This window comes from Vicia villosa, linkage group LG5, assembly GCF_029867415.1.
Source record: "Vicia villosa cultivar HV-30 ecotype Madison, WI linkage group LG5, Vvil1.0, whole genome shotgun sequence".
NCBI classification, from domain to species: Eukaryota; Viridiplantae; Streptophyta; class Magnoliopsida; order Fabales; family Fabaceae; genus Vicia; species Vicia villosa.
The window spans coordinates 121855247-121927335 of record NC_081184.1 but is presented as its reverse complement, the minus strand read 5'-3'; the positions used below and the strand labels follow the sequence as shown (position 1 = coordinate 121927335).

Here is a 72089-nt window from a genome sequence, read left to right as displayed (position 1 = left end):
TTTGGAGACAATAAATTCTGACCATCTTGACCAAAAGCTAATTCTTCACAATTTGATCTTTAGAATCTTCCTATTAAAAACTTCGCTTCCAATGTTCAGTGCAATTTTAGAACTGACTTTCAATTAGTATATTGATCTTTGTACCTGCACACTTGAACACACATTATACTACCTAGTTGTTCATCTAAACCCCAGGGATATGGTATAAAGCAATTTTGTTCCAACATAAAACATCTACCTTTAACCTTAATCATATGTATATGACAAATTCATTATTTTTTAGGTGGAATCTATTGAATTTTTATGTTGTCCTCAATGTGATGTGCATATCTAGTTTGTAGGAGGGTTGAGCATAGTAGTTTCCTCCCTAAGGTATTGGTATACAATGTTAAATAATGGTATGAGTTAAGAATGTTACTTATAGTCCATGAAGATAAAAGTATGCTCTTAGTAATCAATGTTAGATGTGATTTTCATTTATTATCTGGAGAGATTCGTTGACTATAGAGATGGATGTTATACGCCTCAATCTATCTCAATAGTTGGTTCTAAGAAGACTTCAAATTTGAATCTTTTGATGTGTTTGATTTGGACAATTGAAAGATTATCATGAAATTTGGTGAAAGGAATTATGATGAGCTGATTAAAGATGAAACTGATTTTCCCTTTTTATGACACATTGTTCCATATGGAGGCATTCAAGGATCATATGGGAACTCAAATGCCACAATATCTTACTAGTAACCACAATTTTGCAACCATTCATAAGTAACATAAATGGGCGAATTCTGGGGTAGTGCTTACAACATATTCATACTCGTACCCACATACTGAGCGAATTCTAGAGTAGTATACGCCTTCCTTCCTAGGCCACACAAGTATACCATTGGTGAGTAACCCAAGTTCATAACTCCAAGAGACTACACAGATACACCAATTTTCGATGAGTAAGGTGGGTAACCCAAGTGATTTACGACTACGTGGCTACACAAGCACACTTGTGGTTAGTAACCCAAGTGTATAACGCCTACATGGCTACAAAAGCACACCAGTCATTAACACAGGTGTGTAACTACAAGTGCACAATGTATACATGGCTACACAGGCACACAAATCAACAACTCAAGTGTGTAACAACAACGACAAGTGCTTTACGCCTGCGTGGCTACACAAGCACACATGTGGTGAGTAACCTAAGTGTATAATACCTACATGGCAACTCAAGCACACCAATCAATAACACGTGCGTGTAACGGCAAGTGTGTATACGCCTTATTTGACCCCCACAAGCACACTTCTCGATAGCTCCAATGTGTAACAACAAGTGATTTACCACCTAGTACCTTAGACCCACTCCATCATTCAAGCATAACAAACGATACCACATTCGAACATTCAACCGAATCGAACGAACAATAAGGAAAGAAGTGAAAAGACACTGAAGTATCCACTATGTTATAATGCTTTATGTTACTTTCACAATGCCAAAGACGACATCTTATTCCGAGTTACATAACCAAAATTATTTTCAAGAAAAGGAAATATAAATTTTCAACTTCAAAGGCCCGATTAGCGAGCTCCAGTGAGGTCCAAGCGAGATCTTCCAAAACTGAACTTTTCCCTTAAAACAGGTCTTTCACTTAGCGAAGCACAACGAGCTCCAAGCAAGGTCTCGTTGGGAAAAGCTACTACTCGCCTAGCGAAGTTGCCCAAAAACATGAGTTTTTTCTGTGTGAATGCTTGCTTAACGAGCACTGAGGTCGCCTGGCCAGCGAACCCATAAACTACAAAGGGGCGTGTTTGAAGGCTCACTTAGAAATATGAATTCTCGCTGAGCGAGGATGGAAAAAAACAGAAAGGCATTCAGACACGAACCCAACTCCAAATCTTACATGCAATCATTATATTAGAAACAAAAACACATATTTGACATGAAATTGATGATAAGCAACACATTTAAACACATAAACATGCAATTGACATGATTTTAGGAAATTTTCACATCCCTCTCATGATCATACAAAATCCCTAATTTCTACGTTCTAGCTAAAGACTCACCTTGCTTGATGAAGAATTGTTGGTTCGGAAATAAGGTTGGATGAATAAAGGATCAGAGATTTGAATGGGTTCCTGATGCATGCAAGAGATGTAATGAAGGTTGAAGATGATTTTGCTCCAACTTTTCTTGTTCTCACGTGTTCCACCCTTTCCTCCTAAATTTCGATATTTGGAATGAAGAAAATGGATTGGAAATGAGGAAATAAGTTCAAAATTATAAAGTTCCACGTATAAGGGTGAAAGTACTAATATGCCATTTATCCACTTAATTGGTCAATTCCTAGAGGACATTCCAATTAGCAGAATTTTTGCACCACTAATCTCCTAATTAATTACACTAATAATTCATTAGAGTATTAATTAGTCAATAGTTGTACTAAAGCATTACAACAACTATTAGATGAATAATTTTATGTAATTTTCAGACTAAATGTTGTTTCTTATTTTCTTTTGTATCATTTCTAACTTACGTATTTTATGAAAATAACGTGTCTTATGGAATTTTCTACTATTATCAAGTGTTATGTCATATGGATGGACTTTATTAAACATTATATGATGCGTTTCATAGAGTTTGAGTGTTAGAAATGAATGTAATTGTATTGAATTGTGTCACAATTTGTTTATAATTAAAAAAAATTATCAAAAAATATTTTTTATTTGAAACATAACCCGCAAAACCAATCCATTCCAATCCAACCCTAATATGAACGAGTCAGTTTTAATTGATTTTGAATGTTTAATTGCGAGTTGGATGATGAATCCAACTCATTAAAGTTTGAATGGATCGGGTAACGGGTTAGGTCAAACCTGATCCAACCCAACCCGTATATACACCTATTGACCTCTTGATTTTTTATTAATTTCAAAACAATTTATTTAGTTTAATTTTTAATATTGAAAATAATCACAAACTAAAATTTGTTAAATTGAATTAAAATTATATAATTCAATAATATTCATAATTTTTTTGTTAAATATTTACAATACACTTGCTAAAACCTCTTTCACCAATTATGAATTAGTCCCATATGATATCCAAAGTATAAAATACTTTGAAGAAAATACTAAAAAAATTTAAATTTAAGTAGATTATAAATTGTGCATTGATTTTCTTTTAAAAAAAATTGTTTTTCCAACACATACTTTATTTTTACTATTTATACATTGACTTTGTCAATGTAAACATAAAAAAAAAAATAGAATGAAATAAAGTGAAAGTGATTAAGTAAAAATTTTGATTTCACAAATGAGCATCATCATAATGAAATTCAAAACATAATTTCTAGGTAATTAATGAAAATGCAAATGAATAAGCTACCGACTAAGGTAAGTGAGAGAAAACAAGAACATTTTGGGGAAAAAAAGCAAACAGAAGCCAGAAAAGTCATTTTCAAATTCCCATGAAGAGGCAGTACCCAACGTTGGGAAATAAATAACAGGCACGCAAAAAAAGCACACACACATAATAATAATAATAATAACGCTGTTATTGTTATCACACACACCTTTCATTTCAAAATCTCTGTTCTTCCTCTTCACGAGGTTACTTCACTTCTATTATACTAGTAGCGCTCTTAACCATTAACTCTCTCATTTCAAACTACAGTATATCTCATCTTTATTCGTTCTTGTTTGTTTCATTGCATGGTAGAAGTACAGTAGTAAAAAAATGTACACATCATCATCAACAAGAAGACCCAAATGGCATCAACATCCACCTCCTCCTCCAACACCAAGAATACTTCACTTCCCTCGCCGTCCTCGCCGGAGACTCCCTTTCTCCTCCTCCTCTTCTGCCCGGAATGACCTCAAAATGAGTAACAACAATAACAATAGTAACATGTTGGGGTCGTTGTTTGATAGAGAAAAACGTGCACCTCCGGTGAATGTTCCAGTAGTGCTGTTGGAGGAAGAAAGGAGGAGGGAGAGAGTTGTTACTGAGAGTGGTGATGGGTTGGAGGAAGAGAAGTGGAAGTTTCAAGCGGAGATGTTGAGAGCCGAGTGTAATTTGTTGAGGATGGAGAAGGAAATTGCTGTTAAGAAGCTGGAGAGGACTCGTTCGAAAATGGAACGGACTCTAAGATCTGTTGTTCATACCCTTGTTTCTGTTAGTTCACTTTCCTCTTGCACTTAGAAAAGACTGTCAGTATTTGTGATTATGTTTTAATTTATTATTTTTTTAAATTATTAGTTCGTGTTTTCGGTGTTTCGTCCTCCATATATGTTTAGTACTGTTTCTAAATTTATATGAATGTTTATAAGACTGGTTTGCATGATTTGGTTTTTAACTTAGAAATTGTAATGTAGGGGAGAATAAAGATTTGTGAAGGAAAGAATATTGACATGGTTTTGGATGAAGAGATTCATGAGTTGACGGAGAAACTTCAGAAGCTGCAAAAGAGATCAACGGTTAAGGATTCTGAGAGAAGGAAGAGTAACAAAAATTTTGACAAACAAGTTTCTGTTCTGCAGAGACGGCTCGAGAAGATTGGAGGACCGTCCGATGGAATATATTTAAGGGAGTTTGAAGAGATGGAAAATGTTAGTTTGTTAGTTAGAAGAAGTGGAAGGTTTGATGATAGTGTTGTTGCCAGTGGAAAATTGAATGTAGGTGAAAAAAGTAACCACCATGTGTTTGCATTATTGCTTAGGTTGTTAATTTATCTCTTGTCTTTTTTGATGTTTGTTTCTTATGGACTTTTTTGAAAAGGTTGAGATTCTAAGAAAAAAAATGGAGGGATTGTCAAAGGGGATATTATTGGAGAGAATGGAGGAAGAGTACAATTCACTGCTGTCCACTGCTAGTAGCTCTCTTGCTAGTTCTGGTTCAACTTCCAAGAGAGTTGAATTTCAACTACCTCATCAGGCATGTTCTTGATTTCTTTGTTCTAAGTTGATTTCTTTGTTGAAAGATTTTAAATAACGGTCGCGGTAACGTAAAGACTTTTGCGATTTTGGTCGGTACAGTGTTGCAATATTAATTGCAGTCGTCGCATTGTGAATTAACCACAATTTCTTTTTCACCATAAAAACATTGAATAACCGTATCAGTATCAACAACTTCCGATATTGTTTTGGCGTGGCCGTTTTCGTGTAACTGAGTTAAAAGAATGATATCAATTCTTATCAAATTATATATTTTCCAATCATGTAGGAAAAATTGTCATGTGAGGGGAACATGTGTTCAGGACATTGTAAGACTATTGTAAGAAAAATAGTGGAGCAAGTTAGAGTTGAGACAGAGCAATGGTCACAAATGCAGGAGATGCTTGGTCAGGTGAGGGAAGAGATGGAAGAACTGCAGGCTTCACGAGATTTCTGGGAAGATCGCGCCCTGCATTCTGATTCTCAAATCCAATCTCTACACAATGCGGTAAGATGATAAAGTTTATTCTCAATTCAAACATCTTAGTGTTTTCTGTTTACATTAACCTCTTGTTTTCTTTCGCACAGGTGCAAGAGTGGAAACAAAGAGCTCTTTCGTCCGAAAGTAAGAAAAATGAGCTTGAGGAGAAACTTTCCACGCTCAGTGGTGATCTCGAGAGGTTTAGGATCGAACAGAATGCAGTTAAGGAGACTAAATGTTTGGCGATTCCCTTGGATACGCAGAACGAGTTTGAGAAGCGAATAGTAGTTTGCAGCATGAAGGAAAATAATAGTAATGTTGCAGAAAACAGAAAACACAGTAAGGTTTTAAGGAATGGAGAGAGAAAAACACATGATGCTAGTGTTAGAGGTGGTTTACTCGCTCCAAATCGATCTCCCTTTCGCGACATTGGGAACAACTCATCATTGTTGACGAGGCAGCAGAATGGCAAAGCAGTTTTCCCTTTGCATTGCCATCTTTCTTCAAATGCTGAGAAAACTTATCGCCTGAATGAAAACTGATCAGTTCTAACACTAAATTACATGTTCTAACGTTATCGGGTGAAGAAGGCACACAATGATTTAGGTGTTTCGTGTTTTAAAATCGATGGTTCGGGACCTGTCATGTAATATGTACTATGCTTAGGATGTGTATGGATAACTCAATTAAGAGATTATTGTTGAGTTCTTATGAATAAGTTTTAATTCCTACAGGTCATCTAGAGCTGCATACCAAAATAGGCTGAAAACAAATTATGAACATATTATCATAAATGATTCTAATAAATGGTTTACAACACTTGCATAGATACTAACTCTTTTAAACTCACCCTTAGGCTATGTTTGGATATCATAAAATCAACGGAGCGGAATGGAGCGGAGCGGAGTGAGATGGAGCGGAGTGGAGCGGAGCGGAACGAAGATACCATTCCATTGTTTGGAAATTTCAGGACGGAACAAAGTAAGTTGTTCATTCCGCCCAAATCGGAGGGGAAGAAAAATGGTGGTAAGTGATGGAATGGAATAGAATCCATACCACTCCATTCCGCTCCACTCCATCCGTTTTTAACTTATCCAAACAATGGAATATCATTTTATTCCATCTCATTCCGCTCCGCTCCACCCGGTTCCATCAATCCAAACAAAGCCTTAGTCTACTTTAATGGTTGTGTTGAGGATGGTACCAAAAATTTAAGTGTGCACTGTGGACACCACCTATGTGTATAATTTAATTTTGGCCAGACCTATTTATTTGTATAGATGGAATGAAAGTATAATTCTCTGACTACTTGATCTGGTTTAAATCTGAGGGTAACAAACTGGCATTTGAAGTTTGAAATTATTCTTTTAGTACAAGTGAAGTGATGATGGTTTTAAAATTCTTTGGTATGAAAGTACATTCATAATAGTGTAGGCACACATCATTATAACCATTTAATTGCGATGAAAGGATGGTCTTATGGCATGGATCAAAACTGTGGAAGTACATTCAGAATTTAGAGTTCATAGTATGGTGCAGATACATTTATGACTTGGTTATTCTGAAACTTAATGAATTTAGTATCTTCAAAACTATTTCTTTTTATTTGGGAATTGTTCATTATACCCTATAAGTTTAGCTCAAATTATCTTTATTATTATAAAATAAGAAGAAAGAAGATAAAAGAGAAGAGAGAAAAATGAGAATAATTCTGTATTATTTTATTGGTGTATCCTTTACAATGAGGTTGGTCCTATTTATAGGACAATATACAGACAATGTAATAAATACAAAATATTATAAATAAGGAATAAGATGCTTGAGGGACAATCATCTAATTATTCATAACACTCCCCTTTGGATGATTGTTTTGGATATGCCTCGTTAAAACCTTACTAGAAAAAACCCATTGGAAAAAAATCTAGTAAAGGAAAAATAGTACAATATTCTTTGAATGAGAACTGCCTCGTTAAAAACCTTACCATAAAAACCCAGTGGGACAAAACTATGGTGAAGGGGAAAAGAGTGCATAACATATTTATTTCTCCCCCTCATGCATACATTTATATGTGAGACAATATTCTTTGTAGTAGTTGCTTAATAGTTCTTCTTGGAAGTAACTTCATATAGTGCTAATAGTTATGAAGGATTTGATGAAGTTGTTTCCATGAGTTGTTTCTTAGATCTCCATGAAATTGGTGTACCTCCACAAGTAAACAAGTGACATATTTGTGATATACAGTTATAAGGATCTGGTAAGTAACATAAACCTCTATGGTAACAAAGTATTTGTCTGACTTTGTTTCAACTTCTTTGTGTAGGTGAAGAAATGTGTATTTCTAATAGATTGATAGAAATCGATATATCGTGGCATGTATACTTAGCAAGACACACCCGTGCTCGAATTACACTAAGATATGGTACTTTTAAAACAAGTAGTTTTCCTCATCTTCTCGAGGTCTGAAAAAGTCTTATCCAACCCAATGGTCTAACATCATAGGGGTAGACAATATTTGTCCATATACGAACGTTTTAATACCTTTTCTATATAAGGTTCTTAATGTAGAAATATTCTACTTTCCAAATGCTTAATTTGTAAACATAGACATAACTTTGTCTTTTCTATGTCCTTTGTCTCAGACCATTTCTTTAAGAGATTTATAAATTTTGAAATCTCTTCAAGAATTCCAATAATTTAATGTCATCCACATATAGAAAATGTTTTTCTAAACTTTTTTCATAAAAATACAATGACATGTATTTATTTGTATATCTCTCCCTTAGCAAATATTCATTGAGACAATTGTTTAATTTGATGGAGTAACTTTCTCGAGATCCAAAATTATCTATATCTGAGATATTAAACCCTTTAGCAAGTTTCAATAAATATCATTATCAAGTGAGTCGTATAAGTAAGATGTCACAACATCCATCATGTTCAAATTAAACCCTTTATATGCTACAAGGCTAATCAAATATTGAAAAATTAATTAAATCCACTACAGATGGATATATTTCATCAAAATCAATCTTAGGTCTTTGTGAAAATCATTGAGCAACAAATCAAACTTTATGTCATTCTTATTTTGATTTTTCACAAAACTCATTTATATCTCATTAGTTTTACACCTTGAGGTGTTGGGACTACATGTTAAAAATTGAGTCACTTGTAAAATGAGTTTAATTAATCTTCAATTGAATATATTTATTTTGACCAATTCTCACTTTGTCTACAATCTTTGATAGACTTTGATTCATGATCCTCGTTATCATTTATCATCTTTAGCGCTATACTTTATCCGAAGACAATGTCAATATTGACTTTATTTTGGTTATCTTACTTTCGATTCCATCGCATTTCATTCATGACATAATTTATCGAGATCTCTTTATTTCATATTTCAAGTACTTGATTAGTTCTTCTGGAACTGAAAAATAAATTATGTCAAAGTGCTCTTAGAATTTTCATATTCTCACTCGGGTTATCTTTAACTTTAGTTTCTTTTCTTAGTAGAGGACTTTTAACATTGGAACCGACTTTCATACCACGGTTCAGGCGCGGCTACAACTCATTTGCAATATGAGCTTATCCAATAGGAGAATTCACTTTGAGTGGAGTATTAACAGCTGGTAATTTGTTTCATAAACTTTACAAATGAATAATATTTTGAACTTTTGGTTCATATTGGTTTGTACGAGGATCAAGACAACAATTTATTTTATTAATTGAACTTCTGGTTCACATTTGAACTTTTGATTCACACTTTCAGTTGCTTATTCTCTCCCCCTAATATTGAGAAAATTAATTTATCAATTGATAGTCAACCTACTAGACTTCAAACAACTATCCAATTATTGGATCAAGATACATCCTCAAATAGGGAATTCAGATAAAATATATTTTCTCAATATTATTTCAAAACTCATCTTAGCGTACTATATTGGAGCAATGAATAATCACAACACATCAAAAATTTTACTTAGAAGAGAGATATTAGATTATTATCCTAAAATAATTTGTAAGTTAAGAGGAGAATTAACATATACTATCTTGCTGGCTTAATGCGAATGAATATATTAATATTCATATTTTATGTTTCAAATATCTAATTTAGAACTTATGATCTTACAATTATCAATCATACAATTAACTTTAGACGTCTAAAGAATGGATCTTCAGGTCCTTTTTTTTTTGTTATGAGCATATGCTACAAGATGTTCGATATTAATTTTAATAATATATGTGATACTTATCAATAAAGTTATGAAAAATTTAGAAACTGAGATCTTAGTATGAGAAAACAACTTCACAAACTTCTGGTTGTGATAACAATAACTATTTGCATAATATTTTAGTCGATGCAATAATTAATGTGATGAAAAACTCAATTTCTCAGATTTTTATTTTCCTTTAGAAACACACAAAATTTATTGGATTGAAGAAACTTCTAGTTCTTCAATACTAGTTTTTGCATCATAATACATTCGGAATTGAAGAAACTTCTGGTTCTTCAATACTAGTTTTCGCATCTTAATACATTCGGGATTGAAGAAATTTCTGGTTCTTCAATACTAGTTTTCACATCATAATAAATTCGATTATGCTTAAGTTTTATGGTTGTTTAATTTGTTAAATTTGATTTCTAAACTTCTGGTTTACAATTATGATTTGTAAACCGATTATGCTTGTTTACAATATATAGTGAAAATATAATTGGAATTTTGTTGTCATCAAAACATCAATATAAAAATAGATATATTTTAAACAAATGATTAATTTTCATTTGATTTAATTGTTATAAACTAAATCTAAAGAATGAAAAAAATTATTCATTAATAACTAAATAAAATAAATATCATAAGTTAATTTCAATAGAATAACATAATGAATAAATAAGAATCAGAAAAATCAATATTGATATTAAGAGACACTATCATTACAATATAATATTTTAAACTACTATATTAAAAATAAATGAATATAATAAAATATTTTGAAGATATTCTTGAAAGTATTTCCTTGATTGTCTGATTCTTATAGAATTAATCAATTTTTTTCAACAACGATCAACAAAAAATTATAATTCTTCAAAGATTTTTTATATTAAAATATTAGTTCTTTTGGAACAATTGTCCAATCATCATAAATGATTATGATATATAAAAAAAATGTTATTGGACCGCATTTGTTATATACAAACGCAATGATTGAAGAAAATTGTGATATACAATTACAAGGAAATATTAGATTTTTTCTTTAGCCACCTCCCTATGGGGGTGACCCCCAGCGAAAAACCAAAACTACCCCTGCTTCGGAAATGAACTTCCGAAGCGCTTTTTTTTTTTGAATTTTTTTTGTCTTCGAAAATGAACCTCCGAAGATGTCAAAACCGTTAATATTTCGGAAGTTCATTTCCGAAAATATTTCTGCATATACAAATTTCCCTCCTTCACTATTTCATCATTTTTCTCCAACACTTTTCCAAACCCTCCACAAAACCCAATCAATCTCCATCCATTTTTCGTCCTAAAATCAAGTTTCAAACCGTTGATCACGTTAAATGGAGCATAAAAAGCTACAATTTCAGGTAAACATCACTTATTTCATTCCCTATTTCACTACATTGATTCAACAAAATTCTGCTGAACACTGATATAATTCGGAAGTTCATTTTCGAAATATGTTACCTAACATATTTCGGAAATGAACTTCCGAAAATAGGCCTGGCAGTAAAAAAAAACAGTTTTGGCCAACTTTTGATAATTTATTCATTTGTTAGGTATGGTGCATCCGGACAACATTGTGCAAGACGATGGAGTATTAGTTCCGGAAATTTTCAACGTTAATAACGATCCGGTTATTGACGCTACTCCTATGATCAACGCGGTCGATGTTCAACAACATTTTACAATTGATCGGAGCTTCGGCGATCGCGAACAATTGCTTGATTGGGTTCGAAAGGAAGCTAACAAAAATGGATTTGCAATTGTTATTTTAAGGTCGGACAACGGAAATAGTAGGCAGAAAGCTTTCGTTGTTTTGAATTGCGAACGGGGTGGTAGTTATGTACAATCAAACCGGGTGCTAAAACACGAGGACACGGGGTCGAGAAAGTGAGGGTGTCCCTTTAAGTTGCGTGTCACTCGGAGGGTTGATGATTTGTGGCGGTTAACCGTGATTTGTGGAATGCATAATCATGCCTTGGATGTCAAGTTACACGGGCATCCAATGGCGTGTCGTTTGTCCCGCGAAGAGAGGAATGTGATATCGGACCTAACGATAGTCAAAGTGGCGCCTCGCAACATACTTGCCGATTTGAAGCGTAAGAAACCGGATAGCGTTTCAAATATCAAGCAAGTTTACAATGAACGGCACAATCTCAAGGTTTTAAATATGGGCCCTCGGTCGGAAATGCAACAACTTTTGAAACTTCTAGGCGATAACAATTATGTTTCAAGCTTCCGAACCTCCGAGGACAAAGTTACCGTGCGTGATATTTTTTGGACTCATCCCGAAAGTATCAAATTATTCAACACATTTCCAACCGTTCTTGTGATGGATTCGACGTACAAGACCAACAAGCATAGGCTTCCGCTTCTAGAGATAGTCGGTGTTACCTCGACGGACAAGACTTATTCGGTGGGGTTTGCTTTTTTGGAGTGTGAAAAAGAAGACAACTTTACGTGGGCCTTGGGAATTTGCAAGTCTTTGTTAGTTGATCAATCGGTTATGCCAAACGTCATTGTCACCGACCGGGACAATGCTTTGATGAATGCGGTCGATACCGTCTTTCCGACATCTACCGCTTTACTTTGCCGGTATCACATAACTTGCAACGTGAGAAGCAAGTTGAAACCCGCGGTTGGGACAAAAGATAGGCTGGATGAAAACGGTAAAATTGTTAAAGCCGGTGTTGTGGTTGATAGGATAATGGCGGCATGGAGGGAAATTTTGGATGCCTACTCCGAAGATGTGTATACCGAGAAATTGGTACACTTTAGGTCATTGTGTGGTTCCCTTAAGACTTTTTGTCATTATGTCGAATCCACCATTCTTGACAAAGTTAGAGAAAAAGTCGTGTGCGCTTGGACAAATCGAGTTAGACATCTTGGTTGCACCACGACTAACCGAGTTGAATCCGCACATGCGGTCTTCAAGAGGTGGTTGGGTGATAGCAAGGGAGATTTGTGTCGGGGATGGGACACCGTGAACCAAATGCTTGAAAATCAACACAATGAAATTCAAACATCGTTCGGTCGGAGCAAGACGGTTATGGAACACCGGTTTAAAGGGCAAATTCTATTCTCCCAATTGATTTACAACATATCTCGAACGGGTTTGAATTTTTTGTTTCATGAAGCTAAGCGGTCGGAGACGACGGGGCCGGATAGTTCATTATGTGGGTGCACGATTAGAAAGACATACGGCCTACCATGTGCTTGTATACTTGCAAAAAAAAGAATTTGAATTCACCCATACGCATGGATGAGGTAGCCGACCATTGGAAGAAACTTCGTTTTGATGATTTTGACCCGCCGAAAGAAAATGATCCAAAATCACCATCTCCGACGAGTTGGAAGTGATAATGGAGAAGTTTGCTAAAGCGGACGACACAACAAAAATGCACATAAAAGAACAATTGCGAAAGATCGCATTTCCGGAGACCACCGATTTGAAACCACCATCTCAACCGGTTAAGACTAAAGGTGCACCGAAAAAGTCCAAAATTACACAAGATGACACATCAACAAAACGATCTCCTTCCTACTTTGAACATGTTGATGCATCGTTACCGGAAATTCATGAGACACCTAAGTCCAAGAGTAGTTGTAACAAAGGTGCCCGTATTTCGAAGCCACCTCGCACACCGCCGATAAAAAAATCACCCATTGTCTACATTGATGAGATGCCACTTTTTATGCACAAATATATCGATAACATCGTTGATGTTGGAGGAGACGGCAATTGTGGATATCGGGCCGTTGCGGGTTTGCTCGGTAAAGGGGAAAATAATCACACTTTAGTCCGACGGGAACTTCTTGCGGAGTTGACTTCGTATCGGGACATCTATGGCCGACTATATGAAAATCAAGAAAAGTTTGCAAAAATTCATGATGCACTTGTTCCACCACTTACCGGTATCGCTCCGGTCTCGAAGTGGATGTCATTCCCCGATATGGGTCATCTCATAGCAAGTGCATATGATATTGTATGCGTCGATTTGACGAGGTTTGGACTAAGTGAGACTTTCTTTCCACTTCATAGTCGACCGCCATTGGACTCGTCGGGCCGAATCATATGCATCGGGTATCTACGATCGCGGCACTTCGTCCAAGTGTTTTTGAAACCGGGGTGTCCTATACCGGCTACTTGTTGTCAATGGACCGCACATCGTTCAAATAAGGCAGAAACTTGGCCGGATCCTTTTGTTTCAAGAATGGCAGAGTTTGAAGAAATGATGAGCCAAGAGCGCGAGCAAAATAGAGAGCGGTCGAAGAATGAGCCTATTTTGGACTTAGGATCCACCGATTGGTTCGGTGAATTTTAGTTTGTTCCGGATCGTTTTTTGTATGTATTGTTGTTTATCATGTAAAATCAGACCGATTCAATACATGTATAATATAATTATGTTTTATGACTTGCTTGTCTAATTTATGGTTAATGTCAATTCCATATGTTCAATTTAGACAACACACTAAGCAATCAACAAAATGCAAAATTTATGTCTGTTTCTGCATAATTCGGAAATGAACTTCCGAAATATACATGTCTGGAGCCTATTTTCGGAAGTTCATTTCCAAAATGTCCCCTGAGGCAGGATAAGGTTTGTTAGGCCATCAATGCTCCAATAAGTCTATAAATACACACTCTTCTTCATCCTCTCCACACCACAAAACACAAATGACACAAACCTACCCCCACCTAGCATTCGTCTACTTTGAAACCGGCTACCCGATGCCGTTCCAATTTCGCTTCTCGCGCGACACGCCGTTTGCGGAGTTGATACCGTCGCTCAACACGCTTTTGCGCTATCCCGAGAATTGAAAGGTTGTCAAGCTCGAGTACCGCTCGCCATCGCTTAACGACGAGGGAGGCATTAAGTTCACACCTTTTGAGATTAAGAACGACGAAGATTTGGCGGTTTTGTGGACAACGTTCGACCGATTTTCTTCGAAGGGCCCGATCGAGTTGGACGCGAAACTTCAAAGATCGGCGGACGATGTTATCAAAATGTTGACTCATCCCCACCTACCTGTGATCAACAATATGTAACTTTAATTATATGTAATATTATCGTTGTAATCTTCACCCGATTAAATAAAGCGAATTGTTGTTGTTTTTCATTTTCTTCTGTCCAGACATATTTTCAGAAGTTCATTTCCGAATTCCCCAAGGAGGGTGCGTCCGGAGATGAACTTCCGAAACACCACATTTTCTGAAAATGTAACTTTATTTCGGAGATGCATCTCCGAAATCAATATTTTATATTAAAAAAAACACGTTTTCGGAGATGCATTTCCGAAAACACCTTTTTTAAAAAAAAAGTACAGTTTCGGAAATGAACTTCCGAAACAAGGGGTATTGTGGTAAATTCACCATGGGTGGGCAAGAAGGTTGGGAGGTGGGTGAAGAAAAATTCAAATATTATCATATAAATCAAATTATATATACATATCATATGTAGGTATATATATGTATTATGTAGATACTAGGTAATTAGTTATATACATCAATACAGTGCTTCGTTCAAATTGATGATTATGGTAACAAAGTAATAAATATTTTGATATATGGACATATTTGATTGTATTTTTTTTCTCGAACATACATGATTATGATGATATAGACATATATTTAAAGATATAATCAATTTGTTCCATTATTACAAAAACGATTTTTTTTTCGATATCTAAAAGAACAAATATGATGAATCATAAATAAAAAATACACATAGCTATCCTTCAGGGATGCTTAATAAGTTCTTCAGGAACTATATAAATAATTCGTTTTGCTATTCTTCAAGAATGCTTAATAAGTTCTTCAGGAACTATATAAATAATTTGTTTTTGTATCCTTCAGGGATGCTTAATAATATATAAATAATTCATTTTGCCATCCTTCAGGGATGCTTAATAAGTTCTTCATGAACTATATTTTCTATGTGTTATTTATAAATATATTGATTAGAAAATATAAAATATAAACAAAAAAAATAAAATGAATAATAGTACCTTCAAAATCTTAGAGCTTTGTGCTGATAATGTGTTATAAAAATAGGAGAAAGAAGATAAAAGAGAAGAGAGAAAGATGAGAATAATTCTGTATTATTTCATTGGTGTATCTTTTACAATGAGGTTGGTTCTATTTTTAGGACAATATACAGACAATGTAATAAATAAAAAAAAAATATAAATAAGGAATAAGATGTTTGAGGGACAATCATCTAATTATTCATAACATTTATCAAATTATCTTTATCGCTTCATTTGTATAGTAAAATTTGGACGAATACTATATGTTTGTCTAAATCATACTATCTAAATAGATCTCGAATTCAGTATTCGAAAATTGTGTAAGTTCAATCTGTCATAATTTACTTTGTATGAATAATACTACTATTTAGTAAAAGGGAAAAATGTCAAAATTAGGAAAGTAAAATTCAAATCCATGACCTTATACTTGCAAGCCTTACTCTCTAATTCTTACCAACTGGGTCATGTCACTTATTTAAATTAAAAAGTCAATTGAAGGTGTATGAAGCATAGACAAATATTTTGCTATTTATTAAAATATAAATAATTTAAGAGTAAACTATTATATTTTAAAATAGACTTTAAATCGAATATTTATAAAATTCAATATGTCAATGTACATGACCCCAAGATTTTTATAAAAATTCAATTTTGAAATAATTTTGAATATTTGAAGATGGTGGGCAAATTTTAGGATATAACACCTAAGAATATCTTAATCTCAACCTCATCACTTAGAAGAAAAGTACACCCTAATTTCTGAGTTTCTCTAAACAGTTGTGTCGCTTTCTTACTATCTAACAACTTGAAAAACTATAGTGATATAGAAATATGACTTTGGAGATAAGAAAGACAAAAAAAAAAGCACCATTCAGACATTTGGACAAGTTAATCTTCTGTGAACTCAAACCCTCCTTAAAAATAGGTCGGGGGCTTGAGTTCACTTGGATGCTTTCAAGTCCACCTCGATAACTCTTCCAAAGAGTGAACCTATTTTAGTGAAAGAATCATTACTCCAAATGTGTAGGGGAATACTTGTACATGAGTGCCATACATCTTTTTTAAATTAGTTGAGAGAAGTATTCCTAGGTGTACGTGACACAAAGAAAAGGCTACAAACCTTCAGCTCATTAGTGTAAAAAATGATTGAACCACCTTCCAATGCAAAACTAACAAGAAAATAATCGCCCCCTAAGTAGGAGAGCTTGATTTAAGAGAAGCCAAGTAAGAGAAGTTTCTCTTTGATGAACTTCACATTAACATTAGGCTTTTTCATTGCCACAAAGCATTTGGAAAAGAGATCTACTTTCTCTTCGTCCAAATCCAGATCTAACCACTTGTAACTCCTAGAAAAAGAGGAATGACAAGTACTTAAATCACTACAAAAAAAAAAACACAAAAAAACACAAATTTGTCCGATGAAACCCACCCCGCAAATATATAATCACCCTGCAACACAACAATTGCGAGGTGGTGTATTCACCCTGCAAAAACATTAGTCGCAACTTTCGTTAGGGGAAATACACCCTGCAACTTTGCCAGGTGGTTTCCATCCTGCAATGTTGCCAGGTTATATGCACCCCGCAAACACGCTTTCCAAGACTTGTAGGAATGTGAAACTGGTTGTTTTGAGTAGGTGACACAGTTGGTTCAGAGCAGGCGTGCAATATGTTCAGTGAGTTGCGGGGTGAAATTCACCTAGCAAAGTTTGAATATTTAAAAACTTGTAAGGTGAAATTCATCTGGCAAATATTTCATTTCTTTTAAAAAAAATAAAACTGTTTTAATATAATAATATTCTATTTTTATAAAATAATATAATAATACTTTGAGTTAAAAAATAATAATATTCTGTTTTTAAATAATAATATTTTGTTTTTTATAAAAAAATTGTTTTTGATATAATAATAATTTGATTTAAAAAATAATAATATGCTATTTTTACAAATAAAAATAATATTATGTTTTAAAAAATAAAAATAATATTTCATTTCTATAAAAAATAATAATATTCAGTTTTAAGAATTCATTTATGTCAAAAACAATATATATATATATATATATATATATATATATATATATATATATATATATATATATATATATATATATATTAAACTTAAAGAAATTATTATTAACAAAACTAAAAACAGAAATTATTGTTAATGGTTCCTAAATTTTTTTACCAATTCTAAAAACATATATTCTATACAACTAACAAAACAACAACATATATTCTATCATTTAAACAAATTAATACACAATATCATAAAAAATTTATCTCAAATTTTTTAATATATTATACACAAATTTGACCATCACTATTTTTATCGTACAAATTTCACTAATAATGTTAACAATGTTAACTTTGGATTACCAAGAAAGAAAAGAGAAAATGGAGTAAACTCAATGTATTACCCTACTGTGCAATGTACAAGAGAGGACTATATATAGCTAACTAATTAATCATAAAATTAGCTAAAACTAATCGGGGTGCTAATCTAAGATACACTATAATTAGCTATTTACATCATGTAATAAATAATGACATAATCTAAACACTTCATACAACCCAATATCAAATAACAAAAAATTAATTTCATATGTATACCTTATAGTAGATGGTTTTGATGAAAAAATTGAAAGAAAATCCAAATCCAACAAGATATTTGAGTATGAAATTTTTGTTTGTGTTAAAAATAAAAGATATAGTGTTTGTGGAGAAAATATTTTTCGGAAAATGAAAGAAATGTGAGAGAGATAAGATAGGTTGGGATGTGAGGGAAGAAAATAAATAAATATTCATGTATTTATTAAGAGAGAGAAATGTAAATATTAGACCCTAAAAAAGTTGAAGCGTTTCATTTTCTTCTGCCAGACATTTAGAGTCTCAGACGTTAGACTCCTTTTTTTCTTCTCCAGTCAAATCTCCATTCATCTTTCTCTTCCAATTCCATCTTCTCTGCTAGTGTCAGGGTTTACCACCGTCCATCATCTCCTCTATTTGGTGTGCTTCCATTATTCACAGCTCTTACAATTTCATCAATAATGTTTGATTTTCATAAATTTATTCATGTAATTATTTATAGGAAAAAATAGATTATTTCTCTTTGATTCTCATAAATCTGTTTATATTATTGTTTATAGAAAAAAGTAGATTGTTTCTCCTTGATTCTCATAAACCTGTTCATGTAATTGCTTATAAGAAAAGTTGATTATTTTGATTAACGTTAAATTAAATTGTTTAGAAATTTTTAGAGTTATCAAATCATTTGCATTTTAAAAAAATACAAAATAATCAAAAAATTACTCATTTTTATCTCCTTTTAAATATTTTTGTGTTCATTTTTAAATATACTATGCATTTGTAATTAAAATAATGTCATCAGTTTTTCCTTAAAAAATATTAAAATATACTTTTCCTATTTTTTATTAATATATCACACTATAATTTAATTTTTTATATTAAACAAAAAAATATTACTTTTTTAATGAATAAATATATCATGCTATCACCCATAAAAAAAACCAAATATCTTATATTTCTAATTATTAATGAAATAATAACATATAAGTATAAACAATAATATATCATGCTATCACCCATAAAAAAAAATCATATATCTTATATTTCTAATTATAAGACGAAAGCCATTAAGTGTAATGCATCAATAAAAAAATCATATATCTTATATCATGCTATCACCCATAAAAAAAAATCATATATCTTATTTTACACGAGTAAATATATCATGTATATACGTAAATAAATGTATTATAAATGTATATAATTAATTAATATATGTTATTATTTCTAATTGAAAAGTTACAGTAAATAAGGCATAATATATTTAGAAATATACTTCATATATTTAGAAATATGTGTAATGCATCATATATTTAGAAATATAAGATTTTTCTTATTAATTATTTTTTGTGTGAATTTCATGTATTTACTATTTTATTTATTTATTATTTTTTCATATATTTATTATTTTTGTTCTACTTCCATGTAGCCTTTTAAAATTTATGTTTGTGTGTGTTTTGGTAAAAGAATGGTTGGTGAAGTTCAATCATCTAATAGTCCTAATGTTGCTTTGGAAGGGAATGAAGTTCCTATAGAAAGTAATGCAGTTTCACTCACACAGGAAGTTTAATCTACTCCAAATGAAATAAATATAGAAAATCAAGATCCTGAAGCTCCTGTTGAACCCACTACAAGTCCTAGCAAAAGGGGATTAAAATCATATGCTTGGCCCTATTTTAAAAGGCAAAAAATAGGAGGCCTTTGGAAGGCTATATGCAAATCTTGTGATAAGAAAATTGGTGGTGATACAAAAAATGGTACTAAACATTTATTTGATCATATTAGCATATGTCCAAAACGCACAGAGAGAGGTCCAAAACAAGCCATGCTTAAAGTGACAGAAAAAAAATCCGGAAACAGACATGAATCATTTGTGGTTGGAAATTATACATTTAATCAAGATGTTTCTAGGAATGAACTCGCGAAGATGATTATATTGCATGAATATCCCATCATGATGGTTAACCATATTGGTTTTAGAAATTATAGCCATTCTCTTCAACATTGGTAGATGACATTGATGTCACAAGTCAAGATTGCGAGAAGGCTTATTCGGAATATGTGATGGAAAATACTTCAACTACAAATGTCAAGTCAGAATTTACTTCCTACTTGGAAGATGGTGTCTTGCTTGATAAACAAAAAAAAGAAAATTTTGACATCTTAGGATGGTGGAAACAAAATGGTTTGAAATTTCCAACTTTGCAAAAGATTGCAAGGGACTTTTTAGCAATTCCTATCTCTACCGTTGCTTCAGAGTCCGCCTTTAGTACTAGTGGTCGTGTTTTAAGTCAACAACGTAGTAGGTTGAAGGAAGACACTTTAGAGGCTTTGATGTGCACTCAAGATTGGATCCGAAAAGATATAAAAGGTAATATATTTTTATCTTTTACAAGATTAATTGAAAAGGATTTTTAAATTTTAATTTTGCTATTTGTTTCTTAGGTTACTCAAAAACGTTGACTCAATTCGAATGTGTGGATGAAGATATGGATGATGATGATGATGATGATGATAATAATAAGGTAATTTACATATTAGTATTGATTACCTTTTAGTTTTTAAAGTATTTTTTAAGTAAATATAATTATTGATTGTTTACTTTTCGTAGGAAAAAGAAAGTCATATCCAATTGTGGAATGAGGAAGAAGACCTTGCAAGGAGAAGTTGGAAAGAGAGACATGATTGATCATTACTTGTTTGGATATTTTGCTTAATATTTTAGTTTATTTATATGTAACTTTGTTTTAAGTATTTTGATATTTCTACTTTACGTGTGTTATCAATTGAGCAAATAGAGATATGTTGACTTTTTCTTTTAGTTGACTTATTATGAAGTATTTTTTAGCTTTTCAAGCATACTCATGATGCTAAATTTTACAATTATCCCTTATTAGTTTTGATGAAGTATAGTTTTTGAAGCATAATTATGTTGTTGGATTTTTTTAGTTGTTTAGGCATATTGTTACTTTAAAAAGTATTATAATTCATGTTGTTGAATTTTATAGCATTTTATAGAAATTTATAAAAAAAATATTATTATTTTGTGTTCCATTAGTATTTTTAATAAAAAATAATAAATGCCAAATATTAGTATTTTTTAATAACAGAATAAATATGTGAATTCTTTGTGCTTTTTATTTTTATAGAAAATATAAACATTTTTAAAAAATAAAATATTAATGAATAAATGTAGGATCTACGGGGATCCCCGCGGGGAACGGGGATCCGCGGAGAACGGGGATGGGGATAGAAATTCCCCCGTGACGGAGATCGGGGACGGGGACGGGGAATGAATTTGATGGCGGGGAAAAAGATGGGGAAGTGTCCCCCGGCCCCGCCCCGCCCCATTGACATCCCTAGTGTGATATTTATTAAACATTTGCAGGGTGCATTTTACCCTGCAACGTATGTGTCATAAAAGCTCACCTAACGTTCAACCGCACTCTGACAAAATCTGTAAAAACAACTTTTATTTTCCCCCCATTTTTTCAAAAATACTTGCAGAGTGAATATCACCTGGCAAAGTTTAATGACGTTGGGACTTGCGAGGTGGAATGCATCCAGCAACCTATGTGTCATAAAAGAGCATTCAATGTTCACCTGCACTCTGACCAAATCAGTAAAAACAGTTTTTATTTTCCCCCCATTTTTTACAAAAATACTTGCGGGGTGAATATCACCGAGCAAAATTATTTTCAAAATTTTTGAATTTCTCTTCCACTGTTGCAAGACAGAAAAACATATAATTTTTTTTTTATAAAAAATAACTGCATTGTGAGGTGTAAAGCACCCGACACGTGGGTTATTTAGCGAGTTGATTATCACCTGACAAAATCACCTGGCTAATTTGATGTTTTCTTGTAGAGAATATTGAGGTTTGGAGTGGTCATCTTTTGCAAGATTTTCTGCAACTGCATCCTTAAAAGAGAGACCATTTGAAACATTACGATGCAAACCAATGCTTCCATTCAAAGAAAAAAACAAAAGCAAACGATAAACTGAGAAGGAAAGTAAATACTCCCTCCTCCGTCAAATAATGAGTGATCCATTTAGAATAAAATAGTGTCTCAAATGAATGACTTATTTCAATTTTCAATACACTTTTTTCAATTCTACCCTTTAATTAATTAAAATTTCATCATTTCCAATACATGATAGAGACACTATAATAAAAATATTATTCTCTCTCTTATTTTTATACACTTTTTTTAATATGTGTAAAATGACGCAATAGATCACTCATTGTGGGACGGAGGAAGTACAAAAATATGAAAAGATGGATGCATGAAATGAGCTTAAAATGATGAATGTTTCATGATTGTGAATGCATGAAGATTGATAGATTTTAGGTGGATGTATGCATGCTGAATGGTGAAAAATGCAGGAATGGATGCATGATGCAGAAAGAGAAAAAGAGTTTAGAGAGAGGTTGGACACTCTCTAAAACAAGTACTAAAAGTTGCTAGTATTTTGGTATTGTATAATTTTAAAACTGTTTTTGAAAGTAAGGTTATCAATTATATTTTATTTTATTTTTTTCTTTAAAACTATTTTTTAAAAATTGATTTAGAAAATAATTTTAAAAAGTTAAAAACTAAAACTCATTCAAACAAGCTCTTAGTCTTTTTTTTTTTTAAAAACTATTTTATAAATCAACTTAAAAAGTAGTTTTGAAGAAAAAAATAAGTTTGATAATTTTACTTTTAAAAATGGTTTTAAACTTGCACAATATACAAATTTGCTATTAATGAATTTTTTTCCTTTCCAATTTCCAAAACTAAAATCCAAAAACTCTAAAATTTGTTTTAATTTTTAAAGCTCTTAAATAGAAAATAGTTTTTAAAAATAATTTTGCAAAATAAAAAAATCATCAAACAAGTTTTATGATTTTCAATATTTAAAAACTAAAATCAATTTTACAAAATCAAATCAAATAAATTTTTTGTTTTGTTATCCATGTTCAGAAAAGTTTGGTGGATTGGAATTGATTCTGGTAAGAGTTTGTTTGATGAGTCATTCTTAATGCTTCAGTTACTTGAAGTAGAAATCTTATTGGGATTACCTATAGATATGAAAAAAAATAAAATCACTTATTCAAGTTAAATGAAAACCAAATAAGCAATTTTTTTTTACAAGAACCAACTAATATATATTTAACACATTAGGATAATTTATTAGTAAAAAGCAGTAGTACTGATTTGGAATATGAAGATTTGGTGTTTTCATTGACCTTTTCATAACTTATGGTACTCGTTTAAGGGGTCTAGCAAATTCAATCATAAAAATCAACAAAACTTTTGTTATTATGTTCTGCCAAATACTAGTTGTTGTAGTTTATTATACTCAACTTGCTTTTTCAAATTGTTTTTTTTTTTTTCTTTTCAAATGCTTTCCATTGTATTGGAACCAATGCATAACTACAATCTAATAAAACATTTTATCTTTTGTTGGGAAGACAAAATATCTTTTTTCCCCATATTTTACTCAATTAACATCATTACTATTTTAATTTTTCTTAATTTATTTATTATCACAAAAAATATTAATAATCTATTTTTAAATTTTAATCTTACTAAAAATTCCAAATTTTCTTCACATTTCATTTTTCCATACTTTCATTTTAATTTTTCTACATTTATCTATTATCGCAAAAAATATTAATAATCGATCATTTAATTATTATTCTCAAAAATATTTAATTATTTCACGGTCCACTATCAACTCAATATTTAATTTTTTTTAATCGATCATTACACATTTTCTCTATCTTAATTAAAATTTTAAATTTCTCTCACATTTTTTCACACTTTCTTACTTTCATTTTAATTTTTTTCTCTATTTATTTATTTATTTATTTATTATCTCACGGGTCACTATCAACATAATGTCTATTTTATTTTAATCAATCATTATCTTTATTTGAGAGATAATATCTTTATTTTTATTTTTTTCTCCATCTCACGATTTTTTTCATTATTTAATACAATTAAATTTCCATGATTATTGTTTATTTTACATTTGTTTTTAAATTTATTTTATATCGCATCAAATTATTTTTTTATTTCACGGGTCATTATCAACATAGTAGCTATTTTATTTTAATCAACAATTACTATTAATTGAGAGATAGTTTTTATTTTTAAATGTTAATATTTCATTTTTATTATCTCCATCTTATAGTATTTTTTTATATGATTATTTAATATAATTGAATTTATATGATCATTTTTCATTTATTATTAAACCATAGTGATCTATATCATTTTCTTTTAATTGTTGTTGGACCGTCAATTATTAAATTACCTGACCCAATTTTGCTATTGTGTTCTTAACCTATCTTAAACATTTTTTTGTGGATCATTGTTTTCTATATAATTATTGTTAAATTTACAATTAAGTAAATTATTTCATATTTTTCATTTATATTTAAAATTTTACATTTGCATTTGTTAAAATTTTATTTTTTTTCTCCAACTCACATGTCTTTTTTTATATGATTCTTTATTACACACAAAATTAGCACATGAATACGATAACAATGTTTAATCTTAAGGGCCACTTTCAATACAATGCCTATTTTATTTTAAACAATAATGACTTTTATTTGAAAACTAAAGTATTTATTTTCAAATTTCAAAACGATTCCTATGGATATTCGGTTTTCAAAGAATTGGGAGTATAACAGAACAATCAATAAAACTCTAACTCTATTCAAGTAAAACAATTCCTTTTAATTATGCATATTGCTTATAATTCCTTTTATTTATATTATTCATATCATTAAAAAAATACTACACCAAAAAAAAAAATCACCCGTGCGGAAGCACGGGTCTCTGACTAGTTCAATCATAAAAATCAACAAAACTTTTGTTATTATGTTCTGCCAAATACTAGTTGTTGTAGTTTATTATACTCAACTTGCTTTTTCAAATTGTTTTTTTTTTTTTTCAAATGCTTTCCATTGTATTGGAACCAATGCATAACTACAATCTAATAAAACATTTTATCTTTTGTTGGGAAGACAAAATATCTTTTTTCCCCATATTTTACTCAATTAACATCATTACTCTTTTCTTATTCATATTTCTATCAAATCATTTTGTTATCTCTTTTAATCTTCAAAACACTCCTAACACTCCTTCTATTTTCTCCAACAACTTCTCTTTCTCTCTCTTTGATTGTTGTTTCTCTCTAATTGTTCTTTCTACTTCAACTTCAATATTTTTTATTCGTTCATATATCATATTTTTATCTTTACTAATTTTTTTACACTTTTATGATTTTTTTTCTTTTTTTTTCCAGGTTGTTAATCTATTGATACCCACATGAAAAATTGTAATAAAACAACATTAAACATGTAAGTTTGAACATAATTTTTTTGTTTTCTCTTTTTCATGTCTTCACATCTTTTAGAGTCTGTTTGGTAAGACAAAAAAAAGAGCTTTTAGCTTTTCAGCTCGTTATAATAAAAAAGTTATGTTTGGTAACTCTGTTTTAGCTTTTAGTTTGTAGCTTTTTTACTAGCTTTTAGCTTTTTTTTCAAAAGCTATTTGAAGTAGCTTTGAGCTTGTAGCTTTTGAGCTTTTAGCTTTTAGCTTGTGAGTTTTTCTTCCATTAATACCCTTATTATTTTAACTAAAATATATTATTACCCTCATTAATTAAAATGCCATTAATGTCATTTTGTATCTATCAGCTAATGAAACAACTAATTTACCAAACACTCACATTAGCTTATCAATTACCAGCTATCAGCTACCAGCTAAAAGCTACCAGCTATCAGCTATCAGCTAATTTTACCAAACAGAACCTTAGTTCTTCTATTTTTTTCAACTTATAGATCTATCAATAAGAACGCAAAAATGGGTAGTAAAAATACAACAACAATGTTTGTGAAAACATGATTTGTGGTTAGCAAAACTCTGATGGTAAGGGATCTATGTCTTAATCGCCGTCGCCACGACCAGCACCGTAACAACCATTTCAGGCATGTAATACCAAACTGGATTTTCCGCGTTAACGAACTAGATCTTTAAAGTTGAAATTTTTTAAATTTTTTATATTTTAATTTTACGGGACACTAGTCAACCATCGTTTGATCATCGATGTTGTGCACATGAAAAAAGACGTTGTTTCGTGATTCTAGATGATTAGCTTAATTATTCGTTCCAGTCCTTGATACACCCATTTTAAAACAAAATCACATCAGTGAGGTAAACCCATTTTTTTATAAAAACAATTCAGATTTTAATCTCCATATTTATCCTTTTTAATTTTGAATTTTAAATTTAGAGATTTAACATATGTTTTTTTTCTCTCAATTTGAGAAAGTTTTTAACCTTCTCAAATATACTGCTTGACACAAACACACAGACCCACCTGGCACATATGCGATTTACCAAGTACATGGTCTCTTTACTAGTTGTCCTCATAATATTAATTTGGTTGTTGTTGTATATTCGGGTTTCAGCAGTGAGTTTCAAAAATTGATTGCTTAATATTTGACATTTTGTTATACCCTCTATTTCCCACTCTTAAATAGAAAAGTGATCCTATTAGTCACTGAATGTGTGGTACCTCCATTATCTACATAAATGACCACTTGTGTAGTCTTTAGCTACACTAATTTGTACCACCGACTTCACTCTTATTACTACTATAAGTTTTGGGGTTCTTTCCAATGATAGTCATTTTCATATGTTAATTATCTAACTATATTACATATTTATAATGTTTGAATGCAAAAACAATGTTCATTTATTTGTGGACTTTGAGATGTAAGTAGTAGTGACGGTTCAAAGCAAAACAGAAGCGACAAGAGTAAAAAACAATGATGATATTATTTAATAACCACCTCAAATATACACAGTCTAAGGTGGTATGGCACTTAATTGACAAGTTCTAGAACTAATAGTATGAATGTTCATCAACATTTTTACAACACATAAGTGTACTAAAAATGCAAAATTACTTCAGATTTCCAAATTTGAGGAGGCTAGAAACCTCCTTGAATTGAAAAAAAAACCTCTGAATTTAAAATTTAGACAAATTTGAAACTTTGATTGTGCATATATCTAAAATTAAGTTTGGTGTGGCGTGTTGGAGTACATCCGAATTTCAATTTCTGTAAGTTGTTAATCTGGATTTCAAAATTCCGACATATTATTATTAATATTATTTTTTAATAAGCAATTTGAACCTAGCGGGTTTCGAAACTGAGACCTTGAGAGGAACACACTCTTGGCGCCTGCAGGATATGTAGTAAAAGGAAAGGAAGATACAGTCTATAGGTTGAAGAAAACATTGTATGTCTTAAAGCAGGCGTCAAGAGCTTGGTATAACAAGATTGATGCTTATTTTGTGAAGAATGGTTTTCACAAATGTCCTCACGAGCACATGTTACATATCAAATACATGGATCCTGGAGATGTCCTTATTGTGTGCCTATATGTTGATGACTTGATTTTTACTGGAAATAATTCAGAGATGATTGCAAAATTCAGAGAAGCTATGATTGAACATTTTGAAATGATAGATTTGAGCCTAATGTCCTATTTCCTTGACATTGAGGTCGTCCAACAAGATGATAGAATTTTCATTTCTCAAAAGAAGTATGCAAGTGATATTCTGAAGAAGTTCAAGATGGAGCATTCAAAGCCAGTTTACACACCTGTTGAAGAAAAGTTGAAGTTGACAAGAGAAAATGATGGAAAAAGAGTAGACTCAACTCAATATTAAAGTTTGATCGGAAGGCTGGGATATTTGACTGCGACAAGACCAGATATAGTTTATGCAGTTGGATTGCTGAACAGATTCATAGAAGAACCATGTGTTAGTCATTGACAAGGATCTAAAAGAATTCTTCGTTATATCAAAGGTACACTGACTGATAGAATTTTTTATGCTAGTAATAATAAAGTGGAACTTGTTGGATACACAAATAGTGATTGAGCTGGAGATATAGAAACAAGAAAAGCACGTCAGGGTACGCATTTCATTTGGGCACATGTGCAATTTTATGGTATTCGAAGAAACAACCAGCTGTTGCATTTTCTACTGCTGAAGCTGAATATATTGCAGCAACCAATTGTGCTACTCAAACAATATGGATGAGATGAATTTTTGAAGTAATATATCAGAAGCATAATAGTCCTACAAAGATATATTGCGACAACAAGTCGACAATTGTACTGAGTAAGAATCCGGTTTTCCATGGACGGTCCAAGCATATTGATATTCAGTTTCATAAGATAAGAGAGTTGATAGCTGAGAAAGAAGTGGCGATCAAATTGATATTCGGTTTCCCACTGAAGAACAAATTGCAGACAAATTTACGAAACCGCTAAAAGTTGAGTTATTTTACAAGTTAAAGATGTTTGGAATGATAAAATTTAAAAATTTGATTTAAGGGAGCCAATGTGAGTATTAAATCAAGAGAACTCTAGAATATAAAAGCTATTAATTAGATATTCTTAGGGCCCGTTTGTTTTGACTTTTTTTAAAAATGATTTTAATAGCGTTACATAATTTTGTGAAAAAAAATTTTACAAAGAAACTTTTTGTAAAAGCTTCAAATGAAAATTTTGTTTGAATAGTTATTCTTAAAATGTGATTTTAGGTATTTCATCTATTTATGAGAAAAAAATTGGATATAAAAAAATCACTTAATTTTGAAACTATTTCAAATAGATTTTCATAAAAATCATTTTAGAAATACAATTTTTTGAAAAAATTACGATTTTGACTAAATTATGGTCTTCAATAATGTGTGTTTATGTTATATGATGTCAAAATTAGTGTTTTATTTTAAAAAAAACGAATATAAAAAAACTTGTAATATTTTGAAAAACACTTTTGAAAAATTTATTTCCAAAAATACAAAAAATTAATTAATTTTTTTAAACCTGAAACAAACAGACGCATTTCTTAACTAATAAATCTTAGCTACATACATGCTTAAGACCTAAGATACATAGCAAAATAAAAGTAGTGTTCAGCTAGTATGCCGCCCATCTAATACAACGCCATACTTTCCTTAGCCAATACGTATAGTGATTAACAGACTATTGTATTACTTAATATTTAAGATGTTCAGCATGTAAAGCCTATAAAAGGCATGTTTTATGTACTTGTATCTATCATAAGAGAAAAAGAGTCTTAAGAAATATCTATTCCTCCGTTATTTTAGTTTATGTTTTAAGTCCCATTTGATATCATAAACAATGAAGGTGACCTCACTTGAAGGTTTTTGACACCAAACTGAACAGGTGAAGCAGTATGAAAGACACCATGAGTCCATGACAACCTTGAATAGCAGAGTCAAAGGAACCTTCTTCTAATAGATCTGCCTTGAAGAGTTGTAACCTTTCCTTTGCACCATCAAGTTTAACCAAGTGTTAAGTCGATTATATATATATATATATATATATATATATATATATATATATATATATATATATATATATATATATATATATATATATATATATATATATATATATTTTTTGTGACATTGGAATTCAGCACAACTTTGAACAAGTTAGGAGTGAGTTTACTTGTTATTGTGAGTTTACCTTCAAAATCCAATTTTCTTTTACTCTCTAAGTAAATAAACGTTTTTTTTCCTTCTTTTTCTTTTACTTGCATGTTTTGAAAAAGGATACATATAAAGAAAGAGAAACAAAATAACATATCATACTTTCAATTTAAATTTTTAATCTTCTTCAAATCTTGGAGACTATTCTATATATTGGTATATGGTTTCATATAAGAGAAACATTTATGTAGAATAAATTTGTCAAAGAGAAGGTGCACCCTTAAAATGATAAATTATCAAAATAGAATAATTTTACTATTCATTTCAAATCAATTTGAATGCTTTAACTAATTTTTACCAAATTTTTAAAAACCGGATCGGAGATCGATTTGGTAAAGTTTTCGATTTAAGGTTTAATTGGTTCAACCAGTTAAATCTATGATCGAACTTGATCGAACCGTTTATTAAATAAATTAATATTATTAAACTAATTTTTTATAGATATATCACACATAATTATATATTCACAACTTAATAAAATAAATATTTTAAAAATTAATTATACACTTAATACAACAATATTGATGATACATATAATAATATAATACAATTGTGCACTTCATTTCAACCTTCATTTAAGAATAATTTGAACAAACTAAAGAATTATAATAAAATAAGTTAAACTAATTCAAAACAAAAGTAAAATAATAGAATATAATAATTAAAATAAAGTTCAAATAATTAAGAATACCTAAATTAAAAGATAGAATACAAAAATAAACAATACAATACATTTAATTAAACAACAAAAAGCAATTTCGAATTGAACTACGACAAACATATGATGGAGTGTGATTGAAAGAAAAACTATAACGAAGTGACAAAATTTAGAAATTTATATGTATATAATAAAAATACAGAATTCTTTTTTTATGATTGGAGAATGTATGTTAAATTTTGATATTTACATATTAACTTTTTTAAAAAAATAAAAAATAGTCAATTTGATGCATTTTTTTGAACCAGACAGTTTTATAAAATTGACTCCGGTTCTATGGTTCGAATGGTTTTAAATGGTTCAATCCGATGTTTCCGATTCTATTCTGGTTTTGACGAACTAGTGGTTTTGAAAGGTTGCCCAAATTGGATTCATCTCCGGTTCACGGTCCAACCGATTGAATCGACCAATTCAGTTCAGTTTTCAAAATATTGGTTTATACTCCTACATAGCGGAACAAGGCAAACACGTTTAAAAATGAAATAATGGATAGTGGAATATCATTTGTTAATTTTTGAAATTTTCTTTACCCACCTCCCTATGGGGGCCACCCCCGGCGAAAACCCTAGATTACCCCTGCTTCGGAAGTTCATTTCCGAAGTATTTTTTTTTTAAAAAAATTTTAGACTTCGGAAGTGCATCTCCGAAAACCCCTCATGGGGGGTGTTTTCGGAGATGCACTTCCGAAAACACCTTTTTTCAGATTTTGGGGGTTTCGGAAATGAACTTCCAAATTATGCAGAAACTGTGTTTTTTTTTTATGTTTTTGGAAATAGTCTCGTATTTTTAATTAAAGGAAGCCGGGAAATAAAATAAGCGCATATAAACAGAATTCTACTAATATGATAAAAATAGTAATATATACAAACCGATCCAAATCCAAATAATAATAGTGTGCTAAAGATACAATCCGAAAACAAAAAGAAATAAACCCGACCACTACTGGGTATGCCTAACCCTCTCTCCCTGGGACCTCCTTTATCGCCTGTATGCCGCCGCACGGCCCGCATCAGTGACGATCATCTCCATCACGACGACTGCCTCTGGACCGTCCTGATGAACGACACCTCGATCCAACGCGTCCCGCCCAAGCATCTCTATCCGCTGGCAGATCGGCAGGAGATCAATGGCGTGGTCATCCTCGGCCTGCTGGTTCTCCAGGATCTCCTCGTGTGCTGGCCTAGGAGCGCTGGGAACGTCGGGTCTCAGCAGAGGATGTGACACCCGGTAGAACCATGTGACGTATCCCTCCACACTGTGCCTGTCCTGGGTGACCCGAGTGCGACGGTACTCCTACGGTACCACATGACGCTCCCAATCCTCAAATATGGCAGTGAGCTGCACTCGGGTCACTGTGTCGGGAGCAGCCTCAAAGGGTGACCTGGGTATCATCTGCACAAATCCAAACTGCCGCATACACTGCTCAGGGAGATACCGGACCATGATGCTAGTCCTGCATGCCAACCAGCCAGAATATAGAGATATGTCGTCAAAGGGGACAATCTGAGTGTAGTCGCTGAACGGCCTCCAGGTGACGTCATCGTGCATCGTGCGGTCCAAGTACCCACGGTATGGTCCCACTGTATTGTTCCCCTCTGGAGAACGTATCTGGCGGCCCTGGGCATGGCGTCAGCGTACGCAGGATCGATGTGGAAGCCGTGGATGCGGGAGAAGTAGGAGATGATCCAGCTCTGAAACACAAACACGATAATGTATTAAAAATAAATACGAAACATAAATAAATACAAAACAATTAAAATAAAACGTACCGTAAGTAGTGTGCAGGATCCGACCAACTGCCTCGTCCTCTAGTTGGAGGCCTCATTCAGCTTCTGGTATAGGTATGCCAGAGTAGCTGCCCCCTAGTTCCACTGGTGAACGGTAGTCAGGTCCATGAGGTAGTGGAGGTAGGTCACGTCGACATACCTCGCACTCTTGTCCACATAGATCGCAACACCTACCACATGCATGTACCAGCACCGGAGAGCGCAGCCACGGTGATAATGTGTAAATAGGTCGTCACCCGCATCCTCGACATCGACCGCCGCGTCCAGGTGGTGCTCGAAATAGCGGCTCAGTGTGGTGAACCGGATATGAGGCCCATATGTCGTGATGCACTCGTAGTCAACAGCTTCGGGCTCCATGCCCAAATAGAGCACCATCCACTGACTGGCTTCGACCCTCTAGATCCGGGAGTGGGTCAATAGCGGACCCCTGATCGGCAGGTGGAGAAGACACTGCACGTCATGCAAGGTGATCGTCATCTCCTCAACCGGGAAGTGGAAAGAAGACGTCTCCTTGTGCCAGCGCTCCACAAAGGCCCCCTGCATGCCGTGGCTGATGGTGGTGTACCCCGTCATGCAGAGCCCACTAAGCCCTGAAGCTCTCACCGAGTCGTTAAACCACTTAGCAGTCGGTTTAAACAGACTGAAAATCTTCCGGGCGTGGTTCACCATTTTCAACGGCTCTCTCTCCTGTTACAAAAAAATAAATAAAAGCGTATGTTAAATAGACCGTTAAGAAAATATCGAATAAACGTCTAAATTATAAACAGTTAAATAATGTAGTCGGGCAAATTATAAAAAATACCTCTCCCTCCCAGATACGCCGAGCGGCGTGATCGTGGTAGGTAATCAGCACGGAAGTGTCAATGGGCCCTCCCGGGTAGCTGTCCTCCTGCTCATCCTCCTCCCCGACTGGAGGGTCAACATCCGGTACCCCCTCCGCCTCGTGGTATGGCACTGCCACCTCCTCCTCTCGCTAGCGGGAAGAAGATACCCGAGCCAGCCGACTCCTCGATCCAGATGTAGAGGTACCCTCGTCCATCTCCACGGGAACTCGCACACGTCATCCCCGGCCCTGTGTCGACGCCAGCTGCGTCGCTGCCCGCTCGCGTCTAACCGACGCAGTCTGTGTCTCTCTACCCTGTCTGATGTGTGTTTGGTTGCCTGACATGTTCCTGAAAACAATTGAAATCGATTAATATGCGAGACAACAGAAAAAACTAAAAAAAATTGAAATTCTGATACACTTCGGAAGTTCATTTCCGAAACTGGGAATGGAGGTGTTTTCGGAAATGAACTTCCGAAACACCCCTGCGAAGAACTTCTCTGCAACCTCCAATGGCATACCCCAAAATCCTAAATCAAAACTACTTTTATGCCTACTAAACAACATAATATCAGTACCAACCTATCTTAATGTGATTTTTTCAATTTCTAAACACCCTAATAGAGTAATGAATAAAGGATCTAAAAATTGAAAAAAAAATGATAAACTTACCAATTAGTGTTTGAGATTATTTAGGTTGAGATTGGAAGAAGACTTTGGCAATCTCTTTGACTTCACACTTGCTTGTTGCAGAAATTTTGAAAGAGGATGAGTTTGGAAGAAGATTAGGGTAAATGAATGGGGGAGGGGGACTGTTTTGCTTAATCTGCAAAACGCGCAGTATTTCGGAAATGAACTTCCGAAATAAGACAATTTTTTCAAAAAAAAAGGCGCTTTCGGAGATGCATCTCCGAAAACATCTTTTTCTTGCATTTCGGAAATGCATTTCCGAAGTCAGGGGTAGTTTGGGTTTTTCACCAGAGGTGACCTAGAAGGTTGGGAGGTGGCCAAAGAATTTTCCTAATTTTTTAGAATGGACTATTTTTTAGATTAAATATATAAATAATTTATACAAATAACACAACCCCGTAAATTTTTTATAAAAATCAAATTAATAAATATAATGAATTAAAAACTTAATTATTATCCCGATATATGTTTATTATTATTTTCATTAAATAATATTGATTTTTTATTATTAAATATTATTATTTTTATTAAATATGTTAAAATTAAATGAGATCTTGTAATTGGTTGAATGTACACTATTTAATTTTTATGATGGGTAGAGAAGTTGTCCCAATTAATTAATTATTTTGACTTTTTAACTTTTTTTAATTGATATTTAATCCAACACTTACTTATTCCCTACCTTTTCCTCTTCTTTCTACTCTTTATTTTCCTCCTTCTTTTCAAAATCATAAATGTAAAGAAAAAAAGTGAAAAAAAAACAAAATAAGCTGCCCGACGTAGTGTCACCGTGACGTCAAAAAGCGTTGTTCGCGCCTGCGACTTGAAAATATGATTCGCTCCTGCTTTATGTCGCGCTGGGGCCGCACCGGTCAGGAATTCCAAAATAGCGGCAAAAGCGCCCGCAATCAATAACTATGGTTTATAGTAATATCCTTAAAATATATAGATAAAATTAGATGTACACAAAACCATAGATTAAGATATCGCTAAGACATGAATGAAGCAAAACAATTCTTATTGGTGGAGATAAAAACAAAATTAGTCTCCACCAAAGTATAATGTGGAAGGTTTGGGTCACAAAAATGTGTTTCTCTCAACGTTTTGAATTTGAATTTGATTACCTATAAATAATTTGTGTGTTGGATCAAATTCATATAAAATTTTGTTCAGACTTTAAACAGATTACGCAAGTGAAAGGTGAAATTAATCTCCTTAAGTTACTTAATTGCAAAGTTGGATACTAAGATTTTAAAACAAATTTCTACCATATATTAATAACGGGCTTGTTTATTTCAATTTTTAAAAGATAAGTTTATAGTATTACATATTTTTGTCTAAAAGAATTTTTTAAAATTTTTTCATAAAAGTTTTAAATAAATATTCGATTTAAATAGTTATTTAAAAAATATTATTTTAGACATTGTTTATTAAAAAAATTGAATATTAAAATTTTAAAATATCACTTAATTTAAAAAAATTGAATATCAAAATTTTTCTGCCCGTTGCATGTTCTTACTTAAGACACATTGGTATTCACAATGATAAGATATAAGTTTGTAAGACACATTGGTATTCACAATGATAAGATATAAGTTTGTTATTAAATTAAATCTATAATATAAAAAAATTAATGGTTGTGAAAAAGTCAAAAATACCCTTATTTAATTTTTTGCCACCACATTAAAATTGTGATTTTTTGGTCTTTGCATCATAAAGTTCTTAATTTTATTATTAAAATAATACAACTCTTATATTTTATCAAACTTATCAAATCTCTCTTCATTCTCTATTTTTTTCTTTTTCATCACTTTCTCACTTCTTTCTTCCACAAAAAAAATCTATTATTGATATATATTTTTTTATATACGAAAAATGTTATTTATGATCGAAATATTTTTTAGTCAAAAATGATATATGGAAAAAAATTATTCAAAAAATCTATTATTAATCTAAATATTTTTATATACAAAAATTTAATATTGATTCAAATATTTTTGTAAAGATACCTAAATAAAAATAATATTTGTATACGAAAATAATTTATTATTTACGAAAAATGGTATTTGTGATCTAAATATTTTTTATTCAAAAATGATATACGGGAAAAATCTACTATTGATCTAAATATTTTTATATACGAAATTTACTATTGATCCAAATATTTTTGTAAATGATACCTAAACAAAAATGAAGTTTGTATACGGGAAAAAAAATCTATTATTGATCTAAATATTTTTATATACGAAAAATGTCATTTATAATCCAAATATTTTTTATTCAAAAATGGAATAGGTCAAAAAATCTATTATTGATCTAAACATTTTTATATACGAAAATTTGATATTGATCCAAATATTTTTGTAAATGACACCTAAAAAAAAATAATATTTGTATATGGAAAAAATCTATTATTTACGAAAAATGGTATTTATTATCCAAATATTTTTATTCCGAAATGGTATACGGGAAAAAATCTATTATTGATATAAATATTTGTATATACGAATGTACGAGTTTGTTACTAGTTTTCATATGAAAATCTTAAATAACCCCGTACTGTAGGATAGTCAAGAGAGAAACCCAAGACATTTAAAATGGGCCATCAAACATGTGCTCCACTGATGAATCACAATTAAAATTCATTGTATTTTATAACGATTATATTTAAATAGTAACCAAATTGATCCTTCATGGAAAACGAGGATGTTATAATATTGCTAAAATAATATATAATCAAAGTCTAGTAAAATTGGTTGTTGAGCGGTATATGAGTGCTAGCTGTTAGTATTGCCTTTCCTCGAAAAGAAAACCCCTGTGTCTCGAGTAGTCTTGAGAGGACAATAATTCAATAGCATACCAAAGTTTGAAAACCTATCATTTTTTATAACTCATTTATCGTGGGTCGCGAGGGAGTTAGAGGATTATTATATTGGGCTCAAAAGCAATTACATGAGTGAACAAGACGTTACATATTAATTCAAAATTTTATAATATCAAATCAAACTTTGATATCACCGTTGAATTATGAGGAGATTTGAGAATCATAACATTGAGCTAAGGAGTAAGAGTAACTATATATAAGTGAGAGAGACACCACATATTTACTCTCCCTCTAATATGAGTTTATGTATGTCTCACTATTTACTCTCCCTCTAGTATGAGTTTATCTACAATTAATGCTCCTCCTTAAATAGAAGTTTTTTCATTCACATATATTTGTATCTCCTTTGCCACTTTTTTCAACGGGACATACCTCCTACCCACCATCATGTAGGGAAAACTTTTGATACAAGTGAGTCGGTCCTTCACTCGAACCGACGACTCATGATAGCACTGTAGGTGTGAAGGTGTGAAGGTGCTCTTACTTATTAAGTGCTCAATCTCCATTTTTCTAATCAATGTGAGACTTTCCCTCACTTGTTTTTTAGCATTTCCAACTTACACTTGTTTTTCTCAACAATTATGTACAAATTGAAAAAAAATTTAGCTGAATTTTTATTTGAGTTGGGTGAACTACCATCGTGCTATTTATGCCTCCCTAGATTAGCTCAAGTATGAGGTGAAAGTCTTGGATTTGTGCATGAATATCATGTCGTTGTCCACACGTGTTTGTGATATATGTTTTAACATGTGTGCATGTTGATTATTTTGGGGTCTTGCTATTAGGCATGCATTACTACAAAACATGCATACAATAATGCCAAAGTCACCACGGTTCTTCCTAAAACCATGGTGACACTTCTAAACTCATGCGCTAACATTTTTTTTTTAATTTTTAGTTAAAAATTTTAAGGATATAATTACAGTTACTTCCATAATCGTGGTGATACAATCAAGCTTTCCTGAGTTCGAACCTCAGCTCCCTCAAATAGTTTATTTCTTTTACGTTAATGCGCGCCTTTTCATTTTTATTTATATTTCAATAAATAATAAGAGGGTTATCTCCGCGGTTCTTTTGTAAAACCGTTGTTACACATTGTCGCTTCTTTATATATATATATATATATATATATATATATATATATATATATATATATATATATATATATATATATATGAGGAGGGATCAAATTACACCCGAAGAGTTACACCACGAGTTACACTCGTTCAATAACTACATCTCGAATTAATATTTTTTAAATTCAACCGTTGGATTAAAACATAATATCATATAGATCATACCTATAAAGTTTGAGCTTAATCTATAATGATTTACTATGTCATTGAATCACATCAAAATTAACGTTATATGAAAGCTCATTTTGACGTTAATCTTTGGATATCTTGATGATATAGTAAATCATTATAGATTAAGCTCAAACTTTATAGGTATGATCTATATGATATTATGTTTCAATCCAACGGTTGAATTTAAAAAAATATTAATTCGAGATGTAGTTATTGAACGAGTGTAACTCGTGGTGTAACTCTTCGGGTGTAATTTGATCCCTCCTCATATATATATATATATATATATATATATATATATATATATATATATATATATATATATATATATATAAAAGAAACAACTCTAACACCAACGCCGTAGTCATCGTCAAGAAGAAGATAACAATATATACACAGTGTTCTACTTTAAGGTACGTCAAATATTTTTGACATTGTTGTTGTTCAGTTTCGTTTCAATGTCGCATTTGAAGACAAACTCATCCAAAGGTGTTTCTATGTCTTCTTCCGCTGTAAAATCTCGATCTGAAAATTTTTGTGGTTGTGATGGTCCAATGGTTTCGTACCAATGCAAGAGGGGACAAAATAAATAAAAAAGGCTATTTTGGAGATGTCTATTTTGAAAGAGTGATGAAACATGTAATTTGTTCATATGGGATGACGATATAGTAGAAAAATGAGGAAATAAAGATGAGAGCATTATGAAGTCAGAGTTGGAAACTTTGGGCTATTTGAAGGATACATATGAAAATTCAAAAAAGAAGAACAATAATTTGAAGAACAAACTGAAATCAGAAAGAATTTCTGGAAATTTGAAGATGTTATGTTTTGTTATCTCCTTTATGTTTAATATTTACTTTGTTATGAAATGTAATAGTTGAAGATGTTATGTTTAGGGTTTAGGGTGTTGATGTTGAAACTGCAGATGCAGTGAACATAACAGGAATGCGACTAACAGACGGTTTCTTACGAGTAAGTTCATTGCAAATTGTTGAATTTTCAATTACAATCATTGTTCAAGCTGTTTGTTAGTATATTAGTTTATTGTTTAAACTAATAGTTTAAGTTGTTAGTTTAAGTTGATAGCTTAAGAGAGTGATAAAGCCCTAAAGTTAAGAAGAAAAATTAAAATTTTTATTACAAAAGGCCTTAATGATCAAATCTAAATCCGCTGGCTGTGAGGAAGTTTAACCAATCATAGTCTTCCTCATCCTCATCATCAGAGTCAAAGAAAATCATCTGTGTTCTCAACCTCTTTCTTCTTCTTCTTCTTCTTCTTCTTCTTCTTCTTCTTCTTCTTCTTCTTCTTCTTCTCCTCACACTGAGAGCTCTCATGTGTCTCATGTATCGGATTCTTTCTTCATCCATATTATGAGGATGGTTTTGTAGAAAAACACCCTTTACATCAACAACAACATCTTCATTCTCAGCATTGTTTGTAGCTTGAGAAGGAGAACTCATTTTGATTCCTTTGGATGAATGTTGTTTTTGTGTTTTGGTTCTTCCGCTTTAATATCATTCTTTCTGATTCTTCATCTTCTTCTCTTGAAAGTTTAAAAACCAGAAGATGCATGCATGTCAAGCTAGTTTGCTCATTATTCGTTCTTTAATTATATACACTTTCTATTCTCTTGGAAGTTGGAAAGATCATTTGCCTAACTCGAGCTGTTCAAATTTATTCTTCCATTCTTAGATATTCATTCTACGTATATTTTAATGTACTTAATGGAATTGTGTACTTAATACAACTAATTTTGATATCAATTTAAAAATGGTGCATTGATGATTTTGGTATGATACAATTGACAGTTATTCATAAACAATATCACAACGGTTATTAGGCCTAACCGTTGTTATATGGCGTGCACTTTCTAGTTTACTACAACAGTCACAGAACTGTGATTGAAAGTACTGTATAAAAAACAACACGCTACATAACAACGCATGGACCTGCGTGATTATAACCGTTGTTAAATATCTTTTCGTAACAGTGATATGTTTTGTTTTCTCAATTAAGAACTTTCTTTACATATGATCCATAATATAGTTGGTATGGACTACTTAGACTCATACCATTTCACAAAATCCCTAGACCCTTAGAAAATGAGTTTAAACATTATTGAAGTTTGTAAGAATTAAAAGTTTTTTTAATGGAATTTTCATGAGTCGTGGTGTAGTACCGATTAGGTACTTGAGGTCTGATAACGATTTCAACAAGTATATTAGGTCGCTAAAAGTAATTAAATGGTAAGAGTATCGATTATCAAACTCGATGAATGTGAATATTATTGAATTGTATTTTTTTTACTAAGTTGTACATAAAAATTTGGTTGGGTTTGTAATGGCAATAATAAAAATTATTCTAATATTGTTTGGAAATTTCTATAGATAAAGATGTTAGGGACGAGGACGAGTATAACTTAATTGTCCCGTTTGTACTCCTGAACTAAATATACTAATGAACTCTTATCACGTGTTTTGACCGATTTTCAAGAATGCTTAATCATAATATGTTAATGATTAAATCCTTAATCTTAAACTAACCCCTAATTTTTAGTGAATTACAATTTAAGATTGAAATTAGTACGCCAAAAATACTTATCTTCGCTTGGATATGAGGTGTTATCTCAGTTTCATATGTGAGATAACGAAGAATGTCGTTAAAGTGCATCACTTTACCTTTCAGTCAGAATTTACTCCAACAACTAAATAGATTTATCCGTAGGGATACACAAGTATTTTGTATTTTGCTAATGCAAAAATTAGAAAATACAAAGTAATTTAGGAAGTCTTAATCCATTCAATTGTATTAGATATATAATTGATATTTGAAAAATTGATAAACAAGAAATCAACTCAGATTGAATGACATTCATATAGACTTTGGCTTGGTTTGATCCAGTACCAAACCTTATTTTACATTGAGAAATAACTTCCTTATGCAGAAGAGTTTCTGAATACAAAACGTGATTATGATTATCAATATTTATTTCGAAATGAAATATCATTAATTAGAATTCAGCAAGCAAACTTTCTCTCTTTTAAACTTTCTACTAACTCTCTGAGACTGACTTCTAGGGGAATAAATTCAACTCCCAATTTCTTTGCCTTCTCTTTAGAAACTTGAAATGTCTGCCTCAAAGGCTTATCATCTGCACACCTAATAACACAGTTCATTTAAAACCTTTAAATATGTGTAAGAAAAGTTAGAAGAAAAAACATTTTCTTATAAATATACCATAGTATTAAAATGAATAATAAACCTTACTTGTTCGGAATTCGCAATGTTGGATACATATCACGTAAAATCTTCGTAAGTTCAGAGAAATGTATCACTCTTTCAGACAAACAATATCTTCCACTAGCCGAAGGATCCTCGTATGCCAGAATATGCGCGTTTGCAACGTCCTTCACATTGATCCATGCAAAAGCAGCATTCATAAATGTTTCTGAACCTGTTCATATAGTAAGCATTTGACTAAAGGTTTTTTACATTCAAATTTATTGTTAGATTCATCAGAAAATAAAATTTACCATTTATTAAGTCAAGAATTAAAGTGGAACTTTCGTTAAGCTCCGGTTGCAAGAGAGGCCCGATCGTCATAGCTGGATTCATAACAATGCAGTCAATATTGTTTTCTGTTAGAAATTTGTTTGCAGCTTCCTCTGCCAAAGTCTTTGCAAATTGATACCACATCTGAAACACAATAAATCAACACTCACATTATTATTGTTATCATATTTTTCTAGTGAATGGAAAATGAGCACATCACATATATAGTACTACCTTTTTTCCCCATAAGAAATCTGGATTTGAAAACCAAGTTTCATCAACTTCAACTTCCGGGGTTCGAGGCTTTCCGTTATATAAAACAGTGGCAATAGAAGAAGTGAAAACAACCCGTTTCACAGATGGTGATTTTGCACATGACTTCAAAACATTCATAGTTCCCTTCACTGTTGGATCAATTATTTCTTTCTGAAATAAGGAAAACACAACACTCTAAAATGAATAAATAGGAAACTGCTCTTACTATAATACAATGAAGGTGACCTCACCTGAGGATCTTTGACAACAAACTGAACCGGCGAAGCAGTGTGAAAGACACCGTGACAACCTTGAATAGCAGAATCAAAGGAAGCTTCTTCTAATAGATCTGCCTTAAAGAGTTGCAATCTTTCCTTTGCACCATCAAGTTTAAGCAAGTGTTCAACCTTTTTTGGATTACCTATAAATATATGAAGAGAAAAAGAGTCGCTAAACCAAATGAACAATTTCTTAAAACAAGAACTGATAAATACTGATGAATATTACTGACTTGGATCACGAACGGTGGCTCTAACAGTATAACCACGTTCAAGGAGAAACTTTACGATCCATGAAGCAATGTAACCTGAAGCACCAGTGACACACACCACCATTTTTTCTTCACTATCATTCATCCTTCCACTCTTGCTTATCAGTAGGCAATAATAGATGTTAGACAATAATAGATGTTTTATTACTATACAGTATTGTCAAATTGCTACAAGACAAAGTAATAGGTTTATTTATAAGCTCACCAACCAATAATTTAAACAAATATTATTCTACTATCCTTATGCTGTTGCATGATTTGCATGTAAGACTCTGGCACAATGATAAGATATAAGTTTTATACTAAGAGCTGTTTAATTGTAACAAATATTTTATAAGTTTTTACTTAGTTAAGGATTAATAGTGTCAAATTTTGGACCCCTTGCAAGCCTCAAAACCAATATATTTGTGAGTACATTCAAGATAGAAACCCAACACGTTTAAAGTGGGTCATCAATCATGTGCTTACCTGAAGAATCACAATTAAAATAGTAAACAATTTGATTTGATTTGATCCTCCTTCCTCAATATAAGAAGGATATTGCTAAGATATATATAATAAAGTTAGTATAGTTGTCGTTAAAGTCTAGTCCAACTAATAAATATTGTTATTATTAAATTGAAAATTTTGTTTTAAATTCGAGCCCTTATATTAGTGAACTTTTTAGTGGTTATTGTTATTTCATCTAATAACAATAAAGGTAAATTCTTATTTACCCACCTAAAAAAATTGGGTAACCTTACCCATCTGAGTTGTCAAGTGTAGAAGTTATTAGGTGGTCTTATGATGTGTCATATTTTTATTCCTAAATAGTTATATACTTTTGAATAATTATACATTTACCCCAAATATATTAATGGTAATTTTTTATTTTATTCTATAATAAAACAATATCTTTTCAAATTCTCTTTTCTTTTTTCCACGATTCATTCTACTATTTTTCTTTCTTCTTCTCCACTTTGACTTACTACTCTCTCAAATCTTCCATTAAATCAATCTTTTCTTTCTAAACTTTGTCAATTTCTTCTTCATCTTTGCTACTCTTTCAATTAATTTATTCTCTCTCACTCATATATTTCATTGCTACATCTATATTTTGCTAGATTTCTGCTCATTTTTACAAGGTAATTTCTCTTTTTTTCTCTCTTTAATTTTATATTTGTTTTATGTTATTATTATTCTTCATATATGGATAATTTTGTATTTGCTTTCTGTTATTAATATTCATAGATGAATAATTTTATATTTATTTTCTTTATTAATATTTATAAATGGGTTTTGTCTTCAAACATTGGTAGTTTGTGGATTATGTTTGTTCTGCTATTGTTGCTGCTATGAAATGATGATAATGGGTTTGTCAAAACAGTTTGAAAAAGAATTATTTTTCTTATAAAGAATAAAATGGTAGCAACTGTTATGAAATGATGATGATAATTGGCTTATGCATCTCAACTAAATATCATTAAAATAAAAGTTAAAAAAGAAAAAGATTAACTCTTATCTCTGTTTAATTTTCAATTGGGTTAATTGTGTGTGAAAACTCTTAGAATTTCTTTCAAATCTTAACACTCCTTGTTCAAACTTTTGTTGTCTTTGATTCATAGGACTCAATGACACTTTAGTGATTTAGATGTATCCTTTTAATTTGAAGCCATTTTACATGGTCTGTTTTATAGATTTTGAAGAAAACAAAGAAGGTCAAAACTCTTATAGTTCTCTCGTTCCAAATTTACCTTTGATCTATCCAGGTCAATAAATAAAATGAAAGGAAGATCTACTGGAATTTATGTGTGTCTGTTTGCTTAGTCTCTAAATTATAGGCGTTTTTTTTTTAAATAGTCAAAAATATTCAAACAATAATAAAAAATAATCATGGTTCATTGCCTTCTTGCATCATATTGAATATTTGACATTAAATCTTATTGTTATGCTTATAATGTAAAGTTGTGAGAAAAAGTATCTGTTTGTTGAGGTTTTAATTCTCATAAAGCTTACTATTATGTAGATGGAGAATCTAAAATATTTATATTTGTTTGTGTATTTTTATTAGGTTCAAATGGACGTAGACTATGAAGATATAGATTGTGAAGAATTGGTTAGTTGTAATAATGTCGGCGATGAAGAAGGAAAAGAGGACATGGATATTTACAAAAAGATTAATGACCTGACAGATGATGATATAAGAGGTTTGGAATTTGTTTCTGAGGAAAAAGCAATAGATTTCTATGAAATATATGCAAAATGTCACGGGTTTGCAATAAGAAAAGATGATGTAAAACGTGATTATGAAGGGAATATAATTGTTCGTCAATTAGTTTGTAACAGAGAGGGTAAGAGTGATAAGAAGCGGGGACGATGTAGAGATCCGAGGCCAACGATGCCAATGGAATGTCGTGCGAGGTTTCGAGTAGCTCTAAATCTTGCGACTGAAAAGTGGAGAGTTTCTGTATTTGAGCCCTCTCATAACCATGAGTTAACTCCAACACATTATGTTCATCTGATTCCTAAGTATCGTCGATTGAGTGAATCAGATAAAGCTCTTGTTGATGGTCTGCATACACAAGGTGTTAGAACATGTCATATTTTAGGTTTTATGATGGCTCAAAAAGGTGGTCATAAAGGTCTGGGATTTTGTAAAAAGGACTTATATAACTACTTAAATAATGAAGCAATGGCAAGAATAGAAGGAGGGGATGCTTTTGCTGCTTTGAGTTATTTACAGGCTAAAGCTGATAATGATCCAATGTTCTTTTCGAAGTTTACCACAACAGATGAAGGACGTTTAGAAAACTTATTTTGGTCAGATTCAGCTAGTCGGATTGACTATGAATGTTTTGGTGATGTGATTTCTTTTGACGCAACTTATAAGAAGAACAGGTATAACAAGCCTGTTGTTGTTTTTTCTGGATTCAACCATCATGGAGAAACTACAATATTTGGTTGTGCTTTGGTTTCTGATGAAAAAGCTGAGACATTCAAGTGGATTTTAAATACTTTTTTGGAAGCAATGTATCATAAACATCCTAAAGGAGTGGTTACAGATGGAGATCTTGCAATGAGAGAAGCTATCCGAGATGTATTTCCAAACTCGTTGCATCGTCTTTGTTCATGGCATTTACATAGAAATGCTGTTGAGAATGTGAAGAATCCAAAATTCTTGGAAGATTTTAAGTCATTGATTTATGCTGCTTACACTGTAGACGAGTTTGAAAATGAGTGGAAGAGGGTAGTTGATGATTATGGTTTATCAAACAACAAATGGGTTAAGAAAACATATGAGATGAAGAGAATATGGGCTAGTGCATACATGCGAGATAAATTTTTTTGTGGTATAAGAACTACATCAATCTCTGAAGCCGTCAACTCTTTTATCAAGATGTATGTTCAGAATAAAAGCAGTCTTGTTGATTTCATGCACGGTTTCGAAAGAGCTGTAAAAGAATACAGGAATAATGAGTTAATATCTAATTTTAAAACGTTCTATTATGATCCCGTGTTAACAACTAAATTGGAAGGGTTGGAGCTTGAAGCTGCAAAGATTTTTACTAGGAAAAAATTTAAGGAAGTTCAAGATGAAATAGAAGATGCGATCAAGGTAAATGTTATCGAACGGTCTGAGCTCGAAAATGTTGTGAATTTTAAGATGAATATGTTTTGCAACAAAAATTATACATATCTAGTTCATCTTGATAGGGCACAGAGTAAATTTTTATGTGATTGTAATTTGTTTGAACGGGTAGGAATTCCATGTTCTCACATCATTTGTGCCATGAGGCACGAGCACATGAACATATTTCCAAATAGTTTGATTTGTAAAAGGTGGACCAAAACAGCAAAAGATGATTACATATCGTCAATGTCTTCTGAAGAATGTGATGATGAGAAAATGGTCATGCTCCGTCGAGGGACTATGTCTTCTGCGTTCAATAGTTTGTGTGATATTTCTTGTAAACATCCGGATGATTTTAAAGAGGCTATGAAGGGGATTTATGGTTTGTGTGAGAAAATAAAGAGACGTCGTGATGAAAATGGAAATCATAAGACTAAAGGTGCTCCTCGTAAGAGCAAAGGCATTCCTCGCAAGACTAAAGGTGCTTCTCGTAAGACAAAGGGTGTCCCTCGTAATACCAGTCACACAAAGCATAAATATCAAGATATAGGTGAACATGATGCTCTACATGAAGTTGACAAAGGATCTGTTGCAATATCAAATGTAGGGGGTGAGGTATGTTTCTAATCACTATACTATATGCGTTTTTATTTGTAAATATTTAGGTTCTTAATTCAACATTATTATAATTTTTTATGCAGGGTGTTGATAAGAATTCTGGTAGTCAGCAGAAGAAAAAGGATGTTGATGTTGCTTGTTCAATGAAAGAATTTATCAATAAAAGAACATCAAAACATGTAAGTTAAGAAACTTTATAGTTACTTTTGTTGAAATTTGACAAGAGATTGACAATTTTTATAATTTTGTAATAGATTGAAAATGAAGACATTGGCCGATCAAACGAGAACATGTCAAACATACCTACAACTTTGGAAAATGTAAGTTGTTTTTCATATAGTTATAGTTGGAAAGAAATTCAATGATATGAGATTTTAATCTTGGTTTTATTTGTTTCAGAATGTTCACGGGTGCGGTCTTATATATGGTATACCCTCTGTTAAAATAGAAGGTCAAAATGTAACACGGAACCATAGTTTAGGATATGCTCCTAATTATACTCTTGGTTCTAACGGTATTCCAGTTCAAAGTATTCCAGTACCTACTCAATTTCCACCAACAGTTAACTTCTCATCATCACACTTGAATGCTCTTATGTATCCTAGACCACACATTTTTCCTCATAATACATCGGTGAGTAAATACAAAACTCATGGTGTTAACTGTGTGTTAGTCAAATGACTAATTCAATTTATTTTTTCATATCAGTTTTTAGGTGTGCTGGAACAGGTTGAGAGTTCGGCAAAAATGGCTTGCAAGAAAAATGATCCATATAAATGAAAAGAGATATATAGATTGGAAAAAAATGGTAAATTGACTACTAATTCATCATATAGGCTTATATATATAGGCTTCTGTATGTTGTGCTTATTACTCTCACAATTGGTGTTGTTTTTCTTCATTTTCTTATAAATTTTCTACGTAGTTGAATTTGAATTTTTCTGTCAATTATTTGCAACAGGAATTTTTCTGTCAATTATTTGCATCAGGAGGTCTGATATACCATAGAGATATATGTTGTTGATTACTTGCTAGACATTACAAAAAAAAATGAGGCTGCTCTACAAAGAAGCATCTAGTGAGGGTGTGATGAATGTCTTGTATTAGGCTGTGTTGTTGATTTCTTGTAATAGACATTACCAAAAAATATTTTATTGAGATTTCTTTCTTTGTTATGTTTCTTTGTCTGGCAGTTAAGTGACTTGAATTCTCTCATAAAGTTAAAAAATTTCTATTAATTATTTTTAACAGTATGAAATTTTCTATTAATTATTTGCCACAATTCTAAAAATAATGAATCATAATTATATCCAAAAACAATGTAACATTTTTATTCTCAAAAGTAATAATTTATATATTTTTTGACTAAGTAATAATTTTTATTTTTGAAAACATAATCTAAAAAGTATATTTAATGTTTTGTTTAAAATTTTTAATTACTATAATAAAATTAAAAACTTGTAAAAAAATAAAGACATTTACTATTTATTATTGTTATTTTTTAAATTATGATATTTATTTAAAAATTAATCCTCAAGTATAGATTATATTTTAAACGGAAAAAGTAATTAACTTATAAAATAATTTCAACTACTTCTCAATAAAAGGAATTTAATTTATTTTAAAATTAAAATAAAAAAGGAAATAATTTATTATATTGATAAAAATTTATGACATAAAAAAGTTATTCACATTAAAAATTCTAAACGACGTTTTGTTTCAATATTTCCCCTCTTAAATTTTTCGGCAGTAACTTTTTTCATCTATGAATATAGGGGTATCTCTTTTTTTTTTTGGCTTTATACCACCGGTTTAGTCTGGTTCGGGGGCGAGTTCCCCTCCCGATCGCAGTTGCGGGGGATCGAACCGTGGTTCTCCCTACCAAGTCCAGCGCCAATCATCACTGGACCAACTAACGATTGGTATATAGGGGTATCTCTTTGATTTTACTCCTTCCAGCATAATTTTACTCCTAATAGATATGGCATTTAATTCATATAATATCACATTTAATTCTCTTTGATTTTTTCAAATAGAATACAAAAAGTCTAGGTCAGAGTCTGGTGCTACTACATAAAGCGTGTAAATTCTAAAGTGATGATTAGTAATTACGTATTCATTTTTTTTTTACAAGAATTACTTGATTAGTAATTACTGATTAATTTTTTTATAAGAATTACTGATTCATCTTGTTTGCTAAAAATTGGTGGAACAAATTTATTAGTTTTAATGTATAAATTCAATTTTTAATTTATATATTTTAACTTTCAAATTTTAAATGATAAAATTGTCAAAATAATCTAATTATATATTTTTTTATTTAATTTTTTATATATATACTTTTTTTTACCATTTTTCTTAAACCCATGTTTATATATTTATATCTATTTGTTTTAGAAATTAATTAAATTAAGTGTCCAAATACCTCTCTGGAGGCTATTTCTTTCAACGGAAGGACGCCGACTATAATATTTAATATCGGACCGGCCACATCATGTATATTTCAAAATAACAATTTAAATTTGTCATTTTTGTATTCATTTGCTTTAATTTTCAATTTGGTTATATATGATAAATCATATCATATAATACCAATCAATTATAAATCAAACTATAAAAATATTTATTTTTTTAAATCATAATCAAACATAAAAATTATATTTCTACCATATTTAATTTTTTTAATAGTGTAGACAGTAAGATTTAGATTTTTTTATATTTATTTATTTAAACCTCAATTATTTAAGTTTGTCTTTATGCATTCCAAAATAATATCTCTCCAATATTTTTTCTTTTACCGATATGAATGATTCTATGGTCAGTTGGTGGCGTGAGTGAGAATTGCGTGGCCTGAGTGAGAAGTAAATGATGATTTCTCCTATAAAAAAAGTCATGATTATTCTGTAAAACAAAACATCTAGATTAGGTATCACATTTATTTCTTTTGTTGTTATAAACAAGTATGGTTAAAAACAAGTATATTAATTTTTTAAAATTATAAGTTTAGTTAGAAAAAATATTAGAGAGATATTCGATATCGGACCGTCCATTGTGTAAAATCAGTGTTTTAAAAACCGGACCGAACCGGTTTTTAAAATAAAAATTAAAATTAAAAAATAAAAGAAAAAATTAAAAAAATAAAAATAAAAATAAAAATAAAAATAAAGATGTTTCGGATGCGGTTAATTTTGTTGCAGATGATTTTGATATTGAAGGAGATATCAATATTGAAATAATTTTTTCTTTGAAATTAAATTTAGTAGACAATGAAGTTACTTTATTATAATTTATTTAATCAGATTATTTTACGATTAAATTTTGTTTGCAAATATATACTTTGTAATTTTGTACTATTTTATTATGTGTGATACCTATGTTTAAAATTTGAATTTAAATTATAAACTTGTGAATTTATTTAGGATATGATATTTTTAAAAAATTTAAGGGATAATTATATATTGTAGAGACTGAATCATCATGTTCGACATGTTTTATACCTATATAATTTTGTTATAACGACCGGTCTATTCAACCGAGTTATCCGGTTTAATTCGGTTTAGTCATGCGGTTCGACCAGTGACCCAGTGGTTCGACCAATAAACCAGTGACCTAATATCCTCATTGATTTGATGTCCGGTTCGATTTTTAAAACACTGTGTAAAATAGCATGAGAAACAAGCAAGTTCCAAAAATTTATCAATCGAACTCCCATAGGTCCGCCATCACATTCCCAGACCACAGTTCACTAGTCTTCCGTTGGAAAGAGTCCTTCTCAAGAGGCTATTTCCTTCAACGGAAGGACGCCGACAATAATATTCGATATCGGACCGTCCACATCGTGTAAAATGGAGTGAGAAACGATCAAGTTCAAACAATATATCAATCAGACTCACTGAGGTCTTCCATCACATTCTCATACCATAGTTCACTGGTCTTCCATCGGAAATGGTCCTTCTTAGGAGGCTATTTCCTTCAACGAAAGGACTCCGACTATAATATTCAATATCGGACCGTCCACATTGTGTAAAATGGAGTGAGAAACAAGGAAGTTCAAAAAATTTATCAATTAGACTCCCGGAGGTCCGCCATCACATTCCCAGACCACAGGTCATTAGTGTTCCATTGGAAAGGGTGCTTCTCTATAGGCTCTTTACTTCAACGTAATGACTCAGACTGTAATATTCGATATCGGACCGTCCATGTTATGTAAAATAGCATGAGAAACAAGCAAGTTCCAAAAATTTACCAATCGAACTCCCAGAGGTCCGCCATCACATTCCCAAACCACAGTTCACTAGTCTTCCATTAGAAATGGTGCTTATCAGGGGCTCTTTACTTCAACGGATGAATGTGACTGTAATATTCAATATTGGACCGTCCACATCGTGTAAAATGGAATGAGAAACAAGGAAGTTCAAAATTTTTATCAATTAGAATCCCAGAGGTCCGCCATCACATTCCCAAACCACAGTTTGCTAGTGTTCCATTAGAAATGGTGCTTCTCTAGAGACTCTTTACTTCAACGGAATGACTCAGACTGATATATTTGATATCGGACCGTCCACATCGTGTAAAATAGCATGAGAAACAATAAAGTTCCAAAATTTTATCAATCGAACTCCCGGAGGTCCGCCATCACATTCCCAGACCACAATTCGCTAGTCTTCCGTTGGAAATGGTGCTTATGAGGAAGCTCTTTACTTCAACGGAATGAATCTGACTGTAATATTCAATATTGGACCGTCCACACCGTGTAAAATGGAATGAGAAACAAGGAAGTTCAAAATATTTATCAATTAGACTCCTAGAGGTCCGCCATCACAATCCCAAACCACAGTTTGCTAGTGTTCCATTGGAAATGGCGCTTCTCTATAGACTCTTTACTTCAACGGAATGACTCAGACTGATATATTTGATATCGGACCGTCCACATCGTGTAAAATAGCATGAGAAATAATAAAGTTCCAAAATTTATCAATCGAACTCCCGGAGGTCCGCCATCACATTCCCATACCACAGTTCACTAGTCTTCCGTTGGAAATGGTGCTTATCAAGAGGCTCTTTACTTCAATGGAATGAATCTGACTGTAATATTCAATATCGGACCGTCCATATCGTGTAAAATGGAATGAGAAACAAGGAAGTTCAAAAAATTTATCAATTAGACTCCCGAAGGTCTGCCATCACATTCCCAGACCACAGTTGATTAGTGTTCCATTGGAAAGGGTGCTTCTCTAGAGGCTCTTTACTTCAACGTAATGACTCAGACTGTAATATTCGATATCGGGCCGTCCATATTGTGTAAAATAGCATGTGAAATAAGCAAGTTCCAAAAATTTATCAATCAAACTCCCAGAGGTCCGCCATCACATTCCCAGACCACAGTTCGCTAGTCTTCCGTTGGAAATGGTGCTTATCAGGAAGCTCATTACTTCAACGGAATGACTATGACTGTAATATTTGACAGCGGACGTCCACATCGTGTAAAATGGAATGAGAAACAAGTAAGTTAAAGAAAATTGTATATTAGACTCCCGTAGGTATGCCATTACATTCCCATACCACTGTTCATTGGTCTTCCGTTGAAAAGAGTCCTTCTCAGGAGGCTATTTCCTTCAACGGAAGGACGCCGACTATAATATTAGATATCAGACCGTCCACGTCGTGTAAAATGGAGTGAGAAACGACCAAGTTCAAAAAATATATCAATCAGACTCACTGAGGTCTTCCATCATATTCCCATACCATAGTTCAGTGGTCTTCCATTGGAAATGGTCCTTCTAAGGAGGCTATTTCTTTCAACGAAAGGACTCCGACTATAATATTCAATATCGGACCGTCCACATTGTGTAAAATGGAGTGAAAAATGATCAATTTCAAAAAATTTATCAATCGAACTCCCTGAGAACTTCCATCAAATTCCCAACCCACAGTTAACTGGTCTTCCATTGGAAAGGGTCTTTCTCAGGAGGCTATTTCCTTCAACGGAAGGACCCCGACTATAATATTAAATATCATATCGTCCACATCATGTAAAATGGAGTGAGAATCGATCAAAATTTTAAAGTATATCAATCGGACTGCCGGAGGTCTTCCATCACATTCCCAGAGGACCTCTGATAATCTAAAAAACATATATTTTAATTTCTTATTTTAATTTGTCAAAAAGAAATTAAAAATGAAAAAACTTTTCCTTTCAATTAAGTTAGTAACAATTTATATATATTTTTTTGACTAAGTAATAATTTTTATTTTTGAAAACAAAATCTAAAAAATATATTTAATGTTTTGTTTAAAAATTTTAAGTACTATAATAAAATTTAAAACTTGTAAAAAAAGACATTTACTATTTATTATTGTTATTGTTTAAATTATGATATTTATTTAAAAATTAATCCTCAAAAATATCGATTATATTTTAAACTGAAAATGTAATTAACTAACAAAATAATTCCAACTACTTCTTAATAAAAGGAATTTAATTTATTTTAAAATTAAAATAAAAAAGGAAATAACTTATTATATTGATAAAAATTTATGACATAAAAAAAGTTATTCACGTTGAAAATTTTAAAACGTTTTGTTTCAATATTTTGGTTTTTCAATACCACTCTTAAATTTTTTGGCAGTAACTATTTTTCAGTTTCACGCTTCCCATGGTCTTAATCATTTCATCTATGGATATAGAAGTATCTTATCTCTTTCATATTTTTTTCTTTGGAAAGGTTAGAAGGTCTGAACTGTTAACAAAAAATTAGTACAATTTCAAGCAACAAAAATGGAAGAAGAATCTGTTACCTCTCCTTTGGCAGACGAAAAAAGAGTCAAACGTCGTATCTTAGATTCTTGTGGGAAAAATATTTCTCTTATTTTACTCTCATCCTCCAGGTAAATGCTCAAACACTGTACTTCTGATTTCTTTTTGCTTCTAATAATAAAATGGATTGATTTTTTTTATTTAACAATGGTTAAATTGTTAGAAGTTTGTGAATAAATTTATAACATTTCATATTATTTTTTTTAATAAACAGCCAAAAAGAAGATGTTCTCAAACGGAAACAAAAGAATGAAAATTGTGAAGAATGGCACCCTCTACTATTCAAAAAAGAAAAAGAAAATAGTTCTGATAAAAAGGAGTACTCCTCCATTCCACAAAATACATTTTTTGAAGATATGATGTCTTTAAGGTATAAATATATTATTTTAATACATATAAGTTGTTTTTTTTATAAATTTTATTTTAAAATAGGTAGAGAACAATAACTGTTTGTTTGTTTATTTTTTAAATTTTCAGCCAGAGAGAAATTAATTACATTTGGAAAAAGAGAATGGAAAATTATGATGAATATGCTAACATGCATGGTAAAGCAGATGGCCATGAGGTAATTAAATTATATTATAATTTTAGTTATTTTAATTTATAAAATATTTGTTTATTATTTTGAACACTTTCTTATTTACTATTGTTATTGTCAATATATTAATAACCAGGGTGATCATTATTTGCTACAACAAAGGGTAGCAAAATTGGAAAGAAGATTTGATGATGTAATACAAGATATTGATCATTTTAAGACATTTATGTTGATTAAATTTGAAAATTTTGGTCATACTTTTGATAATCACAAAACATTCACTCCTTATAAATCTGAGATGATTGAAAGAGATGGAGCTGAAGAACAGGAAGTGACTCCAAAAAAGATTGTTAGAGACCATGAACCTAAATTTAAAAAAAATCTCCAAGAATTTTATCCACCATCTCATAAAAACAAAACATGCATTCCGACTTTGGTAGCAACCGGCTCACCCACAGGTTTCTACATTAAGTCTAGTAAAATTTTAGACTTTTCTTCTACAAAAAAAAATATTTCTGATGTAAGTAATTTATTTCATACTTGCTCATGTTTTATATTCATATTTAATAATTCTATTTTATATTTATTATTTGTATCTCATATGTTGATGCAGGGTTTATCATCTTTGTTTAAAACAATAAACACAATGAATCTAGAGGATGATGAGTGTGCTGTGGCATCATATTTATTTGACTATCACACAAACAAAACTTCTGAAAAGTTAGTCATATATTATTGATTGTATTTAACTTTAATAATATTTTAAATAAATTGATTACACAAAATATAAATGTAATGATATATTATTTTTTATTATTAATTGTAGGACCGAAATTTTAGTTGTTCCAGATACATTAATTTGTGAAGGAACAAGAAAGTTGTTTGAATGCTTAAAGTCTCGTAATTTGGTTGACCAAGAGGTAAAAATATGTGGTAATAGTGTTTATTTTTAAATATATTTAAAAATTTCTAATGTCTATTGTTTCAGATTCTTGATTTAGGTGCAAGTATGTTCACTTATGCTGAAAAAAAAGACAATTTATTTCAAAGATATTGGTTTCTACCAACTACTTTTTCGGTATTAATTTCACACAACTTTAAACTCTTTATTGTTTAATTTGTTTAACTTTTTTCACGTATACCTAAATGATTTTACAAATGGATATTCTCTTGTAGCAATATGTGCAGGCATGGAATGCAGGAACACAAAGAATGATTGAAATATACCAAAACAAATTTATGGGGAAAATAGATAATATTTCAAAGGTAATGAATTATTCTACATAGAGAAATTATATACTAATATATATACTACCATTTATATAAATTCAATTTTGATTATCTAATATTGAGTAAATACAGATATTCATACCAATTCATGATTGGGACTCAGTTCACTGGTTTCTTCTTGTAATTGATCTTGTTAAAGAGGAGTTAGTTTGTCTTGATTCTTTCCCATCTAAATCAGCATTATATCGAAGGAAGCATTATATAAAAAAATTGGTAAAATAATATACTTCAATTTTTTCATTGTCTTATTTGAATCTAATATAATATAATATCTAACACAAATATCACTAATTTTTAGGCTATTTATATGGAAGATTTACTCTTGGATCCTTCTTTTTATGCAAATGGAGCAACTCATAAACCAAGAATATCTGAATTTCGACTAATCATTCCGAATGATTTGGGAAAGCAGACATGCGACTCGTATGTTATTATGTTTTTATTTATTTTTTATTACTTATTCATATTTTGTCTATCTAATGATGAAATTAAAATTTAGGAATGATTGTGGAATATGGGTGATAAAATAGATGGAGCAAATGAGAGGAGATGTGAATAAGATTTATGTACGTCGCTCTTCACCAAACTTAATTTTAATTTATGTGAATTTCACTAATTATAATGATATTTTATTTTATAGGTTGACGGTGGTACAAGACTAAGGATTGCATTAGATTTGACAATGGATTCTTACAACAAATTAAATGGTTTCATTTTGGAGAGGGCGTGGGAAAAATTTAAGAAGTTGGACAATGCATAAGAGACATGTGATGAATTTTGCAAGAATTTTAATACTGATTAAGTATTTTGTCAATTAAATTATGTAACAACTCATTTTATTCTGAGTCAAAAATCTATTTAATATTTTAGTTTCATTTTAAATCTGAATTTTGAATTGGTGTAATTGAATTTTCTTTTAATGCATGGATTTAAGACCGTGTTTCCTCTCCAAAGATTTATGTGTGATTACGAAAAATTAAAGTGTTATATATTTTATGTTGTGTAATTATAATTTTTTTTTATGAATAAAGTAAATAAATTACCTTGATACAAAAGTCAAAAATTTACTAACTAAAATAATGACTTTTAATTGATTTATTTTAATTAACAATTATTATATATGAGAAATTAAATATACTAAAATAATGGCATCAATTCTCTTTGACTTTTTTGAAATGGAATCAACAGGTGTTGTTTAAAAAAAGAAGATACGGTAGTTATATATGGAATATCAAATCACCTATTTATTAGTCTTAACAAATTTCATATTAATACTATTCAATTCATATTAATACCATTCAATTTCTTAAGTTGGTCGATACACATTTCTTATTAATAATACACAATTTCTTTAAGTTTGTCTTTATATATGAAATATTTATACTGTAATATTTGATTCTCTTTAATTTTTATGTGAATGAGTTTTTTTGTCATAAATTTATATGAATTATTTTTAATTTTAAAATAAATTAAATTCCTTTTATTGAGGAAGAGTTGGAATTATTTTATAGCTAAACTATTTTTTTTAAGTAATAACCAATCTAGTTGATTTTTTTTTATGTATTACTAGTTGAAATTTGACATTGTGGAAAATCTATTTGATGCTTTTGTTTTATTTTTAATTTAAAATTTGAATTTGCATAAATTGAATTTTCTTTGAATCCATTGATTTAAGATTGTGTTTGTCATTTATTTGTTTGATTTTTTAATTTATTTAAGATCGTGTTTGTCATTTATTGGTATAAATTGAATTTGTCATTTATCGTGATTTAAGACCGTGTTTGTCATTTATTGGTATAAATTGAATTTGTCATTTACTTGTTTGATTTTTTCATTTATTTGTTTGATTTTTTTTAATTAAAAATAATTCTTTTTTTAATTAAAAAATCAGAGGTATTTTGACACTCAATTGATTAAAATAAATATCAAATAAAATCTAAAACAAATAGCACCAAAAGCAACCGAACTATTACCACCTGAATATAAGAAAAGACAAAGCAATTAAAAAAGACTGTCAAAGTTATAAAATCTATTCTTTTTGAAAAAAAAACATTGGAGAAATAAAAACATGCATCTGCTATCAATGTATTATTGTTGCCTCTGATTGCTTCAATCTTACATTTTTCTCAATGTCCTCCATTTTCTTTCCATAATGATCTACAAATAAGACAATACTTAGATTTAAAAAGTTCTAAAAATAAAATAGAAACATATCATACCAAAGTACTTAAATTTAATCAATAATTTGGGTTAAGTGTTTTATAGAACAAGAAAGAAGATTAAAATTGCATAGAATACTCTAATGATTTTTCAAACAGAGATGGAAAACAAAAAGCAGACACCCCAATGACAACCTGCAAAATCAAAAAATCTATGCATTGAAACACTAATAATAATCATCATTAAAAATGAAGGAAAAAACATTAAAAAAATCTAAAATTGAAATGAGATAAAAAGTAAGAGGGGGTATCAAGGGTTTTACAGAAAAAAAGACATACCATATTCTTCATACACAAAACCCATATTTATTTTCCATTAAAAGTGTAAAAATAACCGATGAAAACATTGTTATTGAGAGAGTAAGTAATCTCTACGTGTGTGTGAAGAAGAAGGAGAATGAGAAAAACCTGTGTGTGATTTTGTAAGTATTGGAAGAGTTATTGATTTGACCCTTTTTCAAAAACGAAAAGACAGAGATGAAAAAGTGAGAAAGAAGGATATTGTCAAGAGGAAGAAGAAAAATGTTCTCTTCTTTGAAATTCCGGCCGCAACTTCAACTCTGCCATTGTTGTGCTGGGTCTGATGTTTTGGTTGCTTCTTGTTAGGTTTCTCAATTTCATCCTATTAGAAAATGAATGAAAATAATGTAATTTTTTTAATTAAAAATATTAATTTAAAATAAAATGAGAGTTGGATAAATATGTAATTATAAAATGGTATGGGCAAAAATTAAAAACTACAAAATAGTGATGACATGACAAATGATTTAAGTAATAACCAATCTATATAAGACATGTCAAGTGGGTAAAGTTACCCAACATTTTAAGTTGGGTAATGAAGTAGGACCCAACAATAAAATATAGTTTAACTGGACGTTGCACAGTACTATATGACTGTTGTTTTTATCAACTTCAGTACTGCCTCATTTACCATTAAGAGCCATACCCCATTATCTTGTATATCTTTCCTCCAAGTTGTGTTGGATTATCAGGCTGCACGCCAACAATCATATTGAGTGCCATTATATACAATATTTATTACACACCTATTAATTTGAAAAACTGCTAAAACTAATAGCATGTGTTTCAATTTTGCACCACTTTTTTCTTTGATAGCAAATACTTACCATCATCATATGTGAGGTGCAACTTATCTTATCAGAACCATAGTCTGATGTAGCACTAACAATTTGATTTATAGGACTATGGTTCTGTTAAGGCCATATTTTAAATGATGTCTGATGTAGCACTATATATGGCCTTGACATCGTTAATAATCTGGAAAAATAGGACTAAAATATTATAAATATTTTATAATATTTTTTTATATTAATTTATATGACCTCTAAATTAATATAAAATATTATAACATTAATGAATGAATCAATGAACCGAATAGATTGAACCCCATAAATTGTTCGAATCAGATTACTTTTCGACTTTTTAAGTTTTTGGCAATCTCGGAACATGTTTTCTTTCTCTTCATCAACGAAGGTTTTAAGGCACATTACAACAATCTCCACTTTGACTTTAAATTGTGTTGATACCAATTTAACCGTCAACAACATTGCTACTCTCTACCAGGTTGAAACTCTAATCAATAACCTTTATCAAATTCAAACAACCCTTGAATCTTGATCTCGCCACTTGCATCCACTTGTTTCTAATTACCATTTTCGGCCTAAGTAATTTAACAAGTCCTCGAGTATGATTTTTCAACCACCCTTGACTGCACCTATTTTCAAATGTCTCTCTGAAAATTTTTCTTTTTGTATTTTCATAAGTACTGTTTATGTTATGACACTGTTCATTAATATATTATTTTATTTAAAAAAAAATATTGTTCACCGTATAAATACGATGAAGAGTAGAGTAAGTATTGGTGTCAAAATGGGATCTCTAGATAGCATTGCTGTATGAATAAAAATAGGAACAAAGAAACCTTGTCCCGATTTTCTGAGTACATCTCGCTGAATACATCCAAGAGATAATATTTTGCAAGAATGTGTTAATACCGAATTCAAAAAAGTTGCGGTGAAATTCCTTCGCATCATGAAGGAGTCAACAGGGGCTATTTAATTTGATAGCCACTCTATGTTTCATTCATTTTGATTTTCCTCATTGTAAAAGTACTAGCAATGATAGCCACAAGATAGCATATCAAAAACAGATTAATTATTATATATGATTATATAACACTAGTGATTGTAATTGAAAATCAAAGTGAAGTTTAAAAAGCATATTTGAACTGGCTTGGTTTGATCCATTACCAAACCTTATTTCACATTAAGAAATAACTCATCCTTATGCAGCAGAGTTCTTGAATACAAAACGTGATTATGATTATCAATATTTATTTTGAAATGAAATATCATAAATTAGAAATCAGCAAACTTTTTCTCTTTTAAACTTTCTACTATCTCTTTGAGGCTGACTTCTAGGGGAATAAATTCAACTGATCCCAACTTCTTTGCCTTTTCTTTGGAAACTTGAAATGTTTGCATCAAAGGCTTATCATCTGCACACCTGATAAGACAGTTTATTTACAAAGATAAAATATGTATTAAAAAATTAGAAGAAAAAACATTTTTCTTATAAATAAATCATAGTATTAAATTGAATAACAAAACTTACTTGTTCGGAATTTGCAATGTTGGATACATATCACGTAAAATCTTCGTAAGTTCAGAGAAATGTATCACTCTTTCAACCAAACAATATCTTCCACTAGCCGAAGAATCCTCATATGCTTGAATATGCACATTTGCAACATCCTTCACATTGATCCATCCAAAAGCAGCATTCAAAAATGTTTCTGAACCTGCATAGCGCAGTTGAATCAACGAGATTAAAGTGAAGTCAATTTTCTTCGAATGTTTGCGTGCATTTTGCTACAATATAAAATTTGTAACTCAAACGCAGATACATTTTGTAAAAAACATCACCGGAAAACAAAAATTACCATTTATTAAATTAAGAATTAAAGAAGAACTATCGTTAAGTTCTGGTTGCAAGAGAGGCCCTATCACCACAGCTGGATTCATAACAACATAGTCAATATTGTTTTCTGTTAGAAATTTGTTTGCAGCTTCTTCTGCTGAAGTCTTCGCAAATTGATACCACATCTGAAAAATACAGTTATTATAACAAACAAGTACAATTACATCAATATTAATTATTGCGCAGTAATTTTCTAGTAAATGGAAAAGAGACACATGATATAGTTCTACCTTATTTTCCAATAAGAACTGTGGATTTGAAAACCATGTCTCATCAACTACAACTTCTGGTGTTCGAGGCTTCCCGTTGTATAAAGCAGTGGCAATAGAAGAAGTTAAAACAACTCGTTTAACTGATCCCGATTTTGCACATGACTTCAAAACATTAAGAGTTCCCTTCACAGCAGGATCGATCAATTGTGTCTGAAAAAATGAAATCACAAAAATTAAGAGTTGGTATCACACAAACAACTCGGTTACTGGAGATGATCTTACCTGAGGGTCATCAACAACGAAATGAACAGGTGAAGCGGTATGGAAGACGCCATGACAACCTTGAATAGCAGAATCAAAGGAACCTTCTTCTAATAGATCTGCCTTAAAGAGTTGCAATCTTTCCTTTGCACCATCAAGTTTAAGCAAGTGATCAACCTTATTTGGATTACCTATATTATATATACCAAGAAAATAAACTCAATTATTGAAGTTGAATGAAAACCAAATAAACAAATAATTTAGACAAGAACCGACTTGGATCACGAACGGTGGCTCTAACAGTATAACCACGTTGGAGAAGAAACTTAACAATCCATGAAGCAATATAACCAGAAGCACCTGTCACACACACAACCTTTCCTTCTTCACCACTACTACTCATTCTTCCTCTCAATATCTTTCTGATCAGTAGAAAATAAATAGATGTTTTATTATTCTAAATAGCGAAGTTGAGTTTTTATTAGTTAAATTGGACTCCATATTTTTTAAATTAATGCACAACGCATACCAAGGTAGTAGGTTTACTTAGGAACCTCACCAACCCAAAAATTGATCCTTATTAAACTTATTTTCCTCCCATCCCTCGGTTGTTGCATTTTATCTTGTTATTTTAATTTAAAATAATTTGCATGATTTCAATTGTCAATACTCAAGCCAGAAACCGATCACGTTTAAAGTTGACTTGTCTCTTGATAAAATTTATCCTAAAATTTGTCATAAGTTGTAGTGGAGTATTATAAAAAAAATAATAATAATAATAATTAGCACCAAATTCATATTGAGGTCTAGATTGCAGTTTTATGACAACATTAGAAATATCCAAATTTTGTAATAAAAATATTGCTTGTTTCAGGCTTTCGCTTCTTGTGGTAGGGGGTTGTCATGTGTCCAAATTGTCAGTGCCTTCATAAAACTACCCTTGTCATCCATCAAACACATGTCTTCTCTGTTATAGTTTTGATTTTTAAAAATTTTGGCCACTACATTGCATTTCATCTTTCTGTGAATTTTTTATTCAAATGCCACAGCCCTAAAATAAAATACCACTAATGCCACCGTTTGAAATAAATTCTCAGAATGTCACACTTATGAGGTCTTCCACCAAATGATATGGCGTAAGGGGCTTACATTTTGCAGCTCAGTAGACTTTCTGTCAAATGAGATGGAGTAAGTCTACTGAGCTGAAAAAAATGTGGGACCCTTATGCCATCTCATTTGGCAGAAGTCTATTGAGCTGCAAAAAAGTAGACCCCTTACGTCATCTCATTTGGCGGAAGACCTCAGAAAATGTGGCATTCTGGGAATTTATTTTCAAACCATGGTATTTTGTTTTAAGGTTGTGGCATTTGAAGAAAAAATTCTCTTTCTATGCTCTGGTGTTGTGCATAATACTCTTACTCCTCACAACACTAAATTGCTAATCCTTATGATAGCAATGTCAACCGCATCTCCACGTTGTCGCCTTTCCCAAAATTTGTTGTGTGGTATTAACGGTGTGCCATTGGTAAAAGTAATCTCGCACTAATTGAAATGATGTTGATGCACTCAACTCTAAATCTTTCCACAATTTCTCGATCATTATCAATAAAAAGACATTGTTATTGAGAAATACAACTTGGTAACAAGACTTTCATTCTATTTGCCAAAACATTCGAAATAATTTTTCAAAGGATAATACATTGTGAAATCGGACGACAATCTCTCCTCGAGACGAGATTTCTTTATGGGGAATATGAATTATATTTATCTTGCCTAGACATGACAGTGAAACCTGTACTCGTGGGTATCCTCCGAACTTGATGTAATAATTTTTAAATGAGAGTTATAAATAACTGGGAGTTAGTTAAGTAGGTTAACTTGTGACTCAAGTAAGTTACTTGAATCACAAGCAACTATAAAACCAACAATTCATATGCTTTTCATGTAATGCAATATTCATAAGTTTGTGTGAAGTTTAATTAAAAAACAATTTTGAGAAAACACTCTATTTTCTTGTTCTTTCCCATTAATTGGCATCTAGAAACAGGTTCTGACATCAAAGTAAGTTTGTGTTGATACATAAGGTAAATATAAGTAAAGTGTGAGGAAAACAGTGGGAAGAATATAGTAAAGAAAAATTGCAGAGGTTTCTTGAGACAAAAGAAAGATAAATGTAAATGGTGGTTTCTCAACTAATATCCTAACTTTTGATGGAAGCAATTGGGAAAGGTTGATTAATGAAAAGAATGATTCCTCCAAAGAAGGAGGAGGATATGTCAATAATCAAATGAAGAAGAAGGACTTTGAAAAAAGTAAGATACAATAATATAATTGTGAGAAGATTGGTCACTTTGCAAATGAATGTTGGTACAAGAAATAAGGAAGAAAGAAAATTCATAAAGGAGATGAAGAGGCCAACATAGCACATGATGATTGTGAATCAGATGCAGTGCTACTAATGACCATCACTTGTGAAGGAAATCCATTATCTGAACAACAGTATCTAGACTTGGAATGCTCCAATCACACGATAGGACATTAAGAATGACTGATCAACTTAGATTCAACTAAGAATAGAACTTTCAAATGCATCATTCAACCTAGAAATGAAGTATGACTATCAAGCATTACTGAGCCATAATGGATAAGTTATGGACATATGAACTTTAGAAGCTTAAGTAAATTAAGCTCTAAGAACTTAGTTCATGGTTTTCCTAAACTAAGCACAAGAAGTATGGCATGTAAAATCTTACTAAGAAGTAAGAAAATCATATCATCTTTTGCTTTTGAACTGCCTAAGAGATCAAGAGAGATGCTTTTGAAGTGGTGCATTTTGATATTTGTGGTCTTTTTGAGGTACCATCCTTTAGAGGTAATAGGTACTTCATCACCTGTGTGGATGGACATACAAGGATGTTGTCTCTTTATACCATCTGTCTTAAAAGTGAAGCTTTTAAAGTCTTCAAGAAGTTCAAAATCTTACGTGAGAAGGAAAGTAGCAAAAGAAATCAAGGTTTTAAGGATAAATAGAGGCGGAGAGTATACATAAAAATAGTTTGAAGCATACTTCAGTAGCGAAGGTATAAAACATTAAGTAACCTTATCCTATACACTACAACACAATGGTCTTGGAGAAAGAAGAAATAGGAAAATTCTTGACATGGCAAGGAGTATGCTGAAGCACAAGAAACTGCCTCATTAGTTTTTGAGCGAGGCAATTAATATCATCACTTATATCCTCAACATGTGTCCAACTAGGAATCTAAAAATGAAGGTACCATAAGAATCAAGGTGTTAAGAAAGCCATTTGTGAAACATCTTAAGGTTTCTAGATCAGTCTGCTACAAGCATGTACAAGATCAAAGGAGGACTAAGTTACAAGTCAAGAGTGAAATAACGATATTCATAGGATATCATCCAACAAGTGCTTAAAAACTATATAATACTATTTATAAAATGGTTCATATAAGTAGATATGTGGTATTTGATGAATTTGAGGCATAGAAATGGCAGGCAAAAAATAGCATTGAAGGTGAAGTATGACACATTTTTATATACTATGATCATAATGATGAATTTGATGATGAAAAAAAGGGCGAAGACACTATAGTTTGTGAAGTTGCACAAATTGATTCTCGTGTTCATGAGAGACCACAAAGGATAAAATATGAACCTAGAAGATTTGAGGATTGTGAAGTATTGTTGGAGAGTGCAGTTATCAATGAAAGAGAATTGATACATTTTACCCTTTTAGTTGATGCAGAGCCAATTAGCCATTCAGAAGAAATGGAGAGAGAATTTTGGAAGGAAGCTATGAGATAATAACTTAGGTCAACTAAGAAGAATCAAACTTGGCAATTGGTACCTCTACCTGATGAGAAAAAACTACCAGTGTGTGATGGTTGTACAAGACTAAGCTTAATCCAGAAGGCTTAGTTTCAAAACTCAAAGCAAGATTGGAGGCTAAAGGGTTCCTGCATAAATATGGCATAGACTATAATAAGGTCTTAGCTTTTGTGGAAAGGGTTTAAATTGTAAGGTTGGTGGTAACAATAGCTAGTAGTAGAGATTTGTCCCTACATCATTTAGATGTAAACTATGTATTTTCAAATGGCCCTCTAGAATAAATAGTATATGTAACTCATCCCTACAGGTTTTGTGATAAAAAGAAAGGAAAAAAATGGTATACAAGTTACACAAGGCCTTATATGGTTTGAAGAAAGGTCAAAGAGATTGCAATAAAAGAATTGACTAATTTCTTGCTAACTTGGGATTCAAGAAATGTATTGTGGAGTATGGTATATATGTGTCGGAATAAAAGGAAGAATTTATAATGATGATTTTCTTGTATGTAGATTATTGGCTTATTATAGGAAACCATATTCATGTGCTTTAAATATGCTAAAGAAACAAAATAATAATTTGAGATGACTTACCTAGGAAGACTATTATACTTTCTTGGCATGGAATTTTTGAAGAGCAAAGAGGGAATGCTTATGCATGAACAAAACTATGCTAAGAAATTGCTTTTAAGATTTGAGGTGATTGCTTGTAAAGCAAACACAGATCCTTTTGAGGCAACTTTATTGTGTTACTTGCTTAATTTTGTGTTACTTGCTTTAAAAGTAACAACTTTATTGTACCATTAGAATCAATTCTGAATTTGATGGAGAAAATTTGTTTTGACTGAGTTCAAAATATGATTATGAAAGGATAATGCAGACATTAGTACAGATTCCAAACTTGTCCCCAGGTCCGCCCCGTTGATAATTTGGAATATTTAAATATGATAATTTAGGATATTAATGCTTCATAATATATTATTATTTAGTTTGTACTATTATTTGAAATATATGAAATATATATTTGAAAATTTTTAAATTTATTTTAAATTATGCAATGATAAAAAAAATACAGGTATGCATGTTCCCCCTCAATGACAAGGAGACTTAGAAACCTTAATAGTTTTATAATAATTTATGGTATTAGGGCTTGCCCATGGTGTCAAGAAGCCCGTGAGGTATTGTTTTGAGGTTATTTATGAGGCTTGCTCACATGAGGTGAGAGGCTATAATGATGACTAGTGATGCTTGTTGCTCGTGCATGAGAGACAGAATCATTTATTTGTTTTGCGTTAAAATGGACAAATCGTCACTTGCTTATGAAAACGTTTGTAGTCGTGTTAGGATAAAAAATAGTTTTGATTGGTTAAAGTTTTTTCTGTGTGGAAGACAAATGTTTGGTGGGAACAACGTGTGCGCCTCTAGTCCGATTATTCGGGGATCAAAAGGATGTGCATCCAATTGTCCTTTTTCACCTATGTTTGTACTTATAAAAAATTTCTTAGCGAAATATGAGTAACTGGTTGGAACAAAGTGTAGATTGTGCGTCCGTTTACTTAGTGTTTCAAAAGGATGTGCATCCAATTGTCCTTTTGATTCCAAGTTTATTTAAGTATTTTAGGCGGAAGACAAATAATCGTTTTGAACAAAGAGTGCTAATTTAAGTGCACTTAAGCCAACACTTATACATTAAAAAGCGTTGTATATACCTATAACGGCGCTAGAATAGACAAAGCTTAAAAGCGCTTCTTAAGGTTAAAAAAATGTTACCTAAGGTGCTATTTGGCATAATGATAGTGGCCTTGTTGAAGCGGGCGAGATAGTCCCTCAGCGACTCTGATAGACCCTAGAGTATATTAAATAGATTAGCATTGGACCTCTCACTGTGGCGGATGGCGGCAAACTGATGTAGTAGTTTCTTTTACAATTTTTGGTCACTGTTTATAAAAGCACGAGTAAACATATATACCATCTGAGGGAGGCTTCTCTGAAAGTGCCAGATAGCAGCTTGCATTTCAAAGAGTCAGGAGCTTCTATGATGGCGATATGTGTATTGATGAAGGGGACATGCTCGTAGGGGTCCTACGCCCATCAAACTTGGCCAAGGAGAGAGTTTAAAATCTATTGGGATATGTACCCCCATATCTCGTCTAAGAGAGGTTAGGGGTGCAATAATTCAATTTCATCTGTAGGGTTTGGAATCTTGTTGGCGTTGTCTGATGATGTCGACGTCGTCTTCCAACATCTGATTATGACGGCGTAATCCGTCCATGGCGGCACGCATCTCTGTCAGGACATCGACATCACCGCTACCGCTGGTCCCTTCTAGCATAGGGGATGAAGCTTTCTTATCAACCATAGATAAAGGTGGCTAAATATAAGAGTGAATGGTAACAACGAGAATGTTGATGGTGGTGAAAGGTGTGGTCCAGTTTAATTTTACTTGATTAGATCTATAAAATGCCATTACCAAACAATGATTTTAGAGTTTATTAACACAACTTCACCAATATCCGCTATTTTCCCTCTAAACAAAATATTATTTCTCTAAGTCCAAATACTCCAACAAGTTGCAAATCAAATAACTGAGACCTTCGATTGGCATTTTCCCCCAATTGGCATTTTCCCCCTTAATACTCTACAAAACCATTTTGCATGAGAAATGGAATCTAAAGGAAAATGAGACTCCAAATTATAACTTTCAGCTGCAGCAGAGCTGTGAACTTACATTCCCAATGGGCTTGATTTAAAAAACCCAACGGATAAAAAACACCCTATTAATTCATCCTTATGCTGAGTTTCTGAATACAATCCCTATTAAGATTATCAATATTTTCTCTAAATGAAATATCATAAATTAGAAGCTAATAAACTCTTTCTCTTTTAAACTTTCTATTATCTCTCTGAGGCTCACTTCCAGGGGAATAAATTCAACTCCCAACTTTTTTGCCTTTTCTTTAGAAACTTGAAATGTTTGCATCAAAGGCTTATCATCTGTACACCTGATAACACAGTTTATTTACAAAATGAAAATAAATGGTTAGAAAAGTTAGAAGAAAGGATGTTTTCTTAATAAACATGTCATAGTATTTAATTTAATCATAAAAGTTACTTGTTCGGAATTTGCAATGATGAATACATATGATGCAAAATCTTAGTAAGTTCAGAGAAATGTATCACTCTTTCAACCAAACAATATCTTCCATTAGCCGAAGAATCCTCATATGCCAGAATATGTGCATTTGCAACATCCTTCACATTGATCCATCCAAAAGCAGCGTTCATTAATGTTTCTGAACCTGCACAGCGCAATTTAATCAACGAGTTTAAACTGAATTCAATTAATTATCTTTAATTTTTTTTACTCTAAAAGCAGATTTGAAAGGAAAAAAATACTGTCCAGCAAATAAAAGTTATTACTACCATTTATTAAGTCAAAAATGAAAGCAGAACTTTGGTTAAGCTCAGGTTGCAAGAGAGGACCAATCGTCACACCTGGATTCATAACAACGTAGTCAATATTGTTTTCTGTTAGAAATTTTGTTGCAGCTTCTTCTGCTGAAGTCTTTGCATATGAATACCACATCTGAAATAAAATAAAATGAATTTTCACATTCACATTAGCCTTATTCTAATAGCTACATCAAGTATATATTATAGTACCTTTTCTTCCAATAAGAAATCTGCATTTGAAAACCATGTCTCATCAACTACAACTTCTGGTGTTAGAGGTCTTCCGTTATACGCAACAGAAGCAAAAGAAGAAGTTAAAACAACTCGTTTAACAGATGGTGATTTGGCACATGAATTCAAAACATTTAGAGTTCCCTTCACCGCAGGATCAACTAATTCTGTCTGAAATAAAAAAAAAAAACTCAAACATTCAAAATGAGTCAACAAAGTTCATGTATAAAGCTTAATCAAGGTGACCTCACTTCACCTGAGGGTCACCGTCGATAACCAAATGAACCGGTGAAGCAGTATGAAAGACACCATGACAGCCGTGAATAACAGAATCAAATGAACCTTCTTCTAATAGATCAGCCTTGAAGAGTTGCAACCTTTCCTTTGCACCATCAAGTTTAAGCAAGTGATCAACCTTATTTGGATTACTTATATTACGAACAGTGGCTCTAACAGTGTAACCACGTTGGAGAAGAAACTTAACAATCCATGAAGCAATATAACCAGAAGCACCTGTTACACACACCACTTTTCCATCACCGATATTCATCTTCTAAATTTCTATCTCTCTTAACAATTGATAGATAGAAAAAACCACATACTTAAAGGAAAAAGTATTGCAGGAATGATTCACAAAATTCATCGTTTTCTAGAGATTGAATATATATTCCAAAACAAGAGAAGGCGGTTATAGAATGAGAAGTGACATATATAACTCAAAGCTTGTTTGATTTAGTTTTGACATACTAGTTTATTAATGGCAGAAGCTTAATAATATAGAACTCTACTATATTTTCTTATAACACGTGAATTTAACCAACATAAACTTACAAAAAAAATTTGTTATTTTTCTTGGAACTAGTAAAACTATCAACAAACATCTACCATTGCAAATAATGGTGTTGTAAAATTAAAATTAAACTTCAAAAGAAAAATAACTCTGGTAGTTGTAAAATTAGTGTCGTTTAAATAAGTTAGAGATATTTTAAATTAAAGGATTAAATTTGTTTTTAATTTTTTTTAAATTTTTATTTTTTGCTATGAAATGTTTCTTTAACTTTTAATCCCTACAAAACTATTATCCAAACAATTTTAATCTTTAATGTTAAATTACTATAAATTTTGGAGTGATTTTTAACATGTGTGTTTACAATATTGTTTTTAGCATGGGTGTTTAATTAGAATACTATTTTTGAAATATTTCAAACAAATGTAGTTAATAGTTGCAAGTGATACGGTAGAACTGTCGAGTCTTGAACACGAAGACCGTGAATAATATTGAATTGTAAATTTCTCAACTAGTTGAAGAAAATGTTTCATGGGTTCACTACAACATTTGTTGTCTCTAGCAACATTTTTTTATGCAACATGTAAAAATTGTTGCCAAAAAAGTATTTTTGGCAATGTTTTAGGCCTGATGCCAACAAAGCTTTTACAACAATTTAAAAGTGTTCCCTAAACTCTTTATGGGAACCGTCCCCTATTCTCTTAGGCAACGCTTTTCACATCTGGACAACACTTTTCAATTGTTGTCAAAGAAGAAAAATGTTGTAGTGGTTGTTTGTATTGCTAACATAGAAAACAAAATTGTTTTGTTGGGGAATGAGAGATTATTGATGTGGGTAGAGAAGAGCTCTTATGATCGGTGATGAAGTTGGCCTGTAACAACCACCCCTCAAGTCCTTAATGCCATGTTGAAGCATGGAATGTATTGGAGATTTTAGACAAACCCTAATACCCTTCTTCTTTGCTGCCTTGGTTACCTAGGCTTGTCCACACTTTAGACAACGAGATCAAAGGAATTTGTTAAGTAGGAGCAAATGCCCTTAAGAACATGTGCATTAAGTGCTTGTCTTGTAACTGAAATATTTTTAAAAAATAAATCCTCCATGTAGCCCTAGGTCTAGAGGTAGAGGAAACCTTTTTAGGATACTCGAGTGTCGTGGGGGAGTCGAGGTTTAATCAGGGTTATTAGTGTTGATGATGTGCTTTCCTAAATCCCTAATTGACAAACGTGTCATCGCCTGTAATTAATATATGGAGGCGAAAGGGTAATTTTGATCTTCTTTAACCCTTCCCACGAGTGAGACTCAAGAATTCAAGTGTTATCCCCTGTTACACCCAACCCTATATTATATCACTCCTCTTCTCCTCAGTCTCACTCCTCTATTCTGACGACTATTAGGGGGTTCAAGCGACTCAACTCATACGCGTTCCAAAGTTGCAACTTTCCAAGGACAACCATGGCCCTCTTGTCAACACGTTTACTTATCGTTCATTAGGATTCTTGGGTAGATTGTCATGGAGGCTTAAAGACAACACTACTTCCAAAGATGGAGGTGTTTGTGTGGCCTCAATCGTATGGAGTTCGCTAGGGGATTTTCTTTTTTTAACTTTGCCTTTGAGGATTTCAATTGTTATATCGGGTCTTTACATCGGGCCAACTACCAACCAATGTGATAGATGGGCCGTTACATCAGGCATTTCCTCAACCGATGTGAAATCCTGAAGCATTTCACAAAAACCCTAGTCAGTCTTACAAACCCATTTCCCTTTTTTTCTCTTCGTTCCCCCGCCCTTCCTTCGTTCTCTTCGATTCCACCGCCGTTCCTCTTCGATTTCTCTTCGATTCCATAACCATTCCTTCTCCGACCGTTATCTGCTCGTCATCTCCGCGCGTTATCCGACCTTCCATTCGATTCTCCGACAGGTGCGCCCTCAAACCGATTCTCCACCGTCATCTCTGACCAGCGCGACCTCAAACCCTGATTCTCCATCATCATCTCCGACCGTCTTTGCGTTTCTTCGTTTGGTTAGTTTTCTGATTTCTCTCCACAACGTTTGATTATTTTATATTTGGGTTAAATATATGATGCCCCCTGCCATTAGGGCGAGATTCGGTTTTGCCCCCTGAATTATTTTGTTTTGATCCGCCCCTTAGAAATTCAAAACATCAATTTTACCACACCATATTACCACATATGCTGACTGTTTAGTTGACTAAGGCACATGTGGCATTTTTTTGGTGCTGACTGGGTAATAAATAGAGACCATTTCCAGCATTAGAAGTTTTTGATATTTTATTCCTGGACCAATAACATCATGACAAGTGGCCGCAATTAATTAGAAAAATCAAATAATAAACAACATATCTACACATTTGAAGATAGAGAGAGCAGTAACAAAAATCATCAGTCGTATCTTATCCCCTTTTTCCTTCCATGTTTCTTCTTTTTACAAGAGTACAAATTCTTCTCTCCATAAAACTTCTAATAACAACAACATGAAAATCGAAGAAATAAGAACAAATACCTGTGAAGAGCTTGCTGTGCTCGGAATTGGTGAAGGCGTGTTGTTGTTACTGAGAAACAATACCACAATGAACTTGCGATGAATCTGCTTCAGCTTTCAACTTCGCGTGCTGCTGTCATTGTCGCGTGCTGTTGAATCGATGATGGTGCTTTTGGATTCGTCAGTGTCGGAGGCGGCCGGAATCGCAGGTGGTGGTGGCGTTGAAAGTGGAAGCGTCGCATGATTGGAGGACGGTCGAAGATTTCGCCAATATCGGAGTCGTGTGGATCCAT

At 31.8% G+C, this 72089-nt stretch overlaps 7 protein-coding genes across 8 annotated transcripts; 4 read left to right on the top strand and 3 right to left on the bottom strand.

The window, feature by feature from the left end:
• The first annotated feature begins 3580 nt into the window (after nucleotides 1-3580).
• Nucleotides 3581-4939, top strand: LOC131605308 (uncharacterized). The gene is made up of 3 exons (XM_058877681.1): nucleotides 3581-4168; nucleotides 4369-4668; nucleotides 4772-4939. The coding sequence occupies exons 1-3, from the start codon at nucleotides 3731-3733 to the stop codon at nucleotides 4937-4939; spliced, it is 906 nt and encodes a 301-aa protein (XP_058733664.1). The 5' UTR covers nucleotides 3581-3730.
• Nucleotides 4940-5219: 280 nt separating this feature from the next.
• Nucleotides 5220-6160, top strand: LOC131607175 (uncharacterized). Its single transcript, XM_058879199.1, has 2 exons — nucleotides 5220-5434; nucleotides 5515-6160. Exons 1-2 carry the CDS (start codon nucleotides 5240-5242, stop codon nucleotides 5947-5949), a joined length of 630 nt encoding a protein of 209 aa, XP_058735182.1. The 5' UTR covers nucleotides 5220-5239; the 3' UTR covers nucleotides 5950-6160.
• Nucleotides 6161-19716: 13556 nt separating this feature from the next.
• On the top strand, nucleotides 19717-27989 carry LOC131605307 (uncharacterized). Its single transcript, XM_058877680.1, has 5 exons — nucleotides 19717-19786; nucleotides 19832-20160; nucleotides 20493-20619; nucleotides 20694-20773; nucleotides 27573-27989. The coding sequence occupies exons 1-5, from the start codon at nucleotides 19717-19719 to the stop codon at nucleotides 27987-27989; spliced, it is 1023 nt and encodes a 340-aa protein (XP_058733663.1).
• Nucleotides 27990-40879: 12890 nt separating this feature from the next.
• LOC131607174 (cinnamoyl-CoA reductase CAD2-like) lies at nucleotides 40880-42558 on the bottom strand. The gene is made up of 6 exons (XM_058879198.1): nucleotides 42376-42558; nucleotides 42116-42285; nucleotides 41844-42035; nucleotides 41591-41753; nucleotides 41325-41511; nucleotides 40880-41216 (listed from the first exon to the last, which is right to left on the bottom strand). The coding sequence occupies exons 1-6, from the start codon at nucleotides 42497-42499 to the stop codon at nucleotides 41075-41077; spliced, it is 978 nt and encodes a 325-aa protein (XP_058735181.1). The 5' UTR covers nucleotides 42500-42558; the 3' UTR covers nucleotides 40880-41074.
• Nucleotides 42559-43362: 804 nt separating this feature from the next.
• On the top strand, nucleotides 43363-47797 carry LOC131607173 (protein FAR1-RELATED SEQUENCE 5-like). Its single transcript, XM_058879197.1, has 7 exons — nucleotides 43363-43538; nucleotides 44465-46639; nucleotides 46726-46821; nucleotides 46897-46962; nucleotides 47042-47275; nucleotides 47351-47450; nucleotides 47604-47797. The coding sequence occupies exons 2-6, from the start codon at nucleotides 44471-44473 to the stop codon at nucleotides 47420-47422; spliced, it is 2637 nt and encodes an 878-aa protein (XP_058735180.1). The 5' UTR covers nucleotides 43363-43538; nucleotides 44465-44470; the 3' UTR covers nucleotides 47423-47450; nucleotides 47604-47797.
• An 11911-nt stretch (nucleotides 47798-59708) lies between these two features.
• Nucleotides 59709-61537, bottom strand: LOC131602272 (cinnamoyl-CoA reductase CAD2-like). The gene is made up of 6 exons (XM_058874348.1): nucleotides 61256-61537; nucleotides 61001-61170; nucleotides 60737-60928; nucleotides 60469-60631; nucleotides 60141-60327; nucleotides 59709-60032 (listed from the first exon to the last, which is right to left on the bottom strand). Exons 1-6 carry the CDS (start codon nucleotides 61380-61382, stop codon nucleotides 59885-59887), a joined length of 987 nt encoding a protein of 328 aa, XP_058730331.1. The 5' UTR covers nucleotides 61383-61537; the 3' UTR covers nucleotides 59709-59884.
• A 5760-nt stretch (nucleotides 61538-67297) lies between these two features.
• Nucleotides 67298-69271, bottom strand: LOC131602274 (cinnamoyl-CoA reductase CAD2-like). 2 transcript variants are annotated; one of them, XM_058874349.1, is made up of 5 exons: nucleotides 68762-69271; nucleotides 68485-68676; nucleotides 68245-68407; nucleotides 67934-68120; nucleotides 67298-67823 (listed from the first exon to the last, which is right to left on the bottom strand). In XM_058874349.1, the coding sequence occupies exons 1-5, from the start codon at nucleotides 69053-69055 to the stop codon at nucleotides 67679-67681; spliced, it is 981 nt and encodes a 326-aa protein (XP_058730332.1). In that variant the 5' UTR covers nucleotides 69056-69271; the 3' UTR covers nucleotides 67298-67678. The 2 variants fall into 2 exon arrangements, with proteins under 2 accessions (XP_058730332.1, XP_058730333.1); XM_058874350.1 differs by having other exon boundaries at nucleotides 68317-68407.
• Nucleotides 69272-72089: the final 2818 nt, after the last annotated feature.

Bases quoted from the DNA above. Each gene is read 5' to 3' on its own strand.
- LOC131607175 (XM_058879199.1), top strand. From the start codon at position 5,240: ATGTGTTCAGGACATTGTAAGACTATTGTAAGAAAAATAGTGGAGCAA. The intron at 5,435-5,514 runs GTAAGATGATAA...TCTTTCGCACAG, and splicing joins TCCAATCTCTACACAATGCG to GTGCAAGAGTGGAAACAAAG.
- LOC131607174 (XM_058879198.1), bottom strand. From the start codon at position 42,499: ATGAATGATAGTGAAGAAAAAATGGTGGTGTGTGTCACTGGTGCTTCA. The intron at 42,286-42,375 runs GTCAGTAATATT...ATATATTTATAG, and splicing joins AGCCACCGTTCGTGATCCAA to GTAATCCAAAAAAGGTTGAA. The intron at 41,754-41,843 runs GTAGTACTATAT...ATTGTGTTTCAG, and splicing joins ATTTCTTATGGGGAAAAAAG to ATGTGGTATCAATTTGCAAA.
- LOC131605307 (XM_058877680.1), top strand. From the start codon at position 19,717: ATGGTTGGTGAAGTTCAATCATCTAATAGTCCTAATGTTGCTTTGGAA. The intron at 20,161-20,492 runs AATGAACTCGCG...ATTCCTATCTCT, and splicing joins TTAATCAAGATGTTTCTAGG to ACCGTTGCTTCAGAGTCCGC. The intron at 20,620-20,693 runs GTAATATATTTT...TTTGTTTCTTAG, and splicing joins GATCCGAAAAGATATAAAAG to GTTACTCAAAAACGTTGACT.
- LOC131607173 (XM_058879197.1), top strand. From the start codon at position 44,471: ATGGACGTAGACTATGAAGATATAGATTGTGAAGAATTGGTTAGTTGT. The intron at 46,963-47,041 runs GTAAGTTGTTTT...TATTTGTTTCAG, and splicing joins TACCTACAACTTTGGAAAAT to AATGTTCACGGGTGCGGTCT. The intron at 47,276-47,350 runs GTGAGTAAATAC...TTTTCATATCAG, and splicing joins TTTTTCCTCATAATACATCG to TTTTTAGGTGTGCTGGAACA.
- LOC131602272 (XM_058874348.1), bottom strand. From the start codon at position 61,382: ATGAGTAGTAGTGGTGAAGAAGGAAAGGTTGTGTGTGTGACAGGTGCT. The intron at 60,632-60,736 runs GTAGAACTATAT...TGTATTTTTCAG, and splicing joins AGTTCTTATTGGAAAATAAG to ATGTGGTATCAATTTGCGAA. The intron at 60,033-60,140 runs GTAAGTTTTGTT...CTGTCTTATCAG, and splicing joins ACATTGCAAATTCCGAACAA to GTGTGCAGATGATAAGCCTT.
- LOC131602274 (XM_058874349.1), bottom strand. From the start codon at position 69,055: ATGAATATCGGTGATGGAAAAGTGGTGTGTGTAACAGGTGCTTCTGGT. The intron at 68,677-68,761 runs GTGAAGTGAGGT...TTTTTATTTCAG, and splicing joins TTATCGACGGTGACCCTCAG to ACAGAATTAGTTGATCCTGC. The intron at 68,121-68,244 runs GTAGTAATAACT...TGCGCTGTGCAG, and splicing joins CATTTTTGACTTAATAAATG to GTTCAGAAACATTAATGAAC.
- LOC131605308 (XM_058877681.1), top strand. From the start codon at position 3,731: ATGTACACATCATCATCAACAAGAAGACCCAAATGGCATCAACATCCA. The intron at 4,169-4,368 runs GTTAGTTCACTT...ATTGTAATGTAG, and splicing joins TTGTTCATACCCTTGTTTCT to GGGAGAATAAAGATTTGTGA. The intron at 4,669-4,771 runs GTAGGTGAAAAA...TTTTTTGAAAAG, and splicing joins TTGCCAGTGGAAAATTGAAT to GTTGAGATTCTAAGAAAAAA.